At 68.6% G+C, this 66,799-nt stretch overlaps 6 protein-coding genes across 6 annotated transcripts in view; 3 read left to right on the top strand and 3 right to left on the bottom strand.

Annotated features, from left to right (window-relative positions):
* The window catches only part of LOC311189140 (uncharacterized protein), a gene marked incomplete at both ends in the record, with an annotated part of 12,657 nt that extends 8,669 nt beyond the window's left edge, over positions 1 to 3,988 (top strand). Inside the window, 2 exons of the mRNA XM_084260720.1 lie at positions 1,552 to 3,493; positions 3,913 to 3,988. Of these exons, the coding sequence (XP_084116846.1) occupies positions 1,552 to 3,493; positions 3,913 to 3,988 (2,018 nt within the window). The remainder of the gene's footprint in view (positions 1 to 1,551; positions 3,494 to 3,912) is intronic.
* A 6,787-nt stretch (positions 3,989 to 10,775) lies between these two features.
* Positions 10,776 to 17,482, bottom strand: LOC311189139 (zinc finger protein 212-like; the record flags this gene model as incomplete). Its single annotated transcript, XM_084260719.1, has 5 exons — positions 10,776 to 11,818; positions 12,380 to 12,499; positions 13,326 to 13,452; positions 16,843 to 17,256; positions 17,459 to 17,482. The coding sequence occupies 5 exons, from the start codon at positions 17,480 to 17,482 to the stop codon at positions 10,776 to 10,778; spliced, it is 1,728 nt and encodes a 575-aa protein (XP_084116845.1).
* Positions 17,483 to 26,603: 9,121 nt separating this feature from the next.
* LOC311189138 (uncharacterized protein) lies at positions 26,604 to 32,312 on the top strand (the record flags this gene model as incomplete). The annotated part of the gene is made up of 6 exons (XM_084260718.1): positions 26,604 to 27,036; positions 28,913 to 29,008; positions 29,717 to 29,844; positions 29,947 to 29,965; positions 30,001 to 30,114; positions 31,351 to 32,312. The coding sequence occupies 6 exons, from the start codon at positions 26,604 to 26,606 to the stop codon at positions 32,310 to 32,312; spliced, it is 1,752 nt and encodes a 583-aa protein (XP_084116844.1).
* Positions 32,313 to 44,903: 12,591 nt separating this feature from the next.
* LOC311189292 (zinc finger protein 783-like) lies at positions 44,904 to 50,183 on the top strand (the record flags this gene model as incomplete). The annotated part of the gene is made up of 7 exons (XM_084260925.1): positions 44,904 to 45,131; positions 45,990 to 46,391; positions 46,491 to 46,617; positions 47,000 to 47,113; positions 47,620 to 47,730; positions 47,816 to 47,935; positions 49,403 to 50,183. 7 exons carry the CDS (start codon positions 44,904 to 44,906, stop codon positions 50,149 to 50,151), a joined length of 1,851 nt encoding a protein of 616 aa, XP_084117051.1. The 3' UTR covers positions 50,152 to 50,183.
* Positions 50,184 to 52,659: 2,476 nt separating this feature from the next.
* LOC311189291 (uncharacterized protein) lies at positions 52,660 to 60,066 on the bottom strand (the record flags this gene model as incomplete). Its single annotated transcript, XM_084260924.1, is given in 4 exon segments — positions 52,660 to 54,018; positions 55,208 to 55,411; positions 59,441 to 60,026; positions 60,028 to 60,066. Coding segments are annotated over 4 exon segments (1,872 nt in total). The 3' UTR covers positions 52,660 to 52,975.
* A 4,589-nt stretch (positions 60,067 to 64,655) lies between these two features.
* Positions 64,656 to 66,799, bottom strand: part of LOC311189293 (tigger transposable element-derived protein 3-like) — a gene marked incomplete at its 5' end in the record, with an annotated part of 2,720 nt that continues 576 nt past the window's right edge. The window contains one exon of the mRNA XM_084260926.1: positions 64,656 to 66,701. Within this exon, the coding sequence (XP_084117052.1) occupies positions 64,846 to 66,701 (1,856 nt within the window). The 3' untranslated portion in view covers positions 64,656 to 64,845. The remainder of the gene's footprint in view (positions 66,702 to 66,799) is intronic.

The following is a 66,799-nucleotide window of genomic DNA, read 5'->3' as shown; positions in this document are numbered from 1 at the left end:
GAGGGCTGGAGCAGCTCCCCTAGGGAGAGAGGCTGAGGGAGCTGGGCTGGGTCAGCCTGGAGAAGAGAAGGCTGTGGGGGGACCTCAGTGCAGCCTCCCCGTCCCTGAAGGGACCCCAGGAACAGGAGGGGAATCAGCTCTTGGGAAGGGCAGAGACTGGCAGGACAAGGGGCTGGAGTGAAGCTGGAGGAGGGAAGGGGGAGAGGAGAGACTGGGGGGAAGTTCTGTGCAGAGAGAGTGGGGAGGGGCTGGAAGGGGCTGCCCAGAGGACCATGGCAATGGGCTCCAGCTGCCCCAGGGCAGGGTCAGCTCAGCTGGGAGGGCAAAGTTCTTCCCTGGCAGAGCTGTGGGGCTGTGGCACAGGCTGCCCAGGGAGGGGCTGAGTCCCCAGCCCTGGGGGTGTTGAACAGAGGGGAGATGAGGTGCTCAGGGAGCTGGGTCAGCACAGCACAGGGACGGTTGGACTCACTGGGCTCTCTTCCACCCTGCTGAGTCTGGGCTCACACCAGGGCAGGGAGATGGGAGATCTCTGCAGCTCTTTACAGTTGCTCTTCTCTGCACACAGAACTCCCCATCCTGGTGATGAATGTCATGTCCCTGAGTGGGCAGAAAGAGGAGCCACACACAGGAGATGAGCCTGAGACAGAGATGGAAGAGGATCCAGCTGAGCCCAGCACCAGTGAGTGACCCTGAGCAGGGCAGACACGGGGTCCTGCAGGAACAGAGCAGCTCCCAGCTTCAAACTGGGAGGGAGAAGAAGGTTTCAGACCTTTCTTCCATTGCCTGGGGAGCAGGTCCTGGTGCTCAGGGGCTTTTCCTGAGGGAGGGAACTGCTGGGGGAGCAGGGAGACCTGTCTGGAGGCCAGTCAGGAGTGGCACCCCCAGGGCTCAGTGCTGGGTCCAGCTCTGTTCAGCATCTTTATCAGTGACCTGGGTGAAGGGATGGGATGTTCCCTCAGCCAGTCTGGGGCTGACTCTGAGCTGGGAGGACGTGTGGATCTGCCTGAGGGTGGGGAGGCTCCTCAGAGGGACCTGACCAGGCTGGATCCATGGGCTGAGCCCAAGGGGATGAGGTTGAAGCAGGCCAAGGGCAGAGTCCTGCCCATGGGACACCCCGACCCCGAGCAGCGCTACAGGCTGGGGCAGGGGGCTGGAGAGCTGCTGGGGAGAAGGAGCTGGGGGTGTTGGGGGCCTGGGACTGCCCAGGAGCCAGCAGTGTGCCCGGGGGGCCAGGAAGGCCAAGGGCATCGTGGCTTGTGTCAGAGCCAGCGTGGCCACAGGGCCAGGGCAGGGCTTGTGCCCCTGGGCTGGGCACTGGGGAGGCTGCAGCTGGAGTGCTGGGTCCAGTTGTGGGCCCCTGAGTCCCAGCAGGACCTGGGGGGTGTGGGCAGGACGCTGCGGTGGCACCTGCAGCTTCCCAGCCCACACTGCCAGGCTTGCTGGGGGCTCCTTTGCTCCTGAAACCCTTCTCAGTGCTCTGGGACGTGACCCTGAGCAGGACCCGTCCCCTCTGCGGGCGAGTCCCCACCGGGCTGTGCTGTTCCCCTGCAGGAGAGGCTGAGGGGGTCTGCGCGGTGGCGGCTGCTGCGCCGGCTGAAGAGCCTCCTCCCGAAGGCACCGCGGGGAAGGAGGAGAACCCCAAAGCCCAGCAGGACCTCCCTACCCCCTCTCCCCACCCCGAGCCCCAGAAATCCCCCAAGACCAAGAGCAAGAAGAAGCCCAGCCGGGGCGAGAGCAGCAACCTGCTGCTGGGCAGCGGCCGGCGCGGCTACGCGCGGGAGTGGTGCCACCCCTGCACCGAGTGCGGGAAGCGCTTCCGCCTCAAGATCAACCTCATCATCCACCAGCGCAGCCACCAGAAGGAGGGGCCCTACGAGTGCCCCCTCTGCGAGCTCAGCTTCGCCGACCGGCCCCGCCTGGACCTGCACCGCGGCATCCACGTGCAGGACCGGGCCCTGGGCGCCAAGGTCTGGGGCAGCGTCCACCCCGAGCTGCGGGTGCGGCCGCGGAGGCGGCTCTGCGGGCCCCTCTGCGGGGTGACGCACGGCGTGGGCAGCGGCTGCTGCGCCCGGCTGGGGCTGCCCAAGGAGGAGCAGGACCGAGGGGGCCCGGCCGGCGCCTCGCGCCCGCCCGCCAGGGCCCGGCGGAAGCCGGAGCTGAAGTGCAGCTTCTGCAAGAAGAGCCTGTCCTGCCCCACCTCCCTCCAGAGGCACCTCCAGACACACCTGCAGGAGCGGCCCTACTGCTGCCCCGCCTGCAAGAAGAGCTTCACCAGGAGAACCCACCTGGCCCGCCACGAGAAGATCCACGACCGACAGAGAGCCCTGGCTGCCCTGCAGCAGCCCAGCACCGCCCCCACCGTGACCAGCACAGCAGCCCCCGTGACCAGCACAGCTCCCACAGCCCCCACCGTGACCACCACAGCTCGCACCGTGGCCAGCATGGCTCCCACCGTGACCACCACGGCTCCAACCATGGCCAGCATGGCTCCCACCATGGCCAGCATGGCTCCCACCATGGCCACCAAGGCTACCACCGTGACCACCACAGCTCGCACCATGGCCAGCATGGCTCCCACCGTGACCACCATGGCTCCAACCATGGCCACCATGGCTCCCACCGTGACCACCACGGCTCCAACCATGGCCACCATGGCTCCCACCATGGCCAGCATGGCTCCCACAGCTCCCACCATGGTCATCATGGCTCCCACCATGGCCAGCATGGCTCCCACAGCTCCCACCATGACCACCACAACTCGCACCATGGCCAGCATGGCTCCCACCATGGCCACCATGGCTCCCACCATGACCACCATGGCTCCCACCGTGGCCACCATGGCTCCCACCGTGACCACCATGGCTCCCACCGTGACCACCACAGCTCGCACCATGGCCACCATGGCTCCCACCGTGACCACCATGGCTCCCACCATGACCACCACAGCTCCCACCATGGCCACCATGGCTCCCACAGCCCCCACCATGGCCAGCATGGCCCCCACCGTGACCATCACAGCTCCCACAGCCTTCACCATGACCACCACAGCTCGCACCATGGCCACCCTGGCTCCCACCGTGGCCACCATGGCTCCAACCATGGTCACCATGGCTCCCACCATGGCCAGCATGGCTCCCACAGCTCCCACCATGGTCATCATGGCTCCCACCATGGCCAGCATGGCTCCCACAGCTCCCACCATGGTCATCATGGCTCCCACCATGGTCACCATGGCTCCCACTATGGCCAGCATGGCTCCCACAGCTCCCACCGTGGTCACCATGGCTCCCACCATGGTCACCATGGCTCCCACCATGGCCAGCATGGCTCCCACAGCTCCCACCGTGGCCACCACGGCTCCCACCGTGGCCAGCATGGCTCCCACCATGACCACCACAGCTCCAACCTTGGCCACCACGGCTCCCACCGCCCGGGGAGCCCCCCCTGAGGCACCCCCCGGCGCCAACACCCCTCGCTCAGCACCAGCCAGGAGGCACGTGGGGCATCCCAGCCCCGTGCCCACCACCAGAACGGGTCCCCCCGGCGCTGTCCCCACCCAGCTCCCCCCGGCAGAGCAGAGCTGCCCCCTCGCTGGGCTGGGGGGCAGGGCGAGCTCCAGGCCCGCGGTCAGGCTGGGGGGCAGGGCCCTGGCCTCAGCCACGGTGCAGAAGTGACAGCAGGAGGGACCCAAGGTGCTGCTGTCCCTGCAGAGACGCCGTGTGGGAGTCGATGTTGCACATGGTGGGTGCTGGGGGGGTGAAACCACCTCCTGAGGGACTGCAGGGGCTTTGCCTGAGGTAGAAGGAACCCAAAGCCGGACTCCCACCGTAGAGAAGCCAACTGGAGCAGCCTCTGGTGCTCCAGAACCTTCCCCATTCCTCAGACGACTCTTGGGGCTCCTGGTTTTTCCAGGCTGAGCTTCCTGGGAGGTGGGTGGGGGTGTCTCCTGCACCCTGAGCCCACCCCAAACTTCGTGCTGGAGCTGTGACCCCTCACTGGAAACCCAACCAGAGGTGGGTGGGGGTGTCTCCTGCACCCTGAGCCCACCCCAAACTTCGTGCTGGAGCTGTGACCCCTCACTGGAAACCCAACCAGAGGTGGGTGGGGGTGTCTCCTGCACCCTGAGGTCTCCCCAAACTTCGTGCTGGAGCTGTGACCCCCTCACTGGAGCCGCAGCCCCGGTGCTGAGGACACAAGGGTGGCCGTGGGGCTGAGAGGAGCCAGGTGGGACTCCCAGGGAGCTCTTCCCCTCCCCGAGGAAGGTTCTGGACCAGGACGCTGGATGAAGAGAGCCCAGCATCTCTGAGACCCCCGTGGCATCCTGACCCACCCCACACCCCAGTGAGGAGACCTGCTGACCCCTCCAGAGGTTTGGGGACCCCCCGAGTGTTGCACTGGAAGATGAGAAGAGCAGATCCCCCCCCAGGGGTGACCCCCAGACCCCAACCAGGCTCCTTCCTTCTCCGAGACCAGCCAGAACCTCCCACCAGAGCTCATCCCCTCTCAGGACCAGAGTCCCTGTAGGAACCCTCCACGGGTAAGATGATCCCTGTGCCCTCCCAGGGACCCCTCCTCAGGCTTTGCCACAGGAGCAGCCCCCCTGCTCAGCCCCATTTTGGAAGGAACCCCCCCCCCCATCCTCCCCCAACTCTCCCAACCACAGCTGGTCTCCTTTGGTCATGGGCAGGCCAGTTCTGCTACCTACCTCAAATGTCTTGTGCAGTGAGACTTGCCCAGGGGCAGATGGGCAACTGGAGCCCAGTAAGCAAGGGAAACTGGTCCAGGTGTGGCTGTGGTGCCCCCAGGAGCCACTGGAACCACGTGTGGCCACAGCCAGAGCTTGGGAAGCAGGACTTGTGTCCAGAGTGAGGAACCCGCTGCCTGTGGCATCCCTGCAGCCCAGAGCAGCTGTCAGGGCTCTGGGGTTGGGTTTTCTGGGTGGGTTTGGGGGTCTGATGTCACTGTGGGGTGTCACTGGGGCCCTGCCCCTCCCTGGGCAGCAGCTGTGGGGCTCAGCACACCCCTCATTCCTGGCCACGCTCCTGAGGCCCAGGGGGGCTGGTTGGGGGGGCTTTGGGGACCAAGGAAATGCCCCTGCCAGCTCCTGGTGGGACCCTCAGTGGTGTCAGGGGAGGGAGGGCAGCCTCAGGGCCACTCCTTGGGGACCAGGCTGACATCCCACTGCTGCTCTGGGCTGGTTTCTCCTGTGGTTCCCGTCACCCAGGACTCTGCCTGGGGGTGCTGGTGGCACCCAAGGGCCCAGGGCACTGCCAGGCTCTGTAGGGTGCCCCAGCTGGAGCGCTTCTTCTGCAGTTGTGGCTGGGACAAGCTCTTCCTGTGGAATCCCAGGTCCTTTTCCCTGGGGAACTGGGGTGGTTCAGCCCCAACCAGCAGCTCAGCACCACGTGGCTGCTCCCTGCTGCCCTGGGGGGATGGGGAGAGGAAGCAGAGGGTGAAGATGGAACCGGTTGGTTGGGATAAGGACATTTCCTGGGGGATGAGGACAGTTTCCTGGGGGATGAGGACCTTTTCCAGGGGGATGAGGATGGTTTTCTGGGGGATAAGGACAGTTTCCTGGGGGATGAGGACTTTTTCCTGGGGGATGAGGATGGTTTCCTGGGGGATGAGGACCTTTTCCAGGGGGATGAGGATGGTTTTCTGGGGGATGAGGACCTTTTCCTGGGGGATGAGGATGGTTTCCTGGGAGATGAGGACCTTTTCCTGGGGGATGAGGATGGTTTCCTGGGAGAAGCAAAGAGCAGGAACAGGATTTGGCAGAGAACAGGCAGAGGGGGTGACACACAGGGCTCTTTGCTGGCTGCTCCCCCACCCTGCTGCTCAGCACCACCCCAGGGAGCTGCCCCTGCGCCCAGGCAGCGCTCCTCGTGCCCTGAGCAAGGTGTCCTGGGGGTGGGGTGTCCCTTTGGCCAGTCTGGGGGGCCTGTCCTGGCTGTGCCCCCTCCCAGCTTCCAGGGAGGATGGAGCCCAGGGCTCCCCACGTTTCCTTTGGGCCATCCTGCTCCGTTCCCCTGAGGCTCTGACCCCTTTCCTGCTTGGTGGCAGCAGCTCTGGCCACGTCCAGCCCTCCAGCACCAGCCCATCTCTGTGCTGAGCCTCTTGATGACCTGGGGTGTCCTGGCTGGGAGAAACTCTCCCTGGGGGTGCCAGATCTCCCTCAGCCACTCTGCTCTCAGCCTGACCCGCTGCTGGGGCCTTGGCTGTTCCCCAGGGGCACAACAGGGTCCCTGGGCACCTCCAGGACGTGCCCAGCGCCCCTGCCCAGGGCAGCAGGGTGCAGCTTTGGCTCGGGGCTGCACCCAGCACCCAGCAGGGAGCTGCAGCCCCCTCCCCCTTCCTCCCCCAGCGCTGCCTGAGGGCAGCTGGGTGATCTTCCCTTCCCAGCCTTGTCTTGCTTCACCCTCTCCTTCCCCTGCTCCTGTGGCTCCTTGTAGGGCCCCACAGCCCAGCCTGATGCCATCCCAGGGCCCGTCACTGCCTCCCAGCCTGGGGCAGGGTGTGGGGCTTCTTCAGCACGTCCCCAGCTCCCCCTGGCTGGAGGCAGCCCCCTCCCCAGCCCTGTTTGCTTCCCTCTCCTTGGGCATCTTCCTCAGGAGCCCTCTCAGGAACACCTGGGCTCCCATCAGCTCTTCTGCTCTGCCTGGGTCTGGAGCAGCGTTTTTCCTGGCAGGATCCCCAGTTTGGGGTGGTTCTTCCTCGCAGCTCAGGTCCTCCTGCCCCTGGGCTCGAGGTGGGTTTTCCATCCCCCCCTCCTCACGTCCTCTGTGGTCAGAGAGGTTAAACCACGGGGTGCTGGGTGGGGAGCAGCCTCGACCACCTCTCCCTGGGGCAGAGGAACCCTCACACCCGAGCGCTGGGATCCTGTGGTGCAGGGACAGCTTCTCTTGGAGCTGCTGGACCTCCCAGCAGAGTTTCTCCAGGGAGGGGAGACTTTCCTTCTCCTTGCCTGAGTCATCCAGCCCCTTCCCCCAGCCCAGTGAGCTGGTGTGTGCCCGTGGTGGGCTCCAGGCAGACAGCTCTCCCCCTTCCCTCCTCCAGCTTCACTCCAGCCCCCTTGTCCTGCCAGTCTCTGCCCTTCCCAAGAGCTGATTCCCCTCCTGGTCCTGGGGTCCCTTCAGGGACGGGGAGGCTGCACTGAGGTCCCCCCACAGCCTTCTCTTCTCCAGGCTGACCCAGCCCAGCTCCCTCAGCCTCTCTCCCTAGGGGAGCTGCTCCAGCCCTCTGAGCATCCCCGGGGCTCCTCTGACCCCTCTCCAACAGCCCCACATCTTCCTTGTGTTGGGCCCCAGCTCTGGCCACAGGACTCCAGCTGGGGAGGGCAGAGCAGAGAGGGACAATCCCCTCCCTGTCCCTGCTGCCCCCCCTCTGCTGATGGAGCCCAGGATCCCATCGCCCTTCCCAGCTGCAGGAGCCTCTGCTGCCTCATGGGAAGTGTCTCATCCCCCAGGACACCCAGGTCCTTCTCAGCTCTCCAGGGGCTCCTCTCCCAGCCTGTATCTCTCTTCCCACCTCTCCTGCTGCTCGCCCAGGATCAGGGCTCAGGTGGATCCCTCTGGATCTGCCTCTTCTCATCCTCTCCTGCTGGATACTGGCCAGGCCATGGGGAGCTGGGCCTCTCTGGAGCCCCCACAGCATGTGCTCTGCCCCTTCCTCGGGGTCCTGGGGCTGTTCTCACCCCGGAGCCGCAGGACAGGGCTCTGGGGTTCCTAAAACACTGTCACCCTCAGCAGGGCTTGGAACCCCCTCAGGGGTCATGGGGAGCACGATGGCCTCAGCATCCCATGGGAATTCTCCAGAGCTGCTGTGCCCAGCTGGAAGGGAAAAGGGGAGGTGAAAGATGGGGGGTGGGAGTGACCCCCCCACTGTCCTCCCCAGAGGCTGGAGTGACCCTGAGGGATTCCTGAGGGATGTTGCTGGTCCCTGAACCCTTCTGGGCCCCCAGAAGGGCTGTTGTGGGTGGGTTGGAGCTGGTGTCTGAGCACCACTGGAGTCTGAGCACCGTGTGGCCCCTCAGCTCTGCTGGGAGGGGGAGAACTGGAAGAAACAGGTCAAACTGGTGGGTTGGGATAAGGAGTTTACTGGGATCACACTGGGAGAGAGACCAGCGCTGCAGAAGAACACGTGGGGGGGTATGTGTGCACCCAGCACCCAGCACGATGCCACGGGGGCTGGGACACCCCTTTGGGCTGTTCCTGGTCCCATCCTGGTGTTTCACCTTCACCTCCTGGCTCCTGGTGAAAGTAACACCCCCCCCCTCCCCCACCCCCCCACCCCCGAGGGGCACCAGGCCGGGCCCCTCTGAATAAAGTCTTTGTCTGTATCTCTGTGGTGGTTGGGGGGCTGCGCCCACGGGGGGGGAGGGGGGGGGGGGCACTGGGGCTCTGCCAGCAGCTCCCACACCCCCCAAACAGGGACTGTCACCCACCTGTGACACGGGCAGAGGGGGTGAGGGAAGGGGGGGGGTTGGGAGGGGGCTGCATGCGGGGCAGCCGGGCTGGGAGACCCCCCCCAGGCGCCTGGGCCCACCCTCCGTGCTCAGACCCATCACCCAAAGCCCCTGGGTCACCCCTGGGGTCACACAGAGGGTCCCCCCGTCCCTCTGCCACCACCCCAGGCCTCACCAGACACCCCCAGCACTTCCCAGTCCCTCGCACTGGGCCCACCAGCCTGGGGGGTGCCCCGGGGTCCTGCCCCTGGCCGCTGCGGTGCTCTGCTGGGGCAGCCCAGGACCCCCCACCCACCACCCCCAAGGCCACCAAAGAGGGTCCCTCGGGGGTCCCCTTGGTGCTGCCACGAGCTCAGCCCACACCGGTGTCCACAGGGCTGTCCCTGGGGCCCTGTCACCCCCCCCTGTCCCCAGCGTGCCACTCAGGATGGCACCATCACCCTGGGGGGTCCCCCTGGACTGTAATCCCCCCCCCCCAGGGCTGTCCTGTCACCCCTGACCAGGGTCCCCACACCAAAGGGGGGGACAGGAGTGCTGCCTGCACCCCAGGGTGCAGCGCTGCCCCAGGGTCCCGGCACCGGGGTGGTTCCACCGAGGCCCATGCTGGGCACCCCCACCCCTGGATGGGCACGGGCACGGGGGGCTGAGCCCTGGGGGTACCCCAGCCTGGGGGTACCATCCTCCTCCTCCTCAGCCCCAGGCTCCTGAGGGGGCTCATCCCCTGGGTGACGGTGTCACTGGGTCAGGGTGGGCTGGGCTCTGCCCTCCCCCTCCCCCCCCCCGGGGACAGAAGCAGTAGGGGGCTTGGGGGGGCTGCCTGGGGGGGCTGAGGAGCTGCCCCCTCTCTGCCCCCTCTCTGCCCCCATGGGACAGGCCAAGGTGACAGCTCGGGGGGGGCCACGTACCCACCCCACACCCCGGGGCACGACAGACGACCAGGGCAGCCCAGTCTCTTCCCAGTGACCCCAGTGCTGCCCACCAGCCACAGCAGCCCCCCTCCCCCCCCGGCCACCTATTGCCCCCAGCAGCCCCCCCTATTGCTCCCCCCTCTGCTGGACCCCCCCAGCTGCTCCTCAGCCGAACCCCCAGCCCCAGGGCTGCGGCACCACCTGGCTCAGCCCCCACCCTCATCATCCTCCAGCCCCACGGGGGTGCAGAGCCCCAGGGCACCCTGGAGAGCCTCGTGACATCACAGAGAGCCTCATGACATCACAGAGAGCCCCAGGGCACCCTGGAGAGCCTTGTGACATCACAGAGAGCCTCGTGACATCACAGAGAGCCTTGTGACATCACAGAGAGCCCTCAGCATCATGGAGAGCCTCCTGACATCACAGAGAGCCCCAGGGCACCCTGGAGAGCCTTGTGACATCACAGAGAGCCTCGTGACATCACAGAGAGCCCCAGGGCATCCTGGAGAGCCTCGTGACATCACAGAGAGCCTTGTGACATCACAGAGAGCCCTCAGGATCATGGAGAGCCTGATGACATCATACAGAGCCCCAGGGCATTGTGGAGAGCCTTGTGATATTGCAGGGAGCCTCATGACACCACAGAGAGCTTTGTGACATCACAGAGAGCTTTGTGACACTGCAGAGAGCCTCATGACATCATGCAGAGCCCCACAGCATCATGGAGAGACTCATGATGTTGTACGGAGCCCCGTGACGTCATACAGAGCCCCAGGGCATCGCAGAGAGCCTTATTGTGACATCACAGAGCCTTATGAGATCATACAGAGCCCTAGGGCACCCGAGAGAGCCTTGTGACATCACACAGAGCCTTGTGACATCACACAGAGCCCTAGGGCACCCAAGAGAGCCTCCTGACATTGCAGAGAGCCTTGTGACATCACACAGAGCCTTGTGACATCACAGAGAGCCTTATGACATCATACAGAGCCCTAGGGTACCCGAGAGAGCTTTGTGACATCACAGAGAGCCTCATGACCTTGCAGAGAGCCTTGTGACATCACACAGAGCCTTAGGGTACCCGAGAGAGCCTTATGACATCACAGAGAGCCTTGTGACATCACACAGAGCCTCGTGACATCACACAGAGCCTTGTTACATCACACAGAGCCCTAGGGTACCCGAGAGAGCCTTGTGACATCATAGAGAGCCTCGTGACATCACAGAGAGCCTCGTGACATCACACAGAGCCCCCTGGTGCTGCGCCAAGCCCCGTGGCCATGCCCCACCAGCCGCCTGGTGCGTCCCATCCTCAGCAGCCGCCGCAGCTCCGCGGAGCAGCCGGAGAGCCGCCGCGCCCCCCGTTTCCCCCCTCCCCACCCCCAAATCCTGCAGCCCCCGAGCTACGGGTGGTCGTCCTGGCGCAGCGCCCGTCCCGGCTCCGGCTCCCGCGGGGACGAGGGGGCGGCGGCGGCCCGGGCGGCGGCGGCGTGGACCTTCTGGTGGTGGTTGAGCGACTGGCGGTGCCGGAAGCTCTTGCTGCAGCCGCTGCACTGGAAGGGTCTCTGCTGGGTGTGGCGGCGCTGGTGCTCCTCCAGCCAGGCCTTCTGCGGGAAGCTCTCGGCGCACTCGATGCAGCGGTAGAGCCGCTCGCCGCCCCGCGCCGGCCGCCCCGCCGCCCAGCCGGCCCCGGCTCTCAGCTGCGCCCCGTGGATGCGCTGGTGCTTCTGGAGGTGGTGCTTCTGGATGAAGCCCTTGCCGCAGGCCGGGCAGCGGTAGGGCCGCTCGCCGGTGTGGATGCGGTAGTGCTTGTTGAGGTTGGACTTCTCGTTGAAGCTCTTGCCGCAGGCCGGGCACTGGAAGGGCCGCTCGCCCGTGTGCAGGCGCTGGTGCCGCAGCAGCGCGGCGTGGTGGGCCAGGCTCTTGCCGCAGGCCGCGCAGATGAAGGAGCCGTTCCTCTTCCTCACCTGGCCCGGCTGACAGGCCAGGAGGTTGCGCTTCAGCCGGGCGCTCTTCCAGCCCAGCGGCAGCAGCCGCGGCTCCTCCTTGGCCGCGGCGCAGGGACGCTGCTGCTCCCAGCCCGGCGGCTGCGACGGCGCCGCCTCCGCCGCGCTCTCCTCGCCCGCCGCCACGGCCGGCTGGGCAGCCCCCGCGCCCAGCACCTGGTCTGCTGGGAAGGGCAAACCCGGGACCGGGTGAGCTGCCAGCGGCACCACCACCGGCTTGAAGTCAGGCTGGGCAGCCCCCTGCTCGCTCAGCTCCCCCGCGTCCTCGCCGGCCACCTTGGGCTCGTCCAGCCCCACGCGGCTCTCCCAGGGCACTGGCTGCTCCTGGCCTGGGGGAATCTCCTCTTCCAGTCTCTCTGCGGCTGCCTGTGGCAGAGCCAGGATTCCAGAACCTTCTTCCTGGGGCTGCTGCTCTTCCATCTTGATCACGATGTTCTCCCCTGCCGGGACACAGCGGGGTGTGGGTGCCCAGCAAGGAAACCTCTCCCGGGGCTGCAGTGCTGGAGGAGGAGCCAGGCTTCCCCTGCAGCACGGGGTGAGGTCAACCAGGGGAAGGGAGGCTCCAACAGGGGCAAACACGGGGTGTTGACACCTCTTGGGGTGTCCTGTTGGACCTCAGGGACAGCTGAAAGACTGGCTGTGCCATACCCATGAAGAGACTGGCACAGGGGGCACGTGGAGTTCTGTCCTGGGAGGAACCCTGCCAGGAATGGTGGAGTTTGGGGAGGTGGATCCAGGGAGGAGGATGAAAGGAAACCATCCAGGGGCACTGGGGAGCTGCCCCCCTGCTCGGCCTCACCCCAGCTTCCCCTCTTTCCTGCTCTTTTTGGCAAGGGGGCTTTTCTGGGCTTAAAGGTTTGGCCTTAAAACCTTTGAGGGAGCCCCAATCGCTTGAATTCCCAACAGGTTCTGACCCTAAGCAGGCCTGGGACCGCTCCCTGCAGGGATGGGGCTGGCAGGAGCCCTGCCCAGCCCTGGCCACGAGCCCCTCGGTGACTCACCAGCATCCAGGTGCCCCAACATCGCTCCCTGCTCCGGCAGCCCCAGGCTCCGCGTGGCTCCATCCTCCCCAGGCTCGGCCAGCGGCAGCAGGACAGCCTTAGAGCTGCTGTCCCCAGGCCCTGGGAAGGAGGAAGCAGCAGCACACACACTGCTGGTGCTGAGCATCACCACCAGCTCCACGCAGGGAAGGGGCTGCTCTCACACAGCACCAGCTGTGGGGTACCCAGGGGGGTCCTGGGCTCCCCAAAGCAGCAGCTCAGGCACGTGGCCATTACAGTTCCAGCCCTAATTAGTGCTAACATTGTAATCTGGAGCAGAGGAGGCTGAGGGGAGCCCTTCTCCCCCCTGCCCTGCCCTGCCCTGCCCTGCCCTGGCAGGAGGGTGCAGAGAGGTGGGCGATGGTCTCTGCAGCCAGGGGCCAGGAGCTGGGAGGAGGGGCAATGGGCTCAAGCTGCCCCAGGGCAGGGTCAGCTCAGCTGGGAGGGCAAAGTTCTTCCCTGGCAGAGTTGTGGGGCTGTGGCACAGGCTGCCCAGGGAGGGGCTGAGTCCCCAGCCCTGGGGGTGTTTAACAGAGGGGAGATGAGGTGCTCAGGGAGCTGGGTCAGCACAGCACGGGGACGGTTGGACTCACTGGGCTCAAAGGGCTTTTCCAGCCTGGGGACTCTGGGATCCTGGGACTGGAAACCTGTCTGCAGCAACCCCTACATGGTGCTTCATGTCCTGGGAAACCAGGCACAGGGACACAGGCTGCAGGAACCAGCAGCACCAGAAATCCCCACCATGGCAGAGCTCTCCCCATCCCACACTCTGAGTCCCAGGGTCTCACCTCTCCCTCCCTGCTCTCCCCACCCAAAAGCCCAGACAACACAGCAGCCTACCAGCCCCCCTAAACCAGATTCAGCCTGGGGTGGGGGTGTGATAAGGTGCAGAGAGACTGATCCTCACCAAGAGAGACCCCAGCCTCGTAGGTGCCCTTCACAGTGACCCTGCAGAGCTCCTGCTGCCGCCCGGCCGAGCTGCCCCACTCCTGCTCTGGCAAACTGGCTGCATCCTCCTGGCACAGCGCTGGCACCTGGAACCACAGCAGACACTGCCCTGGGGGTGCCCACCTCACCCAGCACCCCTGGGCTCCCCCCCTCATCCAGCACCCCTGGGCTCCCCTCCTCACCCAGCACCCCTGGGGCTCCCCTCCTCACCCAGCACCCCTGGGGCTCCCCTCCTCACCCAGCACCCCTGGGCTCCCCACCTCACCCAGCACCCCTGGGGCTCCCCACCTCACCCAGCACCCCTGGGCTCCTCTCCTCACCCAGCACCCCCTGGGCTCCCCTCCTCACCCAGCACCCCTGGGCTCCCCACCCCACCCAGCACCCCTGGGCTCCTCTCCTCACCCAGCACCCCTGGGCTCCCCACCCCACCCAGCACCCCTGGGCTCCTCTCCTCACCCAGCACCCCTGGGGCTCCCCCCCTCATCCAGCACCCCTGGGCTCCCCCCCTCACCCAGCACCCCTGGGCTCCCCACCCCACCCAGCACCCATGGGCTCCCCACCTCACCCAGCACCCCTGGGCTCCCCACCCCACCCAGCACCCCTGGGCTCCTCTCCTCACCCAGCACCCCTGGGGCTCCCCACCCCACCCAGCACCCCTGGGCTCCCCTCCTCACCCAGCACCCCTGGGCTCCCCACCCCACCCAGCACCCCTGGGCTCCCCACCCCACCCAGCACCCCTGGGGTCCCCACCTCACCCAGCACCCCTGGGCTCCCCACCCCACCCAGCACCCCTGGGCTCCTCTCCTCACCCAGCACCCCTGGGCTCCCCACCCCACCCAGCACCCCTGGGCTCACCCCCTCACCCAGCACCCCTGGGGCTCCCCACCCCACCCAGCACCCCTGGGCTCCCTACCCCACCCAGCACCCCTGGGCTCCCCCCCTCATCCAGCATCCCTGGGGCTCACCCCCTCATCCAGCACCCCTGGGCTCCCCACCTCACCCAGCACCCCTGGGGGTCCCCACCTCACCCAGCACCCCTGGGCTCCCCCCCTCATCCAGCACCCCCGGGGCTCCCCACCCCACCCAGCACCCCTGGGGCTCCCCTCCTCACCCAGCACCCCTGGGCTCCCCTCCTCATCCAGCACCCCTGGGGCTCCCCACCCAGCATCCCTGGGGCTCCCCTCCTCACCCAGCACCCCTGGGCTCCCCACCCAGCATCCCTGGGGCTCCCCTCCTCACCCAGCACCCCCTGGGCTCCCCTCCTCACCCAGCACCCCTGGGGCTCCCCACCTCACCCAGCACCCCTGGGCTCCCCCCCTCATCCAGCACCCCTGGGGCTCCCCTCCCCACCCAGCACCCACCGCTCCCCCAGGATAACGGACCCAGGGGTGCTGGACCACGGGCCCATGTGCTGCCTGAACCCAGGGGGTAGTTTCAGGACAGCTGAGAGAGGCTCAGCTGCTCCCCCAGCCCAGCAGCAGGCCGGGCTTGTGAGCACCACCGGTTCCCCTGGCCCATGGCAGCAGCCTGAAGCAGCCCAGAGAGCAGCAGGGCCCAGGGTGGGCACAGCCCGGTGGGGAGGGGACCAGTGGGGCCTCAGCTGGAAATGCTGGGGGCTGTGGGGGGCTGTGGGGGTGTGTGGGGGGTTCTGCTCCTCCTTCTCACTGCAGACAGGGACGTGGTGCCTCGGTGTGCCAGCTGTGCCAGGGCTGTGTCCACCCTGCCCCACGCAGCTCCCTGGGAGAGCCAAGGAGGCTGAGCAGCCTCAGCGCTGCCTGGGGCTCAGCTCCACCGCCCAGGGCTCGTCCCATCAGCTGGGGCTTGTCCCTGTCACCTGGGGCTTGTCCCCACCAGCTGGGGCTTGTCCCAGTCACCTTGGGCTTGTCCCAGTGAGCTGGGGGTCATCCCTGTCACTTCAGCCAGGTCCCCATCAGCTGGGGCTCGTTCCCATGACCTTGGGCATGTTCCTGTTAGTGGGGGCTCATCCCTGTTTGTCACCTCAGCCACGTCCCCATCAGCTGGGGCTCATCCCTGTCACTTCAGCCAGGTCCCCATCAGCTGGGGCTCGTTCCCATCACCTCTGGCATGTCCCTGTTACCTCAGGCTCGTCCCTGTTTGTCACCTCGGCCACGTCCCCATCAGCTGGGGCTCATCCCCAGTACGTTGGGCTCATCCCCAGTACCGTGGGCTCATTCCCATTAGCCAGGGCTCATCCCTGGTCATCACCTCAGCCACATCCCCATCAGCTGGGGCTCGTCCCCGTTACCTTGGGCACGTCCCCATCAGCTGGGGCTCATCCCCAGTACCCTGAGCTCATCCCTGTTACCTTGGGCACATCCCAGTGAGCTGAGGCTCGTCCCTGTCACTTCAGCCAGGTCCCCATCAGCTGGGGCTCATTCCCATCACCTCAGGCACGTCCCTGTTTGTCACCTCAGCCACGTCCCCACCAGCTGGGGCTCATCCCCAGTACCTTGAGCTCATTCCTGTTGCCTTGGGCACATCCCAGTTAGCTGGGGCTCATCCCTGTTCATCACCTCAGCCATGTCCCCATCAGCTGGGGCCCATCCCCAGTACCTTGGGCTCATCCCCAGTACCTTGGGCTCATCCCCAGTACCTTGGGCTCATTCCCATTAGCCAGGGCTCATCCCTGGTCATCACCTCAGCCACGTCCCCATCAGCTGGGGGCTCGTCCCTGTCCCCCCAGCCACATCCCCATTAGCCAGGGCTTGTCCCAGTTATCTTGGGCTCATCCCCATTACCTTGGGCATGTCCCAGTGAGCTGGGGCTCGTCCCTGGTCATCACCTCAGCCACATCCCCATTAGCTGGGGCTCATCCCCAGTACCCTGAGCTCATCCCCGTTGCCTTGGGCACACCCCAGTGACCTGGGGCTCGTCCCTGTCAGTTCATTCAGGTCCCCATCAGCCGGGGCTCGTCCCCAGTACCCTGAGCTCATCCCTGTTACCTTGGGCACATCCCAGTGAGCTGGGGCTCATCCCTGTTCATCACCTTGGCCATGTCCCCACCAGCTGGGGCTCATCCCCAGTACCTTGGGCTCATTCCCATTACCGTGGGCATGTTCCCATTAGCCAGGGCTCATCCCTGGTCATTGCCTCAGCCACATCCCCATCAGCTGGGGGCTCGTCCCTCTCCCCCCAGCCACATCCCCATTAGCCAGGGCTTGTCCCAGTTATCTTGGGCTCATCCCCATTACCTTGGGCATGTCCCAGTGAGCTGGGGCTCATCCCTGGTCATCACCTCGGGCACGTCCCCATCAGCTGGGGCTCATCCCCAGTACCCTGAGCTCATCCCCGTTGCCTTGGGCACACCCCAGTGAGCTGGGGCTCGTCCCTGTCACTTCACTCAGGTCCCCATCAGCCGGGGCTCGCCCCCGTCACCTCGGGCACATCCCCATCAGCCGGGGCTCGTCCCTGTCACCTCGGGCACATCCCCATCAGCCGGGGCTCGTCCCCGTTACCTCGGGCTCGTCCCCGCCGGGGCCCGGGCCGGGCCTGTGGGCCCAGCAGCTGCGGTGCTGGAGCTGCCGCTCGACGTGCTCCAGGCGCCGCGTGTTCTCCCGCACCAGGGCGGCCAGGGCGGCCCACTTGCGCTCCAGGCGGCTGCCGAAGTCCAGCACCGCCTTCTCCAGCCCCGACACCTTCTTCTCGGCCGTCTCCGCTCGCCCCTCCAGGCTCAGCAGCCTCAGGGCCTGCGACTCCACCTTCCTCTCCACCGCCTGCACCGCCGCCACCACCGTCCAGAGCGAGATCTCGGGCACGGCCGGCGCCTTGTCCCCCTCGGGGCCGTGGGGCTGCGGCGGGAGCGGCTGCCAGGCCTCGGGCGCCCACTCGGGCTCCTGCTGCGGGGAGGAGAGGGGCGGTGGGGCGCTGCCCTGGGGGTGCCCGGGGCCGGCGGGCCCGGCCCCTCCTTCCCTCCCCTTCCCTCCTCTCGCAGGGCCCACCCGGGCCCACCGGCCCCCAGCCGCGGGCCGGCGCCGCACCCGGCCGGTCGCAGGCCCGGGCCCGGCCCCGGCGGTGTCGGGGGGCCGAGGGGAGCCGCCGCCCGCGCCCCGCCGCCCCTTCCCCGCCCGGTACCTGCGCGGTGCCCCAGCGGGCCATGGCCGCCCGCGCCGCCGCCGCTCCGCTCCGCGCCCTCTGCCGGCACCACCGCGCCGCCGCTCCGCTCCGCGCCCGCCCCGCCACGCCCCCCCCCGCCAACGACGGCGCCCGGCCCGAGCCCGGACCCCGGCCCGGGCCCGGCTTCAGACCCCGGCCCAGGCCTCGACCCCCGGCCCGGCCCAGGCCTCAGACCCCGGCCCAGGCCTCAGCCCCCAGCCCAGCCCAGGCCTCAGACCCCGGCCCAGCCCGGGCCTCGACCCCCAGACCCCGGCCCGGGCCTCAGACCCCCGGCCCAGCCCAGGCCTCAGACCCCAGCCCGGACCTGGCTTCAGACCCCGGCCCAGGCCTCGACCCCTGGCCCAGCCCAGACCTCAGACCCCGGCCCCCAGCCCAGGCCTCAGATCCCAGCCCGGCCCAGGCCTCAGACCCCTGGCCCAACCCGGGCCTCAGACCCCCAGCCCAACCCGGGCCTCAGACCCCCAGCCCGAACCCCGGCCCCCAGCCCAGACCTCAGCCCCCAGCCCAGGTCTCAGACCCCCAGCCCAGGTCTCAGACCCCCAGCCCAGGCCGGGCCTCAGCCCCCAGCCCAGGCCTCAGCCCCCCCGGCCCAGCCCAGGCCTCAGACCCCGGCCCAGCCCGGGCCTCGACCCCCAGACCCCGGACCAGGCCTCAGACCCCTGGCCCAGGCCTCAGCCCCCAGCCCAGCCCAGCCCTCGACCCCCAGCCCAGCCCGGACCTCGACCCCCAGCCCCCAGCCCAGGCCTCAGCCCCCAGCCCGGACCTGGCTTCAGACCCCAGCCCGGGCCTCGACCCCCGGCCCAGCCCGGACCTCAGACCCCAGCCCCCAGCCCAGGCCTCAGACCCCAGCCCAGGCCTCAGACCCCCGGCCCAACCCAGGCCTCGGACCCCAGCCCAGCCCAGGCCTCGACCAGCCCCCCTCACCCCCTCCCCACCCTGCGTGTTCCCCCTCCCCATCCAGCCACACAGCTCCAGGGGGTCGGACAGGGGGTCCCCAGGCCCCGAGGACGCCGCGTTCAGCCACGGGAAGCAGCACCCAGGTTTCCACAGCATCTATTGGCAGCTCCCCGGCCAAGGAGGGAGCAGACGCAGCAGCAGGAGCCACCAGCCCCGCTCCCAGCATCCCACCCCCCCAGCAAGGAGCAGCCCCCCCAGGGAGGGGCTGCACGGAGAGGGGGGCAGCTCCCCCCCCCCCCCGGGGCACGGCTGGGAGAGTTTGGGGTGCACCCCACACCCCGGCTCCCCTGGGACCTGCTGGTGCCCAGGCAGGAGAAGCTCCAACAGCATCGCCCTGCCCCGGGGAAGGGCTCTTCCCGGCCCCTCTTCTGCTCCATCTGCCCGGGCCCGTGTCCCGCAGCGGCAGCTGGTCCTGGCAGGGGTGCAGCTCGTCCCCTCCGGCACCCCCGGCCGCTGCCGCCCTGGTCCCGGCCACCCCAGAGGCGCCGGTGCAGCTGCTGCCGGGGGCTGAGGCGCGGCCGGGGCAGCTGCTGGTGCCGGAGAGGCTGCGGAACCTGCCCGGACACCGGCTGCAGGGGGGGGGTCTGGGGACGGGCACAGGGGGTGGGGGGCAGGGCAGGGACCCCCCCGGAGCCCCCCGGGCCGGGATGTGCCCCCGGGGGTCGTTCCTGGAGGTGCACCCGTTCCTGAGCCTCCCACCTCCCCCTGAGCCTCTCCCCTCCTCCTGAGCCTCTCCCCTCCTGAGCCTCTCCCCTCCTGAGCCTCTCCCCTCCTGAGCCTCTCCCCTCCTGAGCCTCTCTCCTCCTGAGCCTCTCCCCTCCTGAGCCTCTCCCCTCCTCCTGAGCCTCTCCCCTCCTCCTGAGCCTCTCTCCTCCTGAGCCTCTCCCCTCCTCCTGAGCCTCTCCCCTCCTCCTGAGCCTCTCCCCTCCTGAGCCTCTCCCCTCCTCCTGAGCCTCTCCCCTCCTCCTGAGCCTCTCCCCTCCTGAGCCTCTCCCCTCCTGAGCCTCCCACCTCCTGAGCCTCTCCCCTCTCCTGAACCTCTCCCCTCCTCCTGAGCCTCTCCCCTCCTCCTGAGCCTCCCACCTCCTGAACCTCTCCCCTCCTCCTGAGCCTCTCCCCTCCTCCTGAGCCTCCCACCTCCTGAGCCTCTCCCCTCCTCCTGAGCCTCTCCCCTCCTCCTGAGCCTCTCCCTTCCTGAGCCTCCCACCTCCTCCTGAGCCTCCCACCTCCTGAGCCTCTCCCCTCCTGAGCCTCCCACCTCCCGAGCCTCTCCCCTCCCGAGCCTCTCCCCTCCTGAGCCTCTCCCCTCCTCAGCCTCTCCCCTCCTCAGCCTCTCTCCTCCTGACCCTCTCCCCTCCTGAGCCTCTCCCCTCCTCAGCCTCTCCCCTCCTCAGCCTCTCCCCTCCTGAGCCTCTCCCCTCCTGAGCCTCCCACCTCCTGAGCCTCCCACCTCCTGAGCCTCCCCCCTCCTGAGCCTCTCCCCTCCTGAGCCTCTCTCCCCCTGAGCCTCTCCCCTCCCGAGCCTCCCACCTCCCCAGCCTCTCCCCTCCTCCTGAGCCTCTCCCCTCCTGAGCCTCCCCCCTCCTGAGCCTCTCCCCTCCTGAGCCTCTCTCCCCCTGAGCCTCTCCCCTCCCGAGCCTCCCACCTCCCCAGCCTCCCCCCTCCTCCTGAGCCTCTCCCCTCCTGAGCCTCCCCCCTCCTCCTGAGCCTCTCCCCTCCTGAGCCTCTCTCCCCCTGAGCCTCTCCCCTCCCGAGCCTCCCACCTCCCCAGCCTCTCCCCTCCTCCTGAGCCTCTCCCCTCCTCCTGAGCCTCTCCCCTCTCCTGACCCTCTCCCCTCCTGAGCCTCTCCCCTCCTGACCCTCTCCCCTCCTGAGCCTCTCCCCTCCTCCTGTTCCAGGCCGGCTCCGGGCAGCCCTGGTCTCTCCACAGCCGCCTCCCTTGGGGTGTCCAGCTCAGCATCTGCTGGGCTTGGGGCAGAAGCCGAACGTCACCTTCCCCACAGGGGAGCAGCGAGCAAACAGCAAGGGGCTGCTCTGCCCCGGGACCTGGGGGCTGTTCTGTGGGTCCTGGTGAACTGTCCAACCTGCACCTGCCCCAGCACGTCTCTGCTCAGCACCACGGGCTGTGACCGGCGTCCAGGCGGCCCCACCCGCCCCTGGGCTCCCCCCTGGGGGCTCCCAGCCCCCCACAGCCACCCCAGGCCCCGCCTCACCCTGCCCCTTCCCTGCCCTGGTGCCCCTCGGCCCCCCACCCCTCACCCCGGTCCCCCCACTGCTCACTCCAACCCCCCAGCCCCGCTCCAGCCCCACAACAACTGCCCCCCACTCCCCCCACCCCAGCCCCCCTCCCCTCAGCCCGGCATCCCCAGCCCCGCTCCAGCCCCATAATAGCCCCCCCCCCCAGTCCCCCCAGCCCCGCTCCAGCCCCATAATAGCCCCCCACACACACCCCCAGCCCCCCTGGCCCCCCCAGCCCCACTCCAGCCCCACAATAACCGCCCCCCGTTCCCCCTCCTCCCCACCCCAACCCCCCCCCCCACGTCACCCCAGTCCCCCAGCCCCACTCCAGCCCCACAACAGCCCCCCCCGACCCCCTCCTCCCCTCACCCCAGCCCCCCTCAGCCCCCCACCCCTCACCCCGGCCCCCCCAGCTCCGCTCCAGCCCCACAACAGCCCCCCGACCCCCTCCTCCCCTCACCCCAGCCCCACTGCAGCCCAATAGCCCCCCCCGACCCCCTCCTCCCCACCCCGGCCCCCCTCAGCCCCCCCAGACCCGCTCCAGCCCAATAGCCCACCCCTCACCCCGGCCCCCCCAGCCCCACTCCAGCCCCACAACAGCCTCCCCACCCCGGCCCCCCTCAGCCCCTCACCCCGGTCCCCCAGCCCCTCTGCAGCCCCACAACAGCCCCCCGGCCCCTCGCCCCCCGGGGCCGCCGGCCCGTACCGCCGGGAGCTGCAGGGCCCAGGGGGCCCCGCGCCCCAGCGCCGCCTCCAGCCGCTGCCGCCGGTCCCGCCGTGAGCCGGGACGGGGCCGGGGCCGGGACGGGGCAGGGCAGGGGCCGGGCAGCCCCCGGCCGCCTCACAGCCCCTCCCCAAGGGGGGGGGGTCAGCCCCGCCCCGCCCCGCCGCACAGCGCCCCCTGCCGCCCGGGCGGGAACGGCGCCCGGCTCCCGCTTCCCCCCCGCCCCGCTGCCGGTACCGCGGCGGGGGCAGCCGGTGCCGGGCCCGAGCCGCGTCCCCGCCGGCCCGGGACAGCCCCGCGGAGCGGGCAGCTCGGGGGGCTCCTCCCGGCCGCAGTCACGGCTGCCCGGTGACTCGCAGCTGCCGCTCAGCCAGGATGACGGACCTCCCGGCCGCCAGGGGGCGCCGCTCCAGCGCCGAGGCGAGGCCGCGGCCTAACCCGGGGCGCTGGAAGGTGGAGGCGCGGTGAGCGGCGCGGGGCGGCGGGGAAGGGGTAGGAAAGGCCGGGGAGCGGTGGGGAAGGGGTGGGAAGGGCCGGGGGTTGGCGGGGAAGGGGTAGGAAGGCCCGGCGAGCGGCGGGGGGTGGCGGGGAAGGGGTAGGAAAGGCCGGGGAGCGGTGGGGAAGGGGTGGGAAGGGCCGGGGGTTGGCGGGGAAGGGCCGGGAAGGGTAGGAAGGGCCGGCGAGCGGCGAGGAAGGGGTAGGAAGGGGTGGGAAGGGCCGGGGGTCGGCGGTGAAGGGCCGGGAAGGGGTGGGAAGGGCCGGGGGGCGGCAGGGAAGGGCTGGGAAGGGCCGGGAAGGGGTGGGAAGGGCCGGGGGTCGACGGGGAAGGGCCGGGGAGCGGCGGGGAAGGGGTGGGAAGCGGCGGGGAAGGGGTTGGAAGGGCCGGGGGTCGGCAGGGAAGGGCCGGGGAGCGGCGGGGAAGGGGTGAAAAGGGGTAGGAAGGGTCGGGGGTCGGCGGGTAAGGGCCGGGGGGCGGCAGGGGAGGGCCGGGAAGGAGTGGGAAGCAGCGGGGAAGGGGTAGGAAGGGCCGGGGGGCGGGGGGGAAGGGCCGGGAAGGGGTGAGAAGGGGTAGGAAGGGTCGGGGGGCGGCAGGGAAGGGCCAGGAAGGGGTGGGAAGGGCCGAGGGTCGGCGGGGAATGGCCCGGGGGCGGCGGGGAATGGCCGGGGGGCTGCAGGGAAGGGCTGGGAAGGGGTGAGAAGGAGTAGGAAGGGCCGGGGGGCGGCGGGGAAGGGCCAGCGGGTGGCAGGGAAGGGGTGGGAAGGGGCAGGAAGAGCTGGGGGGCTCCCGGGATAGGCTGGGAAGGGCCGGGTGAGGTGCCTGGCCTCCCCTCCCCTCCCTCCCGGCCCCGCACGGCCCCTAACCCGCCCCCTCACCCCCTTTTCCCCCCCTCCAGGACTCCCGGCGGCAGCGGCGGGCCCCGTGCTGGAGCAATGGAATCCCTGTCCCAAAGAGCTTCTCCTTCCCGGGGCTTCCCCTGCCGTCCCCGGGCAAAGCCCCGCGGCTGAGCAGCACCAGCAGCTCCCTCCGGAGGGGGTGGGGAGCAGCCTGGGCGCCCACGAGAAGCGCCTGGGCTGGGAGAGGATGGTGCTGGGGTTGGGGACCAGCCGGAGGGGAGGCTGGTCCTGCTGGGCACGCTGCTGCGGGGCCACCGGCAGCTCCAGCGGCGCCTGGAGAACCTGCTGAGGAACAGGAGCCTCTGCGACCCGCGGCTGCCCCCCAGCGCTGGAGCCCCCACGGTAACGGGGGTCTGGGCAGCAGGAGCTGAAGGGTGGGAGCCAGGGGGCCATGGGCAGCCTCTGCTCAGGGTCTGTGGGGACAGGACAAGGGGCGATGGGCTCAAGTTGGAGCCCAGGGAGTTCCCCCCAGTGTGGGGAAGAACTTCTTGGTGGTGAGGGTGAGGGAGCCCCTCCAGGGCTGGGAAGGGGCTCAGAGCTCTCCCAGCCTGACTCCAGAGCCCCACGGCTTCCTTCTCTGCTCAGGAGAGGGGCAGCCTGGAGGAGGGGCAGAGGGAGCTGTGCCAGGGCCTGCTGAGGGGCAAGAACCAGCCCCTGGCCTCTCTGGGTGAGTGTCAGGCAAGAGGGACCTGGGGGTGCTGGGGGCCTGGGACTGCCCAGGAGCCAGCAGTGTGCCCGGGGGGCCAGGAAGGCCAAGGGCATCCTGGCTTGTGTCAGAGCCAGCGTGGCCACAGGGCCAGGGCAGGGCTTGTGCCCCTGGGCTGGGCACTGGGGAGGCTGCAGCTGGAGTGCTGGGTCCAGTTGTGGGCCCCTGAGTCCCAGCAGGAGCTGGAGGTCCTGGAGCTCTGCTGGGCCCCTGTGTGGGTGCTGCAGTGACCCAGGGGAACCCCTTCCACTGACTGTCACCCCTGAGCTCCTCCAGAGGAGGTGGCATCACCCCAACCTCTCTTCCTGCTGCTTGAGCTGGACTCTCCAGCAGCACTGAACCTTGTACAGCAGAGGTGGGACCCCTCAGCCCTCAGAGGTGGGACCCCTCAGCCCTCAGGGGTGGGAGCAGAGAGGGGATAATGACTCCACCAGCACTGCCCTGGGTACTCCACCCCACCTTCATCTCCCTCTCCTCCCAGCAGGACGGTTCCTGTTCCTGAGGGTCACCTTTCACCCCATCCCAAACCCTTAAGACAGAATTCCCAGTGGGTGGGAACCTGTTGCCTTGCCCAGGTGCCCAGTGCAGCCTCAGGACTGGTGCTGCTGCTCCACCTGCCTCAAACCTGCTGCTCGTTCTCCTCCTCACTAATTGGGCTGTAGGAACCCCTCTGTCCCTTCCTGGGCCCCAAGGGTCTGCAGGGGGGGGGGTGTGGGTGGCTGGCTCGCCCCCCTGGGGACAGATGTTCCTCTGGCAGATGTTTTAGGCTGGGAGCTCCTCTGGCCAAGGCACAAGGACTCTCCCCAGGTCCAGCTCTCAGGTGCCTCCTGGGTGCAGCCAGGTGAGACCTCTGAGCTGTTTCACCCCCCGGGCAGAGCAGGGGGGGCCCTGGGGAGCTGCACCCTGGCTGTGTGGGTGCTGGCAGGGGCCACACACCCCCCAGCGCCACCAACCCCCCCAGGTGCTGTTTGGGGCCCAACAGCCGCCCTGGTCCCCCTGTCACAGCTCCCCTGTGCCTGGCAGGGGCTGCGTGTGCTGAACCCCCCTCACTGCTCCAGCTCCCCCCAGCCAGGAAACCCAGGGGGACAGAGGGTGTCAGGGCTGGTTCTTGGAGCTGAGGGGCCGCTGGTGCCCACGGGCTGCTCCTTCCTCTGTGTGATGCATGATGGAGACTCAGCAATTAGTCCAGGTCAATTAGTCCAGGGGGCAGGTGAGTAATGGGTTCTCCAGCAGTTCCCTGCTGCATCTCCATTGCAGACACTCTTGTTCCTGGGAGGCTGAGCCTGTGGGGCAGGGAACCTGTTCCTGCCCCCTGTAAAACCCCAGCTGAATTCCCAGGAGCTGGGGGGTTTCCAGTCACAACGTCCAACTTGAGCAGATTAAAGCTGTGAGGTTCTGAAGGCTCCTGGTTGTCTGGTCTCCTCCTTCAATCCTTCTCCCTGCAGCTTGGGGCTGCTGATGGAGAGACACGAGGAAGAAGGGAGCAGAGTCTCCTCCTCCTCCTCCTCCTCTCTTGGGTGTTGCAGGGCAGCTTGTGCTCCACGGGCATCTCTGTGTTCCCCAGAGGGCTGGGGGGTGAGAGCATCACCAGCCAGGATGTCAGTGAGCTCAGCAGACGGTTCTCACCCAGCGCCAGGCTGCCAGCAGCGCTTACCAGTACAACCCAGTTACATCCAGGAAGAGCAGGGGGGTGTTCTGGGATAAGGATGCTGCTGTGGGGACACTGGTTGTCCTGGGACCTGAACATCCTGAACCTTAGTTCTGCCTCTCACAAACAGAGACTAATGAGGAAGGTCCAAGCCCGGCCATGGGGCTCCCAGGAGCCCGTTGTCCCTGTCCCCTCTAACGCTGACCTCCTGCTGCTGCCTCATTAGGGGTTTTGGGTGTTAATTAAAGGGGAAATGAAGCAGCTGCTGTGGTCACGTCCACCAGAGATCAGAGACTCCCAGGATCACAGGGGCTGGAAGGGACCCCCAGAGCCCATGGGGTCCAACCCCCTGCCCAAGCAGGGTCCCTAGCACAGGGGCTGGAATCTCTCCAGACAAGGAGACTCCACACCCCCTGGCCAGCCTGTCCCAGGGCTCCCTCACCCTCACCAGCAAGAAGTTCTTCCCCACACTGGGGGGAACTCCCTGGGCTCCAACTTGAGCCCATCGCCCCTTGTCCTGTCCCCACAGACACTGAGCAGAGGCTGCCCATGGCCCCTGGGTCCCACCCTTCAGCTCTTGAGAACCAGTGATCAGATCCCCTCTCAGGCTCTTCTCTGCAGGCTGAACAGCCCCAGCTCCCTCAGCCTTTCCTCCCAGGGGAGATGCTCCAGGCCCTTCAGCATCTCTGTCCCTCCTCTGGACTCTCTCCAGGAGATCCCTGGCTGGTTGATCCCAGGGAGCCCAGCCCTGGACACAACACTCCAGGTGGGGCCTGAGCAGGGCAGAGCAGAGGGGGAGGATCCCCTCCTGTCACCTGCTGCCCACACTCCTCCTGATGCCCCCAGGATCCCACTGGCCCTGAGGAGCCCCCAGTCCCTCCCAGCTCCGAGGGCACCCTGAGCCCTCTCTGAGCATCTCTCCCCCTCGCCGCTCTGCGGGGAGCGGATCCTGCTCGGCCCTGAGGGCGCCTCGACCCTTCACTGGCCTGTGGGGGTCCTGAGCTCACTGAGCCCTGAGGGGACCCCTCGGGGCCCTGAGACACCCCAGACCCGCCCGGGCCTGAGGGGACCCCGGTCCGTCCCCACTCTGAGGGGACCCCATTCCCTCCCGGGCCTGAGGGGACCCCGCTTGGCCCCGGCCCCGCTGCCCTTGGGCCCCAGCCCTGCCCGGCCCGGGCCTGAGGACACCCGGCTCGGCCCCGGCCCCGCTGCCCTCGGTCCCCGGCCCTGCCCAGCCCGGGCCTGAGGGGACTCCGCTCGGCCCCGGCCCCGCTGCCCTCGGTCCCCGGCCCTGCCCAGCCCGGGCCTGAGGGGACCCGGCTCGGCCCCGGCCTCGCTGCCCTCGGTCCCCGTCCCGGCCCGGCCCGGCTGGGCGCGGGCGGCAGGCGGCGCTGCGGGCCCGGCCGGGGAGCGCTGCGGCTGCGGCGGCGGCACCATGGCCGGTGCCCGGCTCGGGCGGGCAGAGACGGTGTCTGCGCGGCTGCTGCGGCTGGAGACGCGCCTGGCGCGGGCGGAGCGGCAGCTGCGGGCCGCGCTGGCCCTGCGGGGCCGCCTGCGGCTGCTGGAGCGGCGGCTGGAGCGCGGCGGCGCCGCGGAGGCCGCTCGGGGGGCGGCCGGCGGAGGCCGGGGGCCCCTCGGGCAGCGGGTCCTGCGCCGCGCCGGCCTCAGCGGCGGCCCCCGGGCCGCGCAGCGCCTGGGCCCGGCGGGGGGCGGCGGCTGGGAGCGGCCCCCGGGCCGGGCCCGGCCTCCCCGCGCTCCTCCCGCGCAGCCCGGCCCGCCCCGCGCCGGGGGGAAGGGCGGGAGCCGGCCCGGGGCGCCGGGCAGCGGGGACGGGGCTGGGACAGGCGGCCCCGCAGGAACCGGCACCGGTGAGTGGCCGCGGGACGGGCGGGACGGGCGGGCTGAGGGACGGGGACTGGTGGAGTCCCAGTGAGCCCCAGTGACTGGGCTGAGGGGACACTGGAGACCCAGTGACTGGGCTGAGGGACGGGGACTGGTGGAGTCCCAGTGAGTCCCAGTGACTGGGCTGAGGGGACACTGGAGTCCCAGTGACTGGCTGAGGGACGGGGACTGGTGGAATCCCAGTGAGTCCCGGTGACTGGGCTGAGGGGATACTGGAGTCCCAGTGACTGGCTGAGGGATGGGGACTGGTGGAGTCCCAGTGAGTCCCAGTGACCGGGCTGTGGGGACACTGGAGTCCCAGTGACAACTGGGCTGAGGGGACACTGGAGTCCCAGTGAGTCCCAGTGACTGGCTGAGGGACGGGGACTGGTGGAGTCCCAGTGACCGGGCTGAGGGGACAGGGACTGGTGGAGTCCCAGTGAGTCCCAGTGACTGGGCTGAGGGGACAGGGACACTGGAGACCCAGTGACTGGGCTGAGGGGATGGGGACTGGTGGAGTCCCAGTGACTGGGCTGTGGGGACACTGGAGTCCCAGTGAGTCCCAGTGACCGGGTTGAGGGGACACTGGAGTCCCAGTGACTGGGCTGTGGGGACACTGGAGTCCCAGTGAGTCCCAGTGACTGGGCTGTGGGGACACTGGAGTCCCAGTAACTGGGCTGTGGGGACGGGGACTGGTGGAGTCCCAGTGAGTCCCGGTGACTGGGCTGAGGGGACAGGGACTGGTGGAGTCCCAGTGACTGGGCTGAGGGGACACTGGAGTGCCAGTGAGTCCCAGTGACTGGGCTGAGGGGATGGGGACTGGTGGAGTCCCAGTGAGTCCCAGTGACTGGGCTGTGGGGACACTGGAGCCCCAGTGACCGGGCTGAGGGGACACTGGAGTCCCAGTGAGTCCCAGTGACTGGGCTGAGGGGACACTGGAGTCCCAGTGACGGGGCTCAGACATCTGCTGGGGGGTGTGGAGGGTTTGAGGTGCATTTAGGACCTTGGGCAGCTCGAGCTGGGGTTGGGCTGCAGTTTGGAGCTGCTGCCGGGACTGGGTGGGGTGGGAACCTGGGCAGGGAGAGACCAGCTGGGGTTCAACAACAGCCAGAGGAGAGTCTGGCCCCTGGGAAGGGATAACTGCTGGGATCAGGACAGGCTGGGGGGAGCTGCTGGAGAGGAGCTCTGGGGAGAAGGACCTGGGGGTGCTGGTGGGTGACAGGGTGGCCATGAGCCAGCAGTGTGCCCTGGGGGCTGAGAGAGACAATGGGATCCTGGGGCATCAGGAGGAGTGTGGGCAGCAGGTGACAGGAGGGGATCCTCCCCCTCTGCTCTGCCCTGCTCAGGCCCCACCTGGAGTGTTGTGTCCAGGGCTGGGCTCCCTGGGATCAACCAGCCAGGGATCTCCTGGAGAGAGTCCAGAGGAGGGACAGAGATGCTGAAGGGCCTGGAGCATCTCCCCTGGGAGGAAAGGCTGAGGGAGCTGGGGCTGTTCAGCCTGGAGAGAAGAGCCTGAGAGGGGATCTGATCACTGGTTCTCAAGAGCTGAAGGGTGGGAGCCAGGGGGCCATGGGCAGCCTCTGCTCAGTGTCTGTGGGGACAGGACAAGGGGCGATGGGCTCAAGCTGGAGCCCAGGGAGTTCCCCCCAGTGTGGGGAAGAACTTCTTGCTGGTGAGGGTGAGGGAGCCCTGGGACAGGCTGCCCAGGGGGTGTGGAGTCTCCTTGTCTGGAGAGATTCCAGCCCCTGTCCTAGGGACCCTGCTTGGGCAGGGTGGGACCCCATGGGCTCTGGGGGTCCTTCCAGCCCCTGTGAGTGTGAATTCTCTGTGTGGAATTAACATAACACTGGTTCCTGTCCACAGAAGAGACCATAATCCATATTAAGCAAGAGGAAGAGTTGTGTGGCACAGCTCAGCAGCAGGGGGAGGCTGGAGAAGCTCCTGAGGAGTCCTGCCAGGGTGAGTAACACACACCTCAGAGGGAAAAGGGAACTCAGGGATTAAATCCCAAGGTTGCTTTGGCTGTTGGGGTGGGATTTTTCCCTTTCCCCACCTCAGGGATTCCAAACCTTCTCTAAAAAGCTCCCAGGATTTCTGAACAGCCTTGCCACTGGTCCTGACTGGTAAGGACTGGTATTTCACCCTTCCCTGCTGGGGTGTGCAGGGTGTGTGGCTGCTCCTCATCCAGGCAGCACGGGGTGGGATAGGAGATGTTCCACTCTCCCTCACAGCCCTGACTTTGCTTCCCTGGAGAGCTCTGAGCTGGGGTGAGGTGGGTGATGAGGGGCTTTTGGGGGCTGGGGGGGGTTAAATCAGGGCCAGAGTGAGATGGGTGGGTGGTGCCTGTGGCTGGGGGTGCAGTCCCAGGGCAGCAGGAGCTGGGGCAGCCCCCAGCCCCACACCCTGCTGTCTCCTGTCCTCCTCTCTCCCCTCCCCTGCTGCACAACCCCTGGCACTGTACTGGCTCCCAGTGTACACAGCACACTGGGATTTGCAGGTGGGTTTCCCTTTGGGTTTCATCAAGAAACTGGGTTGATGGGAGCTGGGCTGGGGCAAGGAGATAAACCAAAGGGGGCAGAACAAGCCCTGGAAGAAGAGTGGGGTTTATCTGGGTGAAAGCCCAGCTTCCACACCTGCAGCACCCTTGTCTTGTGTTTCCCTGAGCAGGGCAAGGGTCAGAGGAGCCTGAGGCTTCCAGCCAGGCCAGGAAAGGCAGGGAGCTGTACCCCAGGGAGCTGCCCAGCACAGAGGGTGAGAACTTCCCAAGAGAGCCTGACTCAGGTGAGGATTCCCTGGCACGAGCCCCCCAGGGATGGACTTACCCCTCCTGAGGGCTCTGGCTGTCCTGCCTTCCCTGGGGCTGTGCCAGTGCTGGTCTCACCCCTCTGAATTCCCAGCTCTTCCCCGCTCTCTGGTGTCTCTCAGCTCTGTAATTCCTCCCTCCTGAGCAGGGTTCCAGCCCTACAGCACCCAGGGTCTCTCCTGGATTAAGCAAGAGGAGGAGCCACGCTGCCCTGAGCCACAGCCCTCAGGGAAGGAAGAGACCTCAACAGGTTTGAGCACAGGTCAGTGCTGGATCCCAGCTCTCTGGGACAGCAAATCCCAGGGCAAGTCGGGGGTTTTCATGCTGTACAAGAGGTGGAACAAACCTCAGTCTGCTGGGTAACCTTTGTTCACCAAAATTGGGGGTTCCATCAGCTGAAGGGGCTGGTTCCTCCTTCAGCTGCCCTGGAATTGCTGCAGGGGCTGGTTTGGGTCTTGGTTTTGGGGTGCTCCAGCTGCTTTGGTGGTGTGTACCCTGGGTGCTGGTGGACACAGAGCTCTGGCTGTTCCCCAGGGCTCAGGGTTGGGTCCAGGACTCTTTAATATTTCACTGAATGTCTGGATGAGGAGATGGTGTGTGTCCCACCTCAGCAAGATGATCCAGAGCTGGGAGGAGTGGTGACAGGCAGGACACTGTGCTGCCATCCAGAGAGACCTGGACAGGCTGGGAGCTGGGCAGGGAGAGACCAGCTGGGGTTCAACAACAGCAAGTGGAGAGTCTGGCCCCTGGGAAGGGATAACTGCTGGGATCAGGACAGGCTGGGGGAGCTGCTGGAGAGGAGCTCTGGGGAGAAGGACCTGGGGGTGCTGGGGGGTGACAGGGTGGCCATGAGCCAACAGTGTGTCCTGGGGCTGAGAGAGACAATGGGATCCTGGGGGCATCAGGAGGAGTGTGGGCAGCAGGTGACAGGAGGGGATCCTCCCCCTCTGCTCTGCCCTGCTCAGGCCCCAGCTGGAGTGTTGTGTCCAGGGCTGGGCTCCCTGGGATCAACCAGCCAGGGATCTCCTGGAGAGAGTCCAGAGGAGGGACAGAGATGCTGAAGGGCTGGAGCATCTCCCCTGGGAGGAAAGGCTGAGGGAGCTGGGGCTGTTCAGCCTGGAGAGAAGAGCCTGAGAGGGGATCTGATCACTGGTTCTCAAGAGCTGAAGGGTGGGACCCAGGGGCCATGGGCAGCCTCTGCTCAGTGTCTGTGGGGACAGGACAAGGGGCGATGGGCTCAAGTTGGAGCCCAGGGAGTTCCCCCCAGTGTGGGGAAGAACTTCTTGCTGGTGAGGGTGAGGGAGCCCCTCCAGGGATGGGAAGGGGCTCAGAGCTCTCCCAGCAGAGCTGCTCCAGCTCTCCCATCATCTCTGGGGCTCCTCAGGACTGGCTCCCACAGCTCTGTGTCCCCCTCCCAGAGCTGGCTGCAGCACCCCCCTCTTCCTGTGTCCATCAGCGTGGCAGGAGGGGTGCCCCAAGAGTTCTCCTTCCCTGACAGCCCCTGGAATCCCTCTGGTTTCAGCACACAGCGAAAGCACCGAGAGGGACCCTCCAGCAGATTCCTTTGGGAGCATCATGTGTGGCTCAGAAGCGCCAGGAAGACCTGGAGAGAAGTTTTCCAAGGATCCCAGCCCTGGAGGGACCTGGGACAGTCAGTGGGGTGCAGAGCCAGCGGGAACAGGCACCGCTGGGCAGGGCCTCGGGGGTGCCGCTCAGTTTGAGCGGGGCTTTGGGGAGCAGCTGGGTCTCTTGAGCCCCCAGGAAAACAGCCTTGGGAGGAGCCTGTGCGTGTCCAGCAAGTGTGAGGGGAGCTCCAGCCGGCTGGAGACCCCCCAGGCAGCCCCGACGTGTGAGAAGGGTCTCGGCCAGAGGGGCCCGGGGGCTGCTCCCACCCCCTGGGAGGGGCCGCAGCGGGACAGGGCACAGCCCCCCCCGTGTGGGACGCTGCCTGCTGACCCCAGCGGGCTGGTGGGAGAGGAGCAGCCGCCTGGGGAGAGCCAGGAGACCCCCCCAGAGACCCCGACACGCAGCCCGTGCTGGGACCCGGCGCGGGACCCGGCTGAGAGCAGCGCCCGCTGCCCGCGGCGCCCGGCGCCCAGGGCTGGTCCCCCGACCCCTCCCCAGAACCAGGGCAGGGGGGGCAAGTCCTACATCTGCAGCGACTGCGGGAAGAGCTTCGTGTGCCGCTCCTGGCTGCGGCGGCACCAGATGAGCCACACTGGGGAGCGGCCCTACCAGTGCTCCCAGTGCGACAAGAGCTACCGCCGCAAGGACTACCTGCTGAGCCACCAGCGCCGGCACGCCGGGCAGGGGCTCTTCCACTGCCCCCTCTGCAGCAAGAGCTTCGTGCTCAGGAGGAGCTTCCTCAGGCACCAGGACAGCCACGTGCAGGACTCTGCCCTGGCCCTGCCCGCCTGGCCCTGCGCTGACATCAGGGGGGCTGTGGTGCACTCCATCTAGAACCTTCCGCGCAGCCAGCGCCCGCCCAGCCCCTCCTGGCAGGCAGGGACGTGCTGATGGGAGGAGGGGGCTGTGGGGCAGCCATCCTGAGCCCCCTCCCAGGCAGAGGGGGAAGGCTGAGGGCTTGGGTTTGGTGGCTGGGGTTGGGCTGCCCCGTGGTGAGGGGGTTTCGCTGGGGTCTGGGGCTGCTGGGAGGGTGTTCCCAGCCTGTGGCAGGGCCTGGGGCTGCTGGGAGGGTGTCCCCAGGCTGTGGCAGGGCCTGGGGCTGATGGAGAGGGTGTCCCCAGGCTGTGGCAGGGCCTGGGGCTGATGGGAGGGTGTCCCCAGCCTGGGGCAGGGCCTGGGGCTGCTGGGAGGGTGTCCCCAGGCTGTGGCAGGGCCTGGGGCTGGTGGGGAAGGTGTCCCCAGGCTGGGGCAGGGCCTGGGGCTGCTGGGAGGGTGTCCCCAGGCTGGGGCAGGGCCTGGGGCTGGTGGGAGGGTGTCCACAGCCTGTGGCAGGGCCTGGGGCTGCTGGGAGGGTGTTCCCAGCCTGTGGCAGGGCCTGGGGCTGCTGGGGAAGGTGTTCCCAGGCTGGGGCAGGGCCTGGGGCTGGTGGGGAAGGTGTCCCCAGCCTGGGGCAGGGCCTGGGGCTGGTGGGGAAGGTGTTCCCAGGCTGTGGCAGGGCCTGGGGCTGCTGGGAGGGTGTTCCCAGGCTGGGGCAGGGCCTGGGGCTGGTGGGGAGGGTGTTCCCAGCCTGTGGCAGGGCCTGGGGCTGCTGGGAGGGTGTCCCCAGGCTGGGGCAGGGCCTGGGGCTGCTGGGAGGGTGTCCCCAGGCTGGGGCAGGGCCTGGGGCTGGTGGGGAAGGTGTTCCACAGGCTGGGGCAGGGCCTGGGGCTGATGGGAGGGTGTCCCCAGCCTGTGGCAGGGCCTGGGGCTGGTTGGAGGGTGTCCCCAGGCTGGGGCAGGGCCTGGGGCTGCTGAGGAGGGTGTCCCCAGCCTGTGGCAGGGCCTGGGGCTGGTTGGAGGGTGTCCCCAGGCTGGGGCAGGGCCTGGGGCTGCTGGGAGGGTGTTCCCAGGCTGTGGCAGGGCCTGGGGCTGCTGGGAGGGTGTTCCCAGGCTGTGGCAGGGCCTGGGGCTGGTGAGGAGGGTGTTCCCAGGCTGGGGCAGGGCCTGGGGCTGCTGGGAGGGTGTCCCCAGCCTGGGGCAGGGCCTGGGGCTGCTGGGAGGGTGTCCCCAGCCTGTGGCAGGGCCTGGGGCTGCTGGGAGGGTGTCCCCAGCCTGTGGCAGGGCCTGGGGCTGGTGGGAGGGTGTTCCCAGGCTGTGGCAGGGCCTGGGGCTGCTGGGAGGGTGTTCCCAGGCTGGGGCAGGGCCTGGGGCTGGTGAGGAGGGTGTTCCCAGGCTGGGGCAGGGCCTGGGGCTGCTGGGAGGGTGTCCCCAGCCTGGGGCAGGGCCTGGGGCTGCTGGGAGGGTGTCCCCAGCCTGTGGCAGGGCCTGGGGCTGCTGGGAGGGTGTCCCCAGCCTGTGGCAGGGCCTGGGGCTGGTGGGAGGGTGTTCCCAGGCTGTGGCAGGGCCTGGGGCTGCTGGGAGGGTGTTCCCAGGCTGGGGCAGGGCCTGGGGCTGGTTTTGCTGTGTGCTGGGGCTGTGTAGGGCACCTGCAGCGCTCCAGGTTGGGAATATCCACACAGGAGAGAGAGAGATCCCAGTGAGCTGCACAGCTTCAGGCTGGAGGGCGCCTGAAATGCCCCCCTGGGCTGTGCAGAGCCCAGGGACTGGGCTGAAAACCAGTTAAAAAAGCCAGTTGAAGTTGGGAATTACCCACCCAGCAAGGGAAGGTGCCAAACCAGTGGCTGTTGGGAAGGAGCTTCTTCCAGAAGTGGCAACTTGTGGGTGTGGAGGGGAGCAAAGCCTGGGAGCCTGTCCCTGCAGTGACATCAGAGCTCCTGCAGCTCCCTGAGCCCCGAGAGAGGATTCCTGGGGGCTCCAGTCCTCCCCCAGAGCTGGAAGACACTGGGGAGGATGGATTGTGGTTTGGATCTTGCACAGCACTGACCTGACCCTGCTCTTCCAGCTCTCCTGTGTCCATCCACCTCTCTGAATCCCTTCAACCCACCAGACACAGATGCTTCTGGAACATCCTCCCTCAGAACCTGGGTCTCTGCTCATGTGAGGTGGCTGCTGAGGGGGGTAGAGCACTGCTGAGAGGCTGCTGTGGTGCCCTGAGGACAGGATTCCTTTTCCTGGCTGAAGGGACTGGGCAGCTCACCCATCCCTGTGTTGTCCATGGTGTGGGGCCTCTGGGGAGACGATCCAGGAGCAGCAGGAGCAGCTGACCGAGCCAGGCAGGAGCCTGGTTTGGCTCAGGGCTCCTTTGCTGTTGGGAGAAACGTGGTTCCAGCAGCTCTTTCGGTGTGTGTTTTGGTGGGGGATGCTCTTTGCTGGTGGGAAATGTCTCCTTTTTTCCCTTTTTTTAAATTAAAACTGTTCAGAGAAATGGCACAGGTTGTTCTGCAGGCAGGAACTGGGTGAGCTCACAGAATCCCAGAGTCACAGGCTGGAAAAGCCCTTTGAGCCCATCCAGCCCAACCATCCCCATCCTGAGCTGCCCCAGCTCCCTGAGCACCTCATCTCCCCTCTGTTCAACACCCCCAGGGCTGGGGACTCAGCCCCTCCCTGGGCAGCCTGTGCCACAGCCCCACAGCTCTGCCAGGGAAGAACTTTGCCCTCCCAGCTGAGCTGACCCTGCCCTGGGGCAGCTTGAGCCCATTGCCCCTCCTCCCAGCTCCTGGCCCCTGGCTGCAGAGACCATCGCCCACCTCTCTGCACCCTCCTGCCAGGGCAGGGCAGGGCAGGGCAGGGCAGGGGGGAGAAGGGCTCCCCTCAGCCTCCTCTGCTCCAGGCTCAGCACCCCCAGCTCCCTCAGCCGCTCCTCGCAAGCTTTGCTGCTCTCCAGCCCCTTCCCCAGCCTGGTTGCCCTTCTCTGGACACGCTCCAGCACCTCCAGCTCCTGCTGGGACTCAGGGGCCCACAACTGGACCCAGCACTCCAGCTGCAGCCTCCCCAGTGCCCAGCCCAGGGGCACCAGCCCTGCCCTGGCTCTGACACCAGCCAGGCTGCCCTCGGCCCCCCCGGCCGCAGCCCGAGGAGTCGCCCCGGGTCCCCCATCCCCAAGCCCCGGGTCGGGGCCGATCTTCCCCACCCCTGCCCGTCCCTGGGTTCCCCCAGCGCTCCAGGCAGCGGCGGGACCCGGCCCGGGCCCGTCCCGCGCATCCCCGGTCCTGCCGCCCGCCGGGGCCCGTCCCGCCGTTGTCATGACGACGGGAAGGCGCGGGCCGACCGTCCCCCGCTTCTCTTCCGGTGACGCCGCTGCCTCCTCCAATCAGCGCCCGGCTTCTCCGCGCGCCCGGCCAATCGCAACGAAGCTGCCCGCCCACTCCCGCCCCGCGGAGGCCGCGCCGCGGCTGCCCGCGGTGATTGGCTGTGCGCCGGGCCGCGCGCGCCAATGGGGGGGGGGAGTGGAGAGGGCGGGGGCAAAACAGCGTCCGGCCAATAGCGAGGAGGGGGCGGGACGGCTCCGTCCCCCGCCCGGGGCTGGCGCCCTTCCCGATTGGCTGTTGCCGGGTGGTGGGCGGGGCGGCGCGGCGCGCGGGAAGATGGCGGCGCGATGGGGCGCGGGGGGGGGGTCGGTGCCTCGGGGCAGCGACGGGCGCGGCCTGGCCGGGCCGGGGCCCGTGTGGTGGGAGCTGGAGCCCCTCTGCCCGGAGCCAGGCTGGGGGAGCGGGGCTGGCTCAGCCTGGAGGAGAGAAGCAGCTCCTGGGGAGCTCTGAGCCCCTTCCCGTCCCTGGAGGGGCTGCAGGAGAGCTGGAGAGGGGCTGGTGCCCAGGGCCAGGCCCAGGGGAACGGCCTCCAGCTGCAGGAGGGGGATGGAGAGGGGCTGGGGGGCAGAAATCCTTCCTGGGGAGGGGGGAGGCCCTGGCACAGGGTGCCCAGAGAAGCTGGGGTCCCCCTGGGATCCCTGGCAGGGCTCAAGGCCGGGTTGGATGGGGCTTTTGGAGCGGGGCCGGAGGAGGCCACAGGGGATGGTCTGAGGGCTGGAGCATCCAGAGCCAGGCTGGGAGAGCTGGGTTGGCTCAGCCTGGAGCAGAGGAGGAGGCTCCAGGGAGATGTTACAGCCCCTTCCAGTCCCTGGAGGGGCCACAAGGAACCTGGGGAGGAACTTTTTAGAAGGGCACAGAGTGAGACAAGAGGGGAATGGGTTTAAATTGGCAGGGGGGAGACTTAGATTGGATATTAGGAAGGAATTCTTCCCTCTGAGGGCGGTGAGGCCCTGGCACAGGGTGCCCAGAGGAGCTGGGGCTGCCCTGGGACCCCTGGCAGGGCTCAAGGCCGGGTTGGATGGGGCTGGGGGCACCCTGGGCTGGGGGGGGGGTCCCTGCCTGTGGTGGTGGGTGAAACCGGATGGGCTTTGAGGTCCCTTCCAGCCCGGACCATCCCCTGAGTCTGCGTTGGAACTGGGGGAGTGGGTGCTGCCCACCCCGGGGTCCCAGCTGGCCCAGCACCCCAGGGCAGAGACACCCGGGTTCCTCCTGCACCAGAGAGTGTCACACGCTGCCCACGCTCCCAGAGCCACGTGCAGGGGGGTGAGTGGGTGTTGCCACTGCAGCTGCTTCAGAACCACCCCAGCACGCTCCACAGAGCCCCCTCTCCCCCAGGTCCCTTCAGTGATGCTGAGCCCTGTCTGCTTCCCTCACCACCCTTCCCAGCGCCTCTTCACACCTTCCTCCTCCCCCCAAACACCCCCCTCTGCCTGTCCCCACAGCTCCCTGTGCCCAGCACGCAGCTGGTCCATGTCCACACCCAGCCTGTGACCCCAGAGGTCACCTGGCTGTTCCCCTCCTGTGGCTGCCCCTGGATCAGGTGCAGGAAGAGGGAGGATCCTTGTGGAGCGAAGAGGAGGTTCCTGCAGGCAGCAGAAGCTCCTTTAAACCTCAGCCCGCCTGGGAACTCTCCCTGAAGTTGATTTTTAGGGGGTTTTCCCCCCTTTCAGGCTGTGGACTGTCGCTTTCTGGGGGTGGTGAAAGGGAACCAGCCCTGGCTCTGCTCTCTGTGTGCCACAGACAGGGGCTGTGCTGGGGCCGTGTCTCTGGCAGTGACATTCAGCTCCACAATCCCGTCCTGTGTCCCCTCACTGCTCCCTGTCTTTCAGAAACACCTTTTTCCGGACAATTTTAGGCCCATTTCACAGAGTCACAGGATCACAGGGGTTGGCAGGGCCCCCCAGAGCCCAGGGGGTCCCACCCCTGCCCAAGCAGGGTCCCTAGGACAGGGGCTGGAATCTCTCCAGACAAGGAGACTCCACACCCCCTGGGCAGCCTGTCCCAGGGCTCCCTCACCCTCACCACCAAGAAGTTCTTCCCCACATTGGGGGGAACTCCCTGGGCTCCAACTTGAGCCCATCGCCCCTTGTCCTGTCCCCACAGACACTGAGCAGAGGCTGCCCATGGCTCCCTGGCTCCCACCCTTCAGCTCTTGAGAACCAGTGATCAGATCCCCTCTCAGGCTCTTCTCTGCAGGCTGAACAGCCCCAGCTCCCTCAGCCTTTCCTCCCAGGGGAGATGCTCCAGCCCCTTCAGCATCTCTGTCCCTCCTCTGGACTCTCTCCAGCAGATGGAGACTCCACAACCTCCCTGTTGATCAGAGGCTCTTTAAACCCTCCTCCCAGCGCCTTATCTTGGGCTCAGTCCCCATATCTGGTTTTATGATGGTTTATTGCTCAGCCCTGAGCACTGAACAGACCGTTACTCTCCACGGGTTCCCTCTCCAGAGCTCTCCTGAAGCAGCCAGCAGCTCCACAGCCTGGGCTGGGACACGGGAGCAGCACCCAGACCCTGGCAGTGGAGTCTGGGACAGTCTGAGGACAGTTCTTTGGGAAAAAGATGAAAAATAAAGATTTAGAGATTGGGAAAAAATGAGGTTAAAAATGAGAAAACCCAGGAGTTTGTCAAAGGAGCCGTTCCTGGGACACGTGTGTGGGGTGAAGATGGGAACTGGCTCATTGGCAGCTCGGAGCTTCCACGGTGGGATGAGCAGTTTGGAAATCAGCCTGGAATCCCAGGGATTTGGGGGGAATCCCAAGGATCCCAGCTGAGGGAGCTGGGCTGGGTCAGCCTGGGGAAGAGAAGGCTGTGGGGGGACCTCAGTGCAGCCTCCCCGTCCCTGAAGGGACCCCAGGACCAGGAGGGGAATCAGCTCTTGGGAAGGGCAGAGACTGGCAGGACAAGGGGCTGGAGTGAAGCTGGAGGAGGGAAGGGGGAGAGGAGAGACTGGGGGGAAGTTCTGTGCAGAGAGAGTGGTGAGGGGCTGGAAGGGGCTGCCCAGAGAGGGGGTGGGTGCCCCATCCCTGGGGGTGTCCAAGGCCAGGTTGGCTGGGGCCCTGGGCACCCTTGTGTAGCTCCAGGCCTGGAGGTTGGTGTCCCTGCCTGTGGCAGGGGGTTGGGGCTCTGGGACCCTTGGGGTCCCTCCCAGCCCAGCCCAGTCTGGGATTCTCTGATGTTTGTCACTGTTTTGGCTTCCCATGAGTTACAGGTCAGGACCCTGGGTGCTCAGTGGGTGCTCTTAGGGAGCCCCAGAACGTGCTGGGTGTGGGTCAGGTGCCGCCCGAGCTGCACTGGGCTCCCTTCTCAGCACCACAGAGTGGGAGTGGGAGGCCAGTGACTGGGGAAATGAGAAGCATCCCAGTGCTGCTCGTGCTCCAGTCCCAGTTTGGTGCCTCAGCCTCGGGGAGGGAATCCTGCTGGTCCCTGAGACAGGGTCCCACTCACCCCACTGAGCCGATTCTGCGGCCCCGTGTCCGTCTGTGGATGGAAAATCCTCCTGCTGGGATGTGCTGGTGCTGCAGAGCCCCTGGCACCGGAGTCTGGGGTCACAACACCAGTGTCACTGCTGCTCAGCCCTGTCCCCTGCGTGGCTGATCCGGATCCCTGTCCCACCCAGCAGCAAATCCCACAATCCAGAGTCACAGGCTGGAAAAGCCCTTTGAGCCCCTGGAGTCCAAACATCCCTGTCCTGTGCAGACCCAGCTCCCTGAGCACCTCATCTCCCCTCTGTTCAACACCCCCAGGGCTGGGGACTCAGCCCCTCCCTGGGCAGCCTGTGCCACAGCCCCACAGCTCTGCCAGGGAAGAACTTTGCCCTCCCAGCTGAGCTGACCCTGCCCTGGGGCAGCTTGAGCCCATTGCCCCTCCTCCCAGCTCCTGGCCCCTGGCTGCAGAGACCATCGCCCACCTCTCTGCACCCTCCTGCCAGGGCAGGGCAGGGCAGGGCAGGGGGGAGAAGGGCTCCCCTCAGCCTCCTCTTCTCAAGACCTCGAGGGGTCCTGAGACTTCCCCCCACATCTGCTCTGACCCTGGGGGACTCTGGAAGCTGCAGCATCCGTCTCTCCCTCTGTTCACAGGGCTGGATGTGCTGTTTCCAGTCACTTCTTCCTCAGGAGCAGCTCTCAGCCAGGCTGTGGCACCACCTCAGGGTTTCCTCACTCCACACCCTGGAGTATCTTCAGCTTCCCAGTACAAGGAAGAGCCCAGTTCCCCGAGGGGCTGGGTGTGGGTGGCTGTTTGGTGGTTTTGATGTGGTTTTTGGTGAGAGGTGGTGCTGCAGTCCAAGCCCATTGTGGTTAAACAGCTCTGGGCTACACAGAGGAGGGACAGCCAAGAGCAGAGACCTACTGTCCCCCTGCCCAGGCCCCAGCTGGAGTGTTGTGTCCAGGGCTGGGCTCCCTGGGATCAACCAGCCAGGGATCTCCTGGAGAGAGTCCAGAGGAGGGACAGAGATGCTGAAGGGCCTGGAGCATCTCCCCTGGGAGGAAAGGCTGAGGGAGCTGGGGCTGTTCAGCCTGGAGAGAAGAGCCTGAGAGGGGATCTGATCACTGGTTCTCAAGAGCTGAAGGGTGGGAGCCAGGGGGCCATGGGCAGCCTCTGCTCAGTGTCTGTGGGGACAGGACAAGGGGCGATGGGCTCAAGTTGGAGCCCAGGGAGTTCCCCCCAATGTGGGGAAGAACTTCTTGCTGGTGAGGGTGAGGGAGCCCTGGGACAGGCTGCCCAGGGGGTGTGGAGTCTCCTTGTCTGGAGAGATTCCAGCCCCTGTCCTGGGGACCCTGCTTGGGCAGGGGTTGGACCCCTGGGCTCTGGGGGGCCCTGCCAACCCCTGTGAGTCTGTGATTCCATGACCTGTCTCTGTGTTGGAAGGAACTGATGCTGGTTGTTAACGCTGCCCCATACAGCTCCTCCTCCCAGATGTGAATCCCCAAGCTGCTAATTAAAATCAGCTCCCAATCAATGACTGCTGGGCTGGCAGCAGCCAGGTGCTCCTCACGCTTGAGCTTCGTTCAGTCTCATTAACCTGCCTTATCCTAAAGCTTCCCCTGACACCAACATGGGGCTGTGAGGGACCATCTCTGGGGGGGGATGGATTTTTGGATACCTGAACTCCCTGGGCTCCAGCTTGAGCCCATCGCCCCTTGTCCTGTCCCCACAGACACTGAGCAGAGGCTGCCCATGGCCCCCTGGCTCCCACCCTTCAGCTCTTGAGAACCAGTGATCAGATCCCCTCTCAGGCTTCTTCTCTCCAGGCTGAACAGAGAACAGGACTAAGAGGGGATCTTGTTAATGGGAACAGGGCAGAAATCCACCTGTGCCACCCTGCAGCTTCTCTCAGCCCCTCTCTGCTCAGGGGGCTGCTCCCTGCCTCACCTCTAACACTGCAGAGTTGTTACTCCAGAGATGCAGCTCAGAGAGAGAGAAGCTGGGTTGGGTTTTGTTTGTGGTCTGGACCCTCCTTCCCCTGGCACCAGGGGGGATTTTGCCTTGGTTGAGCCCCAGCTCAGCCCAGAATCATCCACCAACCAGGTGGTGGCTGGTTCCCTCCTCAGCCAAACCTTCAACCCCAGCGGTTCCTGAAGCTGGGGCTCCCCTCAGGCTCCCAGTTTCCCTGGGAAAATACCATGAGTCAGACGTCCAGGATTGATGCCTGGCCCTGAGGGGGGAGGAACGATGCACAGAGGTTACTCATCCCTCTTCCTTCTGTGTCCCAGGAGCGATTCGCTGCTGAGCAGAGCAGCTGGGGCTCAGGGTGATGCCCTTGTGTGGGTCTGGTGCTGCTGCATCTCTGGAGCCAACAGCCACATCCCGGGCTGCAGCAAACTGAGCGCGGGCAGCAGGTCTGGGGAGGGTTCTGCCCCTCTGCTCTCCTGAGACCCCACCTGCAGTGCTGGGGACAGCCCTGGGGCCCCCAACATAAGGAGGACATGGAGCTGTTGGGATGGAGCCAGAGGAGACCACGAGGATGATCAGAGGGCTGGAGAGCCTCTCCTGTGAAGCCAGGCTGGGAGAGCTGGGCTGGCTCAGCCTGGAGCAGAGGAGGCTGCGGGGGCCCTTAGAGCCCCTTCCAGCCCCTGAAGGGGCCACAAGGAACCTGGGGAGGGACTTCTGAGAAGGGCACAGAGTGATGGGATGAGGGGTGATGGGTTTAAATTGGCAGGGGGTAGATTTAGATGGGATATTAGGGAGGAATTCTTCCCTCTGAGGGTGGTGAGGCCCTGGCACAGGGTGCCCAGGGAGGTGGTGGCTGCCCCCTCCCTGGAGGTGTCCCAGGCCGGGTTGGATGGAGCCCTGAGCAGCCTGGGCTGGGGAGAGGTGTCCCTGTCCCTGGCAGGGGGTGGGACTGGGTGGGCTCTGAGGTCCCTTCCATCCCAAACCAGTCTGTGAGTCTGTGTCTATCCCAGGTCTTGGATCTGACCAGACACACCGGTCCTGGGGGGGGGGTGGGGTGTCCTCGTGGGGGAGAGGACGGGGAGCGAGTGGTGGCATCCTGGGCTGTGTGGGTGCAGCGTCCAGCCCCAGGGAGCCCCAGGTCTGTGGCAGCTCCTGAGCCATCAGCCACCAAAGGGGCAAAACTCACCCGATCCCGGAGCTGCTCGGGATGCTCCGGGCTGGGCCGTGGTGTCCCAGGGCTGCTCCTGGTCCCCAGGGCAGCTGGCAGGTGAGGAGCACATCCTCCTCCTCCTCCTCCTCCTCCTCCTCCTCCTCCTCCCAGGCTGGGGTGCAGCTCAGCCCGTGCAGAGGGGAGCAGTGCCTCCCTCTCCCAACTGCTGGGCCCCACAGGATGCTCCCAGCCCCTGGCTCCCTCCAAGGGGGCAAAACCCCCGCACCAGCCGCGCTTTGAACTCCCCAGCGCTGTGAGGAGGGGGGTGGGGGGTCCTCAGCGATCAGAGCTCCCCTGGGGGGGGGTTGGCATCCCCGGGGTGATGATCCCTGTGGGGTCAGGGACATGGTGAAACTCTCTGGGCTAAAACAAGCAACCCCCACCTGAGCTGACTCCAGCTGAACCTGTGGCCGGGCAAAGGAACCCCCTGGGTCCCAGTGGGCACTTCACCCTTCTTCCCAGTGTCCCCAGTGTCCTCCAGAGCTCTCCAGCTGCTCTGGATGAGCACCAGCTCTGGGCACAGGGAGGCTCTGATCTGGCTGACCCACCGTGGGCAGTGCTGCTGCTGCCCAGCTCTTGCTCTGACCTGGTTTTATACCCCACAGGAGCAGCCATAACCTCGAACCACACCAGGCCTCGTGGGAGGAAGGCTGAAACAAGGGGTTCCCTGCCCTGGGAGTGGGGTGCTGGGTGCCCACAGCATCCTTCTGTGGGGTCTGGGGGTGGTGGCAGCACCGGCCTGGCCCGGTGTGTGGCCGGGGGGCTCAGGGGAGATGGGGGGGGTTGGTTCCATACGGGGGTCTCTGATGCTGGACAGCTCAGTGTGGGATGCCAGGTGAGAGCCTTTGGGGCAGGGCTGGGGAGGGCAGTGCTGGGTGGGCAGCAGCAGCTCCATGAGCTGGGTTTTCTCTCTTTCTTTCACCAAAACCCACCGTGTCCCACCCTCTGCCTTAACTGCCTGGAGAGACCGAGCTCCCCGAAGAGCTGTTTGAGTGGGGGGTGTCCCCCAGGGTCCCTGTCCACCTCCCCCAGCTTTGGGAGCTCACTGGCTGCCCCACAGCCCATGGCTGAGGCTGAGCCTGTACCCCGCTCCTGGGGACACCCTCGTCCCCCCAGCCCTGGGGCAGGAGGCAGGACCCCCACCTCCTGCGCTGGGCACCCATGGGTGCCAGCTGCTCCAGCTTGGCCCAGGGGCTGGGGGGGTGACAGGGTGCTGGGCCGTGGGGGTTTGGGAGGCTTCGTGTGCTGCAGGTGGAGGGACAATGCTGCTGGGGACACGGGTGCCACCGCGGTCGCGTCCTGGAGGGAAACGGCTGCTGGGGCCGGGGTGAGGCCTGTGAGGCCCGCGAGGCCCCCCCGTCCCGCTGCCCCCCCTGCCCGCAGGCTGGGCCGGCCTGGGCCGTGTCCACCGGAGTGGAGACCCCACCCCGGGCCTGCCCGAGCACCCAGTGCCAGAGGAGCCTCTCCCAGGGGCTCTTGGTGTTCCAGGCCAGGTTGGCTGGGGCCCTGGGCACCCTTGTGTAGCTCCAGGCCTGGAGGTTGGTGTCCCTGCCTGTGGCAGGGGGTTGGAGCTCTGGGACCCCTGGGGTCCCTCCCAGCCCAGCCCAGTCCATGAGTCTGTGATTCTCTTCCCAGGGCAGGACCCCAACGCTCTGCCCTGGTCTCCCACCAGCCCCCGGCGCCGCTGGGCCCAAGGGTCCCAGGGCAGGGAGTGTGCAGGGGGCTCCCCGAAACGCCGACACCCTGACACCGGGGGTCTCCCAGCCACCCCAGTCTGGGACGGGGAGCCCATAGTGGGTGGCTGGGGCTCCCCTCCCCACACTGAGCTCTCACCCTGGGGTCACATCCCACCGGGGCTTTGCCAGAGGGAGAAGGGGGGTCCCGGGAGCCGGTCCCAGGGGCAGGGTGGGGGGAACCCCCCAGCCCCGACGGGCCATTCGTGGGGCTGGGACCCCCCGGGGGCTCGGGGCATCCCAGGGCTCAGTGCCGGTACCGGGGCTTGGTGCCAAGCCCGGTGGTGATGCTGGGGCCGGTAGGACACCGGTACCGGCAGCGATGGAGAAGGGGGGTCCCGGGAGCCGGTCCCACGGGCAGGGTGGGGGGAAATCCCCAGCCCCAGCCCCGACGGGTGACCCGTGGGGCCGGGACCCCCGGGGGGCTCGGGGCATCCCGGTGCCGAGCCCCGCGGCGATGCCGGGGCCGGTGGGGGGGCCGGTACCGGCAGCGATGGAGAAGGGGGGTCCCGGGAGCCGGTCCCACGGGCAGGGTGGGGAGACACCCCCAGCCCCAGCCCCGACGGGCCATCCGTGGGGCCGGGACCCCCGGGGGGCTCAGGGCATCCCGGTGCCGAGCCCCGCGGCGATGCCGGGGCCGGTGGGGGGGCCGGTACCGGCAGCGATGGAGAAGCGGGGGGGGTCCCAGGAGCCGGTCCCACGGGCAGGGTGGGGGGAAACCCCCAGCCCCGACGGGTGACCCGTGGGGCCGGGACCCCCGGGGGGCTCGGGGCATCCCGGGGGCTCGGTGCCGGGGCTCGGTGCCGGGGCGGGGCGGCGGGCGCTGCCGGTGCCGGTAGGCGGCAGTGCTCGGCGCTCGGCGCCGCTCCCCCCCGCCCACTGCCGCGAAGCCCGGAGGAGGCGGATGCAATTCCCCGGCTGCCTCTGGCTCCTCGGCGGGGCGGCGGGGCCCGGCCCGCAGCGCGCAGGCAGCGACAGCGGCTCCGCTCCCGGCTCCGGCCCCGGCCCCGGCGCGGCGGCGGCCGGCTGCGCGCTCCCGTTCCGCTCCGCGCTCTCCCCGCCGCGGCCCGGCCCCAGCCTGCGGGGCCCGGCCCAGCACCGCGGGGCCATGGCCGAGTGGGCGCCCGCCCAGGTAAGCGCGGCCCGGCCCGGCCCGGCCCGGCCCGGGGGCAGCGGCACCGCCGGCGGAGCCGCCCCGACCCGCGTTACCGACTGGGCCCCGCGAGCCCCGGCCGGGACCCTCCGCGGTGCCCCCTGAATCCCCCCCCCCCCCCGCGGCATCCCCGGCCCGGGGAGCCCCGGCGACCCCCCTGCGCCCTCCGGCCCCGGGCGGCCCCGCGGGGACCCGACCCGCCGCTGCCCCGGGATGCCCGTGTGTCCCCGGGATGTCCCCGGGACCCCCGGGCCCGGCTGCCACGTGCTCCCGGCCCCATCCTCCCCCGGGGGCTTGGGGGGGGGGGTGTCGGGGGGGCGGTGTGTGACCCGGAGAGCCCCCCGCAAGGGGAGGGGGCTGCTGCCCGCGGCGCACCGTGACCCGCTGTCCCCGCTGTCCCCGCGGGGAGCGGTGACCGGCGCTGACCCCGCGGCCGCCCCGCGATGCTCGCGAGCCCCTCACCGGCCCCTCAGGCCCCGGGTCCCTCCTGCGGCTCAGCCCTGGCAGCACCGACAGCCCCGGGGGGCTGGGGACGGGGGGGGTTGTGTGGGGTGTGTGGGGGGGGGGCAAATCCTGCCCAAGAACGGGGGGGCAAATCCTGCCCAAGAAGGGGGTGCACAGGGGGTGCCTGGGGAGGGGGCAGCGCTGCCAGCTTTGGGGGTCACACAGCGGGGTGCGGGGTCGCGGGGGGGAAGCCCCTGAATCTGGGGGAGCTGCTGCACTGCTGGGGCTCCAGACACGACCCCGGGGTGGGTGGGGGTGAGGGGACACACACACACACCAGACAGGCCACCCATGGGGGTCCCCTCCCACCCACCGCCCTCCCCCCCGGCCCAGGTGCAGGAGTGGAACGTGGAAGCCCCCCACCTGATGCCGCTGCAGCCGCCGCTGCTGCCGGAGCGGGCGCACATGCGGGAGGCTCAGCTCCACTCCGCCGAGGCTTCGCTCTGGACCGTGGTGGCCACGGTGCAGGCGATGGAGAGGAAGATCGACCTCCTGGCCACCCGCCTGCTCAGCCTGGAGGGCCGGTCCGGCACGGCTGAGAAGAAGCTCCTGGACTGCGAGAAGACGGCCATGGAGTTCGGCAACCAGCTGGAGAGCAAATGGGCCGTGCTGGGCACCCTGATCCAGGAGTACGGGCTGCTCCAGCGCCGCCTGGAGAACGTGGAGAACCTGCTCAAGAACAGGAACTTCTGGGTGCTGCGCCTGCCCCCCGGTCCGCGGGGAGAGGTCCCCAAGGTAGCAGCTGCCGGGGGGGGGGGGCTCTGTGGGCTGTGTGTGGGGGGCTGCCCTGGGGAGCGGGTACCGCTGAGCTGCTGGGGGGGCCTGTCCCTGCAGGTGCCGGTGACGTTTGTTGACATTGCCGTCTACTTCTCGGCAGAGGAGTGGAAGAATTTGGAGGAGTGGCAGAAAGAGCTGTACAGTAACCTGCTGAAGGAGAACTACGAGTCTTTGATCTCCCTGGGTAAACATCCCCTTCTCGCCCCTCTCCCGGCAGCCCTGGCTGTTGGCTGCACCTCCCCGGAGGGTGACGGATGTGGGTACCCCCCGCAAACGGTCCCTGGTGGCACATGGTGTGACCTCCTGTCTCGGAGGGACCCCACGCGGCAGCTCACGGGGGGTGTGTGTGGATGTGATGATGCACCGTGCCGTGCTGGTGCCACCCGGTCCCAGGGAGCTGGAGTGGGTCCTCATCCCCCCAAAACCAGGGTCCTGAGCATCTGAGCATCCTGCAGCCGGGGTGCTGGGCCCCGGCAGCCCCGTCGTGTCCCCCCACCTGTGTGTGACAGGGGTGGGGGTGGGTGCAGCCCTGGCACCGGAGCGAGCGGCGCTGTCTCCCCGCACAGACGGCGCCCTGTCCAGGAGCGAGGCGCAGCCCCGCGGCGAGCGCAGCGAGGGACCCTGCGTCCCCGAGCAGAGGGAGCTGGACCAGCGGGAGCTGCCGCCGGACGCCTGCGCGGGTGAGACGCCGGCCGGCAGCCGGGGCAGCGCCGGGCGCCCCCAGCCCACCTGCCTCCCACCCCCTGCTGCCCCCACCCTCCCGCTCGCCCCGTTCCATCCCCGGTGGCCCCAGAGCCCCAGCACCCCAGCTCCTCTCCTCATCGCCCCTCAACTCCCGTGACCGATGTGCTGGGGGGTCTTGGGGATCCATCACTGGGACATCCACGTGTCCCCCACCCGCCACCGTGTCGTGTCGGAGCCCCCAGGCTGTGTCACAGTCTCCTGTCCCCATGGGCTGTGCCATGGTTGTCCCTTCCAACCGACTGTCCCGGGTCACCCGTCCCCAGGGTGCTGGTCCCCATGGTGGTGCCACCTCGGTGCTGTCCAGCTGCCCACATCCCCCCGGGGTGTCCAATGGTGCCTGGGGGATGGGGACACCCCACGTGGCCAAGCCCCGGTGTCCCACAGCCCGAGGTGCTTCGGCCAGAGGGTTGTGGCACCGGCCAAGTCTCTCCTTGTTGAACAGAGTCGCTGATCTCCACCTCTGACATCCTGTCCCGGATCAAGCAGGAGGTGGCCTTTGTGGGGGAGCAGCAGTTCGCCGAGGAGCGGGGGATGCCGGCGGACCCCTGTGCTGGTGAGCCCAGGGCCCCCCAGCTGCCCCCCCTGAGCCTGCCAGGAGCAGGATGCAGCCCCTCTGAGTCCCTGTCCCTTCCCCACAGGCGCAGACACCCTGATCACAGCGCACGACTTCTTGTCGTGGATCAAGCAGGAGGAAGAGCCCTGTGTGCGTGAGCCCTGGGAGCTGCCGGACAGGGAGATGCTGCCCGGTCCCGGTCCCGGTCCTGGTGAGCGAGGATGAGCCCAGTCCCGTGGGATTGGGGATGGTGGGGGAGCACCCACCCAGGCTGGGCTGGGGCTTGGGGGTGTCCCTGGTGTCCATGGGCCCTGGGAGCTGCTGGACAGGGAGATGCTGCCCAGTCCTGGTCCTGGTCCTGGTGAGTGGTGATGAGCCCAGTCCTGTGGGATTGGGGATGGGGGTTGGTGGGGGAGCACCCACCCGGGCTGGGCTGTGGCTTGGGGACGGCCCCTGTGTCCATGAGCCCTGGGAGCTGCTGGACAGGGAGATGCTGCCCAGTCCTGGTCCTGGGGAGCGATGATGAGCCCGGCCCCATGGGATTGGGGCTGGTGGGAAAGCACCCACCCAGGCTGGACTATGGCTTGGGGACGTCCCCAGTGTCCACAAGCCCTGGGAGCTGCCGGACAGGGAGATGCTGCCCAGTCCTGGTACGTGGTGATGAGCCCAGTCCTGTGGGACTGGGGCTGGTGGGGGAGCACCCACCCAGGCTGGGCTGGAGCTTGGGGATGGCCCCTGTGTCCATGAGCCCTGGGAGCTGCTGGACAGGGAGATGCTGCCCGGTCCCGGTCCTGGTCCTGGTGAGTGGTGATGAGCCCAGCCCCATGGGATTGGGGATGGTGGGGGAGCACCCACCCAGGCTGGACTACGGCTTGGGGGTGTCCCCAGTGTGCACAAGCCCTGGGAGCTGTTGGACAGGGAGAGGCTGCCCAGTCCTGGTGAGCGGTGATGAGCCCAGTCCTGTGGGATTGAGGATGGGGGTTGGTGGGGGAGCACCCACCCAGGCTGGGCTGGGGCTTGGGGGTATTCCTGGTGTCTGAGAGCCCTGGGAGCTGCTGGACAGGGAGATGCTGCCCAGTCCTGGTCCTGGTCCTGGTGAGCAGTGATGAGCCCAGTCCCGTGGGATTGGGGATGGTGGGGGAGCACCCACTCAGGCTGGGCTGTGGCTTGGGGGTGTCCCCAGTGTCCACAAGCCCTGGGAGCTGTTGGACAGGGAGAGGCTGCCCAGTCGTGGTGAGCGGTGATGAGCCCAGTCCTGTGGGATTGGGGATGGGGGTTGGTGGGGGAGCACCCACCCAGGCTGGGCTGGGGCTTGGGGACGGCCCCTGTGTCCATGAGCCCTGGGAGCTGCTGGACAGGGAGATGCTGCCTGGTCCTGGTCCTGGGGAGTGATGATGAGCCTGGCCCCATGGGATTGGGGATTGGGGATGGTGGGGGAGCACCCACCCAGGCTGGGCTGGGGCTTGGGGGTGTTCCTGGTGTCTGAGAGCCCTGGGAGCTGCTGGACAGGGAGATGCTGCCCAGTCCTGGTCCTGGGGAGTGATGATGAGCCCGGCCCCATGGGATTGGGGATGGGGGGTGGTGGGGGAGCACCCCCCCAGGCCGTGCTGTGGCTTGGGGGTGTCCCCAGTGTCCCCAGCAAGCTGACCGCAGCCTTTCCCCCCTCCCCCAGCCGGCGAGGGGCTGCTGGTGAAGACAGAGGAGCGATGCCCCCACGCCGAGCCCCCCGAGGAGGTGGGCTTGCCGGGAGCCTCGGGGGAGTTGCTCTTCCCCGGCGCCGGCTTCGGGACCCCCGAGGGCCCGGTGGGGGCTGCGGCGGCGTCGGGGGCCCCTCTCCCCGCACAGCACAGACTGGGCAAAGCCCCCCCGGGCGCGGAGCCGGGCGCGGAGGCGCCGGGGGTCCCCAGCAGCAGCAGCAGCAGCACCACCCCCCCGGCCCCGGGCGAGGGGCGTCCCCACGGCTGCGCCGAGTGCGGGAAGAGCTTCAGCGGGAAGAAGAGCCTGCGGATCCACCAGCGCAGCCACGCGGCCGAGCGGCCCTACCCCTGCGCCGAGTGCGGGAAGAGCTTCAACTGCCACTCGGGGCTGGTGCGGCACCAGATGATCCACCGCGGCGAGCGGCCCTACCAGTGCGGCGAGTGCGGGAAGAGCTACAGCCGCAAGGAGCACCTGCAGAACCACCAGCGGCTGCACACGGGCGAGCGGCCCTTCGCCTGCGCCGCCTGCGGCAAGAGCTTCATCCGCAAGCAGAACCTGCTGAAGCACCAGCGCATCCACACCGGGGAGCGGCCCTACCAGTGCCCGGCCTGCGGCCGCAGCTTCCGCTACAAGGAGTCGCTCAAGGACCACCAGCGGGTCCACGGCGCCGAGGCGGGGCCCCCGCCGCTCCCCGCGCCGGGCATCATGCCGCCCGGGGACTAGGGGGGGCCCCAGAGTGGACTGAGACACCCCCACCCCCATGACACCCCCCACCCAGCTCCCCCCGGGATGGGGGACACCCCCCCCCCACCCCCCCCAGCTCCCCCCGGGATGGGGATGGGCGCCTCAGTCCCCCCCCGAATGCGGCTGGGGGGGCACCCCCACCCCCCCACAGCTCCCCCCCGGGATGGGGGTGGGCGCCTCAGCTCCCCCCCCGAATGCGGCTGGGGGGGGCACACACCCCCCCCCGCCCCCAACTCACCCCCGGGATGGGGGTGGGCGCCCCAGCTCCCCCCCGAATGCGGCTGGGGGGGCACCCCCGCCCCGCCTCAGCTCCCCCCGGGATGGGGGTGGGCGCCCCAGCTCCCCCCGGGATGGGGGACACCCCCCCCTTCCCCCCCACAGCTCCCCCCGGGATGGGGGTGGGCGCCCCAGCTGCCCCCCGAATGCGGCTGGGGGACACCCCCCCCCCCCAGCTCCCCCCGGGATGGGGATGGGGGACACACACCCCCCCGCCCCCCCACAGCTCCCCCCCGGGATGGGGATGGGCGCCCCAGCTCCCCCCGGGATGGGGGACACCCCCCCCCCCCCAGCTCCCCCCGGGATGGTGGGTGGGTTCCTCAGCTCCCCCCCCGAATGCGGCTGGGGGGGGATGGGGGGTAGTGGAGGAGGGAGCAGGGGGGGGTCGTGCACCCATAGAGGGGTGTGTGTGTGCCCCCCCCCCCCCCCATCCTGCTGCAGACGGACAGACGCTCTTCAGCCCCCCCCCCCCCCCAGACAATCTCGCTGCACGGGATGGGGAGCAGCCCCCTCTCTCCCCCCCCCCCCAGCCACGTCGTCCCCCACCGCTGCTCCCTGCCCGCCCCCCCCCACCCCAGACCCTTCCTCACCCCCCCACTCCCCCCCGCCTGCTGCTCTGCTCCCTGCCCCCCCCCCGGTTTTTACTCCCCCTGCCCAGTGCTCGGGGTGTGGTTTTGTATGGACCGTGCGAGACGGAATAAAGTCGTGCTGGGCTGCAGCGCCTCCCCCCACCCCAAAACCCTGGGGGGGGTCCCACTGCCCCCCAGGCCCTGAGGCCATGGTGCCCCCCCCCCCCCCCAGGGATCCTGATTCCCCCTCCCTGGGAAGTCAAGGTCAGGAATGGGCGGGGGGGGGGGGTGGGTGGGCTGAGGGCACCCTGCATGGGGCAGGGGAACAGGCTGGGGTCTCGGGGGGGGGGATGTCACTGGTGGCCTTGCCCTCCTGCCACCCCAAAGCAGGGAGTGGCTGCACCCATGGGTGACACCCTGCGAGGTTTCAGCTCTCCCCCAGACCCCTGGGACCCCCCCCCGGTTCGTTCCTCCCTTTCCCTGACACTCGTGGGCAGTGGTTGGGGGCCAAGGCCCACCCTGGGGCACCCACCAACCCAGCACCCACCTTCCTGCACCCCTCTGGTTCCCCTGGACTGAGGGGGGGGGGGGGGGTCACTGCCAGTGTGCCCCCTCACCCCTGCTATGGGGGGCAGGCACCCTGGAGACCCCAACCAGAGTGGGGACCCGGCCCCCCATCCTGCTGTCACTGAGCGGGGCCATGGCTGTGGGGAGGGGGTGTCACGACACTGGGGGGGGGGGGGGGGTGGGGGGTGTCCTGAGCTCCCTGGGGACCCTTGGACCAAACATGTGCCCCCCCCCCGAGCTGTGACCCCTGCCCAACACCCCAGCACCCCGCAGGCAGCTCAGGCTGCTGGTGCCAAGCATGGCCAGCCCAGCCCTGGACACCCTGTGTGCCCCCCCCCCACCCCCTGCTCCCCCCTCCCCAATTTCTGACCCCAGGGGCTGGGGGGGCCCCAGGTAAGTGCGATGAACTCAGTGTTGAGCCTGGGGGTGTTGACACCAGGGGGCTTGGCTGTGCTGGGGACCCTCCTGGTGTGGCTGTATCATGGGGGGGGGGGGGCTGCCCCCCCAAAGCAGGACAGACCCCCCCCAGCAGCACCGGGGTGGGGGGGGAGCAGAGAGGAGCCAGAGGCAGAGGGTGAATTAGGAGCAGAGAAGCCCTGGCACCAGCAAGCAGGGGACAGGACCCCCAAAAAGCCTCCTGCAGGAGGGGTGGGGGGCACACACAGACCCCCCCCCAATCCCTGCACGGGGCCACCTCAGGAGCAGGCTGGTAGCACCGGGCTGGCATCACTGGTGGTGTGGCTGGCACCAGCCTGGCTCCCAGCGCGGGGGGGGGGGGCCGTGGGAAGAGGGGCCCCTGCTGCCCCCTCCCCAATTGTTCACACTCACTCACACACACACACACAGCATTTTTTTCTGGGTTTTTGGGGGATTTTTTTTTTTTTCCTTAAACAGAAGGTTTTGTGGTTATATGCAAATTAGGTCATTAAATGATTTGCATAAAATGTTCGCCCGTCAGCGACTAATTGTTCCTAACGCCCCCTCCCCCCCCCCCAACACCCCCCCCCACCCCCCCCCCCAAAAAATAAAGGTAGTAATCCTACTCCACTAGCGCTGCCACACGGCCCCCGCCCTGCCGACCCCCTCCCCACGCTCCCACTCCGGGCAGGGAGCGCGAGGCCGCCGCCGCCATCGCTGCCACCGACGCCACCGCCATCGCCGCGCTCCCGCCGCGCCTCCAGCACCAGGCCCTGGCTGCCTGTGGGCCCCACGGAACCTTCCTCGGGGTAGGAGCCAACTTCACAGGGGGGGTGGGCACGTGCCCCACGGGCACGGCGGATCCCCCTCCCCGGCCCGCGCACACATCCCCCCCCCGCCCCACCCCTCGGTCCAGGGCCGGGAGGGCCGCGGGGACACCATGTCCTTCGTGGGACAGCGTCCCCCCCCGGCCCCTAGCTGTTGGTGAGGAAGAGGCGTCTGTGTCTGGAGGCAGAGCCTCTGGGGCGGCCTCGACGCCGGCCCCGGCCGCGGTTACCGAAGGGGCTGCGGCTGGGCACGGCGCTCTCGGCCCAACCGCCGGCGGTCGCGGCCTGCGGCTCTGGGAAGCCAGGCTCGGCTTTGGGCTGCTCCAGGAGCGGGCTGGGGTCCGGGTGGGGCGCGGGGGGCGTGGGCTGGCTCTGGCGGGCGCTGGCCCGCTCCTGGCGCAGGTAGCGCAGCTCGTCGCGGATGTCCGTCAGGACGCCCAGCAGCCGGAACTGGAGCTCGCGGTCGCGGGCCCGCTCCTCCCGCTGGGTGGCCCGTTCCTCTTGCCACATGGCCAGCTCTTGGTGGTAGAGCTGGTCCCACTGCTCCTCCAGGTCCAGCAGGTGATGGATGTTAGTCCTCCAGCTCTCCCGCCGCTCTTCCCGCAGGCGGGAGCAGCCCAGGCCGCGGGGTGGGCCGGGGGCGGCGGCGGCGGGGGCATCGCCCGGCGGGGAGGCGGAGGACGGGAGCGACTCCTCGGTCAGGGCGCCGTGCAGGGGGGAGCGGGCCGGGGGCTCCTCTTCCGCTGAAGGTTTCTCCCAGGTCGGGCCCATCAGTACCCTGGGCAGAGCGCCCATCTCCGGGCCCGAGCCCCCCGCTTGCTCCTCGGGGTGCGAAGAGTCGAGCCCCCGGCCCAGGGCGGGCAGGTCGGACACCCCCTCGTGGCCCCAGTCCGAGTGAGGGTCCGCAGGGTTGAGAGGGTCCTCGGGCAGGGAGGTGACGGAGCCCTGGGAGCTGCACCGGCGGATCAGCATGGCCTGGCGGGACAGCTTCATGTCTTCCTCCGCGGAGCTGGGGGCTTCGGGCCCCCCGGGCTGCGCCCCCGCGGCCCCCCCGCCCTGGCCCCTCTCCCCCTCCCGGCCCTCCTTCTCCTCCTCCTCGGACATGGAGGCGTAGGAGACCAGCGACTCGTTGCGCAGGGACGGGGAGATGGCCGACATGTCCGGCGTCCGCAGCTCCGGGCCCGACTCGGCTGCAGGGGGAGAAGAGGAGGGGTCTCTGCTCAGACCTGCCTGGCACCCTGGCCCCCCCACCCCTGCCCAGCACACGCACCCCCCGACAGACACTTGCCCCTCGCAATGGCTTCTGGGTCCTTCAGACCCACCCCCTTCGCCTGCCCCCAACACCCCGCGGCGGGGACACCACCCTAAGGCTGGGTGTTCACAGCCCTTCAGCACCCACAGAGCGGGACAGGGGTGCAGGGGAGTATCCTGGCTTCCCCCCTGTGCTGCACCCAGCCCCCCTATGAGGACCCACAAAGCAGGAGATGGGTGCAGGGAAGCGTCTCCCATCCTTGTGCTGCACCCAGTCCCCCCCTGAGCACCCACAGAGCAGGAGAGGGGTGCAGGGAAGCGTCTCCCATCCTGGTTCCCACCTTGTGCTGCACCCAGCCCCCCTGTGAAGACCCACAGAGCAGGAGAGGGGTGCAGGGAAGTGTCTCCCATCCTTGTGCTGCACCCAGCCCCTCATCAGCACCCACAGAGCAGGAGAGGGGTGCAGGGAAGCGTCTCCCATCCTGGCTCCTTGTGCTGCACCCAGTCCCCCATGAGCACCCACAGAGCAGGAGAGAGGTGCAGGGAAGCATCTCCCATCCTTGTGCTGCACCCAGCCCCCCATCAGCACCCACAGAGCAGGAGAGGGGTGCAGGGAAGCATCTCCCATCCTGGCTCCTTGTGCTGCACCCAGCCCCCCCATCAGCACCCACAGAGCAGGGGATGGGTGCAGGGAAGTGTCTCCCATCCTGGTTCCCCCCTTGTGCTGCACCCAGCCCCCCATGAGCACCCACAGAGCAGGAGAGAGGTGCAGGGAAGCATCTCCCATCCTTGTGCTGCACCCAGCCCCCCATCAGCACCCACAGAGCATGAGAGGGGTGCAGGGAAGTGTCTCCCATCCTGGTTCCCCCCTTGTGCTGCACCCAGCCCCCCATGAGCACCCACAGAGCAAGGGATGGGTGCAGGGAAGCGTCTCCCATCCTGGTTCCCCCCTTGCACTGCACCCAGTCCCCCATGAGCACCCACAGAGCAGGAGAGGGGTGCAGGGAAGCGTCTCCCATCCTGGTTCCCCCCTTGTGCTGCACCCAGCCCCTCCACCCCCCACCCCAGCGGGCTCCGGGTGCGTCCCCTGCCCCTGCCCTGCCCTCCCGTCGGCCGCAGCCGCCTCACCCGAGCTGCTCTGCCCTTCCCCGCGGCTGTAGTCGCAGGCGCCGGGCGGGTCGGGGCTCTGCACGGCCAGGCGGGGCACTGCGGAGCCCTCCAGGTCCGGCAGGGCCGAGGGCTGCCCGTTGGTGTCGATGTAGATGCTGGGGTGGCTGGCGCCGGGCTGCAGGTGCAGGAAGGGCTGCTTGGTGGCACCGGGGAAGAACAGGTCTGCGGGGACACACGGACACAGCCCGGCCTCAGAGGCGCAGCCACCTCCCGCGCCCCCCAGGATGGGATGGGTGGGGGTCTCCCCGAAGGGCCCCAGGGAACCCTGTGCGTGGGGACAGGCGCGCTCAGGGACGGGTCCTCCTGTGAGGTGGGCTCTGCCCCATCGCTCACCTTCACCTCCCCCCTGGGACCATCTGGAAGCCCCGAGGGGGTCGGGAGCCCCTGGGAGTCCCATGGGGTGGAGACCCCCTGCTCTGCAGCACGAGGGGCGCCTGGCTCAGGGTCAGCCCGAGCCTGGGGAGCGCGCTGAGACCCCCCCATGGAAAGGGGCTGAGCTGGAAGAGCAGGGGAAGGCGCAGGGAAAACGAGTCCTGGGGTGCCCCAGGGACACACAGAACCCAGACCCACCCCCTCTGTGGCAGCAAAAGGGCTGGAGGGGCTGCCTTTCCCTCCTGGGGGGCACCCAGCACGGCTGCAAGGCTGATCTCAGGTCCTGCACTCACAGCCCCCCACCCCAACGTGTCTCTTGGGGTTCGAGGTGCCACCCAGGAGCAAGGGGTGAGCGAGGGGCACCCCCTCCCCAGCCACACTCAGCAGCTGGCTGTGGGAGGGCAGTGTGGCTGCTCACGCCTGAGGCTCCCCCTGCCCTCAGCGAACCGGGGGGACACTGACCCCGAAAACAACGGGGTGGGAAACAACCCCCCAGCTGCCTTCAGGCAGCACCCAGCAGGGCCAGGCACTGGGGCCAGGTAAGGAAAGAAAAGGCAGACCCCCCCCAAAAGCCCTGCTCCCCCCAAAGTGTGAGGTGTGGCTGCTCAGCCCACGGGATCCCCAGGCAGGGTTTCCAGCCGTGGTGGTTCCCCCCTCAGGCAGGACAGGACCATGGCTGGGCTGGACGCTGTAACCCCACCTCAAACCCCCCAAAACCTCCTTCCTCCACCCACACAGGATGCAACAACCCCCCAAAACCTCCTTCTACCATCCACACAGGATGCAACAACCCCCCAAAACCTCCTTCTACCATCCACACAGGATGCATCAACCCCCCAAAACCTCCTTCTACCACCCACACAGGATGCATCAACCCCCCAAAACCTCCTTCTACCATCCACACAGGATGCAAACCCTCAGCAGAACCCTGGAGCTTGGGGAGGGGACCACAGCCTGGTGATGTTACCAGGCAGGACATCACTCTGAGAACACATGTGGGGACACGGCATGGGGTCTCTCCTCACCCACCCTAGAGGGGACCACAGCCTGGTGATGTTACCAGACAGGACATCACTTGGAGAGCTCAGGTGGGGACATGGCACGGGGGTCTCTCCTCACCCACCCTGGAGCCTGGGGAGGGGACCACAGCCTGGAGACAATACCAGGCAGGACATCACTCAGAGCAGAGATCGGGACACAGCACGGGGGTCTCTCCTCACCCACCCCAAAGCTTGAGGAGGGGATCACAGCCTGGTGACGTTACCAGGCAGGACATCACTTGGAGAGCTCAGGTGGGGACACGGCACAGGGGTCTCTCCTCACCCACCCAGAGCTCAGAGAGGGGATCAGGGCCTGGTGATGTTACCAGACAGGACATCACTTGGAGAGCTCAGATGGAGACACAGCACAGGGGTCTCTCCTCACCCACCCAGAGCTCTGTGAGGGGACCATGGCCTGGTGCCATCACTGGGCAGCCCACCCCTCATTGCTCAGGCAGGGACAGGGCACGGGGGTCTCTCCTTACCCACCCTGGAGCTCTGTGAGGGGACCACAGCCTGGTGACGTCACCAGGCAGGACATCACTCAGAGCTCAGGCTGGGACATGGCATGGGGGTCTCCTCACCCACCCAGAGCTCAGAGAGGGGACCACAGCCTGGTGCTATCACCGGGCAGAACACCCCTCACTGCTCAGGTGGGGACACAGCACGGGGGTCTCTCCTCACCCACCCTGGAGCCTGGTGAGGGGACCATGTCCTGGTGACATCACCAGGCAGGACACCCCTCACTGCTCAGGCAGGGACACGGCACAGGGGTCTCTCCTCACCCACCCAGAGCTCTGTGAGGGGACCACAGCCTGGTGACGTTACCAGGCAGGACATCACTCTGAGCTCAGGTGGGGACACGGCACGGGGGTCTCTCCTCACCCACCCTGGAGCTCTGTGAGGGGACCAGGGCCTGGTGATGTCACCAGGCAGGACATCACTTGGAGAGCTCAGATGGGGACATGGCACGGGGGTCTCTCCTCACTCAACCTAGAGGGGACCACAGCCTGGTGATGTTACCAGGCAGGACACCCCTCACTGCTCAGGTGGGGACACAGCACGGGGGTCTCTCCTCACCCACCCTAGAGGGGATCATGGCCTGGTGATGTTACCAGACAGGACATCACTCTGAGGGCACAGGTGGGGACACAGCCTGGGTGTCTCCTCACCCACCCAGAGCTCAGAGAGGGGATCACAGCCTGGTGACGTCACCAGGCAGGACATCACTCAGAGCTCAGATGGGGACATGGCATGGGTGTCTCCTCACCCACCCAGAGCTCAGAGAGGGGATCATGGCCTGGTGACGTCACCAGGCAGGACATCACTCTGAGCTCAGGCAGGGACACGGCACGGGGGTCTCTCCTCACCCACCCAGAGCTCAGAGAGGGGACCACAGCCTGGTGATGTTACCAGGCAGGACATCACTCAGAGCAGAGATGGAGACACGGCACGGGGGTCTCTCCTCACCCACCCCAGAGCTCAAGAAGGGGACCACGGCCTGGTGATGTTACCAGGCAGGACATCACTCAGAGAGCTCAGGTGGGGACACAGCACGGGTGTCTCCTCACCCACACAGAGGTCAGGGAGGGTACCAGGGCCTGGTCATGTTACCAGACAGGACATCACTTGGAGAGCTCAGATGGAGACACGGCACGGGGGTCTCTCCTCACCCACCCTAGAGGGAACCACAGCCCGGTGCCGTCACCAGGCAGGACATCACTCAGAGCTCAGGTGGGGACACAGCCTGGGTGTCTCCTCACCTACCCAGAGCTCAGAGAGGGGACCACAGCCTGGTGATGTTACCAGGCAGGACATCACTTGGAGAGCTCAGATGGGGACATGGCATGGGGGTCTCTCCTCACCCACCCCAGAGCTCTGTGAGGGGACCACAGCCTGGTGACGTTACCAGGCAGGACATCACTCTGAGCTCAGGTGGGGACACGGCACGGGGGTCTCTCCTCACCCACCCTGGAGCTCTGTGAGGGGACCATGGCCTGGTGACGTCACCGGGCAGGAAACCCCTCATTGCTCAGGCAGGGACACAGCATAGGGGTATCTCCTCACCCACCCCAGAGCTCAGGAAGGGGACCATGGCCTGGTGATGTTACCAGGCAGGACATCACTCTGAGAGCTCAGGTGGGGACACGGCACGGGGGTCTCTCCTCACCCACCCTGGAGCTCTGTGAGGGGACCAGGGCCTGGTGATGTCACCAGGCAGGACATCACTTGGAGAGCTCAGATGGGGACATGGCACGGGGGTCTCTCCTCACCCACCCTAGAGGGGACCAGGGCCTGGTGACATTACCAGGCAGGACACCCCTCATTGCTCAGGTGGGGACACAGCACAGGGGTCTCTCCTCACCCACCCCAGAGCTTGGGGAGGGGACCATGGCTTGGTGACGTCACCAGGCAGGACATCACTCTGAGCTCAGGTGGGGACACAGCCTGGGTCTCTCCTCACCCACCCCAGAGCTCTGTGAGGGGACCATGGCCTGGTGACGTTACCAGGCAGGACATCACTCTGAGCTCAGGCGGGGACATGGCACGGGGGTCTCTCCTCACCCACCCCAGAGCTCAGGAAGGGGACCATGGCCTGGTGATGTTACCAGGCAGGACATCACTTGGAGAGCTCAGGTGGGGACACAGCCTGGGTCTCTCCTCACCCACCCCAGAGCTTGGGGAGGGGACCATGGCCTGGTGACATCACCAGGGACACAGGCAGGGACACAGCACGGGGGTTCCTCTCCTCCCTCCCCGGAGCAGCGCGGCCACTCACCCGGGTCCAGGATGATCTCGGGCTCCGAGTCGTGGCTGGCCTGCAGGAAGGTGGACGCCACCATCTTCTCCAGGGGGGTGAGCCGCGGCTTGTGGAGGGCGCCGCCGGCCCGGCTGACGGGCAGGTGCTTCTTGGAGGTGATCTTCTTCTTGACGTCCAGCCGCAGGTCGCGCCACTTGTGCTTCAGGTCGTCGATGGAGCGCTCGGTGTAGCCCAGGAAGTTGACGCGGCTTTGGATCTGGGTCCAGAGCTGCTTCCTCCGCACGGGGTGAGCCCGCAGGGCCTCGGACCCGTACAGGGCGCTGAAATGCCGGACCACATTCCAGACCAGCGTCTCAGTCTCGTCATTGGAGAAGTTGGCCTTCCTCTTCCGGCCAGACGCGGGCATCGCCTGCGAGGCTGCGGCAGAGGTGGAAGGGGCACAATTGAACCGGGGCCCCCACTCCTCTCTCTCGGCTCCTGGGGGGAACATGGGGCTGCGGGAGCCCGAGGGAGCCGCGGAGGAGGGAGCCGAAGCGAGAGCCCCCGAGGCATCCATGGCAAGGGAGGAGGAGGAGGAGGCTCGGGCCGGGGAGGATCTAAAGAGCCGCCGCTCCGGCGCACCACGCGGCAGGGGGGCACCTCATCCCCTCGCCCCGGCTCGAGAGCACCTGGGAGGGGAGAAAAGGAAAGGGCAGCGCTGGGTGGCGGCGGCGCGGGGCTGGCGGCCAGGGCCCCCGGCCCTCTCCAGACAGAGGCACCCGGGGGACCCCCAACCCCCCCAGCCGGCTGCCACGGGGGCCGCGGAGAGGGCGGTGGGCACGGTGCGTGGAGGGCGACGGCGGCACAGGGCAGGGGGAGGGCTGTGGCACCCACCCTGGGGCTCTGGCAAGCACCCTGGGGCTGTAGCACTCACCCTGGGGCCTGTGGCACCCACCCTGGGGCTCTGGCACTCACCCTGGGGCTGTGGCAAGCACTCTGCGGCTGTGGCACTCACCCTGGGCCTGTGGCAAGCACTTTGGGGCTGTGGCACTCACCCTGGGGCCATGGCAAGTACTTTGGGGCCGTGGCAAGCACCCTGGGGCCATGGCAAGCACCCTGGGGCCATGGCAAGCACCCTAGGCCTGTGGCAAGTACCCTGGGGCCTGTGGCAAGCACCCTGGGGCCATGGCAAGCATTTTGGGCCTGTGGCAAGCACCCTGGGGCCATGGCAAGCACCCTGGGGCTGTGTCAAGCACCCTGGGGCTGTGTCAAGTGCCTAAGGGCCACGCAGATGGTGACAGGAGCACCCCAGGGCCAGGCTGAGGGCGATGGGGAGCGCCTCGAGGCCCTGGCTGCCCTGCTGACAGCACGGGCCAGCACCCCAGGGCCACGGCAGCAGCTCCAGCAGCAACTTCAGCCATGGGGTCTCGGGCACAGCGAGGACCCCAGTGAGGGGCCTGGCCCGTGGTCAGCACTGCAACCCCACAGCTCGGTGCTGCGGCGAGGGCCACAACCACGGTGAAATCACCAGGGCTGCCACACAGGGCCTCAGGCCCGTGGTGAAGGTCCTGGCTGTGGTGAGCACTCCAGGTTCCCAGCAGGAACCTCGGCACCTTGGCACAGCCCTTGGCTGCAGCACGGGCGGCGGGGCCACGGCGAAGGCCTTGGCCAGGGTGAGCATCTCAAGGCTGTGGAGAAGACCTTGGCTGGGATGCAGGGCCTTGGCAAGGGTCTTGGCCACGGTGAGACCCTCGGGGTCATGGTGAGACCCTCGGGGCCATGGTGAGGACCTCGGGGCCACAGTGAGACCCTCGGGGCCACGGTGAGGACCTCGGGGCCACGGTGAGGACCTCGGGGCCACAGTGAGACCCTCGGGGCCACGGTGAGGACCTCGGGGCCACGGTGAGGACTCTGGCCATGGTGAACAGCTCAAGGTACCAGGGAGAGCCTTGGGCCCACAGCAGGGCCCAGGGCAAGCGCTGCGGGCCCATGACAAAGCCCCTGGCCACGGGGAACAGCTCAGGCTCCTGCCAAGCGCCCCAGAGCCACGGCAAAGGCTGTGCCCATGGGGAAGACCTTGGCCGGGGCGAGGGCACGAGGCTCTGCCGAGAGCCTTCAGCAACACCCTAGAGCAAGAGAAGCAGCCCCGGGCCCTGCAGGAGCCCCTGGCGAGCACCCCGAGCTGCCGGCCAGGGCCTGGGGGACCCGGCAAAGCCCGTGCCGAGCTGGGGCAGACCCCGGCCAAGGCCCCAGCCGGCACCTCAAGGTCCCGTTGGGCGCCTGGAGCGCCCGGGGCCGCGGCGGGGGTCTCGGGCTGGCAGCGGAGCCCCCCGGACCGCAGCCCGGCGCAGGCCTCGCCCCCCCCGGCCCCCCAGCATCCCCCCGGCCGCGCTCAGACCCCTCCGGGGGCCGCCTCGCAGCCCCGGCCCAGCGCCTCAGACCCTCACCCACCCCCTCCCCGGGGGGAACGGCCTCTCCCCTCCCCCCTCTCCCGGCCGGGGGGGCTGTACGTGGGTAGGGGGGTGGGTGGGGGGGGGGTGTAGGGGGATCACCGGCTGCACCCCCCGGGGGGCCTCGGGCTTTTGTTCGCGCTTCCGCCGGGCACCGGGGACAAAGAGGCCGGGGGACGGCGCCTGCCCCCGGGGGAGGGGGTTAAACCGGGGGGGCCGCACCGTCCCCGGCCCGTCGGGCCCTTTGCCCACCCCCCCTCCCCGCTCCCTCCCTCCCTCCACACCCCCCGGGGCAGGGCGGCGGCGCCTACCTGTGCCGGGACGGGCGTGTGATGGGCGGGGGGGGGGGAAGGGGAAGGAGGGAGGGAGGGGAGGGGGGGGGGAAGCGGCGGCGGCGGCTCCGGCGGCGGCGGCGGCGGGGCCGGGACTGTGTGTGTGGGGGGGGGGCCGGGGGGGGGGGGGGGGCTCAGGTCCGGCTCGGGCGGCGGGTAATGGCTCCCGCCTCGGCGGAACTCGCCTGCATTTCCTCCGCCGCCGAGCGCCCCCCGCGCGCGCGCGCCCGGCCCGCGCCCGCCCCCTGGCGGCGCCGCCGCCGCCGCCGCCGCACGCGCTGCGGGGGGGGGGGGGGGGTGTGGGAGGGGAGGGGGGGGGGGGGAGGGGGGAGGAGGCGCAGCCCCCGCGCGCTGCGGGCCTGGCACGCGCACCGCCCTCCCCCGCATCACCCCCCGCCCCCCCCCCGCAGCACCCGGGCTCGTGTCGCCCCCCCCCCCCCCGTGATTGGAGTGGCCCCGGCGGGCGCTTCCCTGCGCGACCCGCCCCCTGCACACCCCCCCCCCGGCACCCCCCCCCCGTGACCTCTGCAACCCCGCGGGTCCTTTAATCCCCCCCCACTCCGTGCCCCCGGAACCCCCCCGTGTGTCCCCGGACCCCCCCCCCCGTATGCCCCCTGCACCCCCCTTGTGTCCTCGGAACCCCCCCCGTGCCCCCTGTACCCCCTCTCGCCCCCCCGTGACCTCTGCAACCCCGCGGGTCCTTTAACACCCCCCCCACTCTGCGCCCCCGGAATCCCCCCCGTGTGCCCTCTGCACCCCCACCCGTGTGTCCCCGGACCCCGCCCCCCGTATGCCCCCTGCACCCCCCTTGTGTCCTCGGAACCCCCTCCCATGCCCCCTGTACCCCCTCTCGCCCCCCCATGACCTCTGCAACCCCGTGGGTCCTTTAACAACCCCCACTCCGTGCCCCCTGCACCCCCCGCGAATCCTCTGCACCCCCCGTGTGTCCCCTGCACCCCCCCGAGTGTCCCCAGAAACCACCCGTGCCCCCTGCACCCTCCCATGACCCCTGCACTCCCCATGTGTCCCCGGAACCCCCCCACGCTCCCGGAACCCCCCCCGTGCCATCAGCACCCCTCGCGAATCCTCTGCACCCCCCCGCATGCCCCCTGCACCCCCCGTGTGTCCCCAGAACCCCTCGTGTGTCCCCGGACCCCCCCCCCCCGTGCCCCCTGTACCCCCCATCACCCCCCCATGACCTCTGCAACCCTGTGTGTCCTTTAACCCCCCCCACTCCGTGCCCCCTGCACCCCCCGTGTGTCCTTTGCACCCCCCGTGTCCCCAGAACTCCCCCATGCCCCCTGCACCCCCCGTGTGTCCCCAGAACCCCCCCGTGCCCCCTGCACCCTCCCGTGACCTCTGCACCCCCCGAGTGTCCCCTGCACCCATGCACCCTCCCGTGCCCCCTGCACCCCCCCGTGACCTCTGCACCCCCCGTGTGCCCCCTGCACCCTCCCATGCCCCCCGCACCCCCCATGTGCCCCCTGCACTCCCCGTGTGTCCCCTGCACCCCCCGTGTGTCCCCCGCACCTCCCGTGCACCCTCCCATGACCCCTGCACCCCCCCCTGTGCTCACAGCTCCCACACCCCTTGGGGGGGCATCCCCAGTGCTCCCCATCCCTGGCGAATGGCACCCCCAGAGCACCCTGCCCTGCCTGCCCCACGGGTGCCCCCCGCACCCCCTGCACTCCCCAGGGAACCCCCAGAGCACCCTGCCCTGCCTGCCCCACGGGTGCCCCCGGCACCCCCTGCACCCCCCCAGGGAACCCCCAGAGCACCCTGCCCTGCCTGCCCCACGGGTGCCCCCAGCCCCCCCTGCACCCCCCAGGGAACCCCCAGTGCATCCGGCAATTGGGGGGGGGGGCTTTCACCCCATGGCCGTGATGGGCACCCCCAGGGGCACCCCCTGCACCCACCACGGGTGCAGCCAGCCCTGGGCACCCCAGGGAGCACCCTGCACCCCGAATGACTCTGGCAGGGCTCTGGGTGCCCCCCGCACCCCTGGGAGGGGGGGTTGGCACACGGGGGGGTCCATCCCTGTGCCCCATCCCACCTTGGGGACCCCGGTGTGGCACAGGAGGGGCCACATTGCCACCGGGTAGGGGTGTTGGGGGGGGTTGTTGTGACCCCCAAGCCAGGGTGAGGGAGGGGGAGGGGAGGTTTGGGGTGACCCCTCTGCTCCCTGCAGCCCCGGGGGGGGGACATGGGGGCTCAATCCAGCTCGGGGGGGCTGCCTGGGACCCCAAAACACTCCAACCCGCGTGGCGCTCAGCTGAACTCTGCCTTTAATGATGCCTGTGGCAAACCTCTGGTGCCCCCCAGAGACCCCCACGGGAAGGAGCCCCCACCCCAGCCCCCCCCAGCCCCCCCCCATGGCCCCCACCAAGCACAACCACCCCACTCAGGGCAATAACCCCCCCCCCGGTGCCGGGGCGGCTCCAGAAGGACCCGGAGCAGGTCCCTGTCCCCAGCGCTGCCCGAGGGATCCCACCCGGAGCGCGCGGTGGGTCCACAGCCCCCCACGCCCAGAGCTGCCCCCTCGGCACCCCCTTTGCCCCCGAGCGGCACCGCGGCGCCCAGCCCGAGCCCGGTGCCGGCCCCCGGTGCCCACCGGTGCCCACGGTGGGTGCCAGCGGGTTCGGGCAGGTCCTGGGCGCCCCGCTCAGTGCTTGGTCAGGGTGTCCCCGGCCAGGCCGCTGGCTGCCATCCCCTGCACCGCATCCTCCAGCTGGTAGAAGGCTCGGAAGGGCTCTGGGGAGGTGGCCCGGCACTCCAGGTACCGCCGCAGCGTGGCCAGGCTCCCCCAGACCTCCCGCTCCGAGGGGCAGGGCTGCACCGCCACCGGCTCTCCCCCGTCCCCACCATCCACTGTCCCCCTGTCCCCATCCACCTCCCCATCCGCCGGGTCCCCATCATGCTCCAGCTCCCCATCCATGGGCGCGCGGTGCTCCTGGCTGAGCACGCCGGGCGCCGGGGCGAGCGCGGGGCCCTCGGCGCCGGCGTCGGGGCTGAAGCCGGCGGCACGGAAGCAGCCAGAGATGAGCCCTGGGCTCACATCGCCCCAGGCCTGTGCCAGCACGTGCAGGGCATCCAGGAGGGTCGGCTGCCCCGCGCCGAGCTCCGCCGGCAGCCGCCGCAGCAACCGGCGCCGGTAGTGACCCCGGAGGTCACCGGCGATGCCGCGGTCCAGGGGCTGGGCCAGGGCGGTGGCCGGTGGGATAAAGACCATCCTGACGTTGGAGAGCTGGAGGTAGGGGTGCGCCTGCTGCTTGGCCAGGAGCAGCACCACGCTCTTCCCCCGCTGCCGCATCCCCTCGTTGAACTCCCGCAGCCACTCGGCAAAGAGAGCGGCCGTCACGCCGCCGCCGCCGCCGCCGCGGTAGCGCCAGGGCATCTGCGCCAGGTTGACCCCGCGCAGGCAGCGGGGCTGGGGGCTCTCCCCCACCACCCACAGCGGGGCCTTCTCCGAGCCGTCGGCGTTGACGCAGAGCAGGAGGGTCAGCCGCTCGCCGCCGCCGCCGCCGCTCTCGCCCTCACCGGGGCCGCCGCCGGGGAAGGGGACGGGGGTCTCTCCGCAGGCGAAGACCTCGCAGGGCGCGTAGGAGCGCAGCAGCCCGGGCAGCACCGCGCCGGCCCAGCGCTCGGCCGCCGGCTGCTCGGCATCACCCTGCTCCGCCAGCGGCTCCGGGAAGGCCGGGCCGCGGCGCGCCCCGAGACGAGCCAGCCAGCCGCCGCCGGGCTCCGTCTCGGGCCGGCCCAGCGCCTGGGCGAGGTGCCGGGCCTTGAGCTGGAGCAGCGGGTGGCTGCCGGGCAGGTGGGCGGCTTTGGCACCCTCCACCCAGCGCAGCAGCGCGGCCTCCAGCGCCGCGTCCTTGGCCTCCCGCCGGCGCTTGCGCTCGGGGTGGCCGCGGCGCTGCCACTCGCCCAGGATCCGCTCCTTGTTCTTGATGATGCGGCAGATCTGGGGCTGAGACACCCCGAAGCGCTTGGCCAGCTCGCTCTGGGACACCTTGGGGCCCTCCAGCATCTCCAGCACACGCACCTTCTCCGGCAGCGACAGCTCCTTCCGCTCCTTCCGCGGTGCCGCCGCCGTCCCCACGTCCGGTGCCGGGCAGCGGCCGGCGCAGGGAGCGGGGTGGCAGGGGCTGCCCGCAGCCCCCAGCCTCAGGGGCTCGGGGGGGCCCGTCCCGCAGCAGCCGCAGGCGTGGGGTGCCCGGTGCCCGCCGTGCGCCAGCCGGTGCCGCACCAGGTCCGGTCTGTGGCCGGAGCCGCGGCCGCACTCGGCGCACTCGGGGGCCGGTTCTCCCGGCCGGCAGCGGCGGCTGTCCGAGGGGGCCGGGGCCGGGGGGAACCCCCCGCTACCGGCAGCGGGATGGGGCTCCGGCTCGGCGGCGCCGCAGTAGCTGCAGCCCCGTCCCCGCAGCGGGGTGGGGGGGTCAGCGGCGCGGCGGCAGCGGGGGGAACCGGGCGGCGGGGACGCCCCCTCCTCGCTCTTCACCTCCTTCCCCGGCCAGTCCCCTGCGGACACAGGAGCGCGTCGGGGAGCGGCCCCTCGGCGGCGGGACGCTGCCCTCCGGTCCCCGCCGGAGCCCCGGGGCCGGTCCCACCCGTCCCGT

This window comes from Gallinula chloropus (genome assembly GCF_964237585.1).
Source record: "Gallinula chloropus genome assembly, chromosome: 2".
In the NCBI taxonomy this organism is placed as follows: domain Eukaryota; kingdom Metazoa; phylum Chordata; class Aves; order Gruiformes; family Rallidae; genus Gallinula; species Gallinula chloropus.
This window is presented reverse-complemented; position numbering and strand designations above follow the sequence as displayed.